Source organism: Dreissena polymorpha, chromosome 8, assembly GCF_020536995.1.
Source record: "Dreissena polymorpha isolate Duluth1 chromosome 8, UMN_Dpol_1.0, whole genome shotgun sequence".
In the NCBI taxonomy this organism is placed as follows: domain Eukaryota; kingdom Metazoa; phylum Mollusca; class Bivalvia; order Myida; family Dreissenidae; genus Dreissena; species Dreissena polymorpha.
In genome coordinates, this window is record NC_068362.1 from 99,532,853 (window position 1) to 99,604,941 (window position 72,089).

Sequence of the window (72,089 nt, forward strand, 5' to 3'; positions counted from 1 at the left end):
AATTTATTTCCAATCTTTAATAGGGATGTCTAGTGTATTTATTCCTATATTTTTAATATTTCTTACAGAAATTCCTTGAAGCAAACAGCGCAGACCCTGATGAGACGCCGCATCATGCGGCGTCTCATCTGGGTCTACGCTGTTTGCCCATGCCTTTTTTCTAGACGCAAGGCATAAATGGGTAAATTCTACTGTAAGATATGTTTTAAGCAATATTGGTACAATTTAATTAATAATACAACTCATTCATTGCACACACATTATTTCCATGCACCTTTTAATTTGAACAGTATCTTGATTTATTGCCAAATGAATTGCAAACTTGTCTTTCAAAATTACGATTATCGTCTTTCAAATTAGCCATTGAAACAGGTAGATATAAACATGTAGAAAGATCTCAGCGCCTATGCACACAATGTAATGTTAGACATATTGAAGGCGAGTACCATTTTATCATCATATGCCCATCTTTCAATTCGCTGCGAAAATAATTTATCAATTCGTACTATTATAAAAGACCAAGTATGCATACATTTGTTGAATAAATGGGTACTTAGAAAAAAACAAGTAAGAAACATTTTCAAGTTCATATGCAGAGCCTTAACTCACGTCCCAAATGAACTACCCTGGATATAGTTGTTCAAATATTAACTACTAGTAACTAAATTCTTTTGATATAATAGTTTGTTTTTTATATCAACTCGTCGTGTATTTCGTTTTAAATGTACCCCGGATACTCTTAAGTATACTAAAATATACCCCGGGTACAAAAATATAATGAAACGTACCAGCGAATTCTAACGCTAAATTGGCCGTTGTCAGCATTTTATTTTCAATTTAATTATGTTCATGTCTATATCAATATTTTGTCAAAAAGCCTCTATATTATCAAAATTCCTGGTCAAAAAGCATGTTGAGGAAGTTCTTTTAGATAATTTTGTTTTGTGTTCCGTAGGGCGTTTTACAACATCGGATTTTGGCGGGAATAAAACTCGGGTACGGTATAATGGGTTAAAACATATCTTACAATAGACTTAAAAGCAAATGGAAAGTATCGAGATTGACAGAAACGGTATTGTACTATACGTATGATATCCGGAGGTATCCTATAATGTCTTCTGATTTAAAGGGGCCTTTTCACAGATTTTGACATGTTTTGAAGTTTGTCAATAAATGTAAACATTGGATTTAAAAAGCTTCAGTAAAAAATCAAGAATTAAATTAAAAAAATGAAATAAAAGTAGCCCGCAGCAGGGCTCGAACCAGTGACCCCCGGAGTCCTGGAGTAAACAGTAGTAAAAACTAAATAGACCGCTCGGCAATCCTGCAAAATGTTAATGTGCAATGTATTTTATACTTTATATAAGCAATCTTCGTTGTTTCACAAAAATTAAACGACAACAACAGAACTCTCCAAATTATTCAATCCTTTCGCGTTGCAACGCTTTATAATTTTCAGGTTTTCAAATCGTCAAAAGATGCATATAATGGCTATATTAGACCATGGTAACTTTTCAGTATTACTGTTTCCTCACAAATATCATAACTAAAACAAAAATTTGCGAATCTGAAACAACTTTTTCAATTTTGTCAATTTACTGATGGGCGCCATGCTTGTTGTTGTTGTATGCGCGGGAAAACGCGCCGTAGCGAAAAGTAGAATTTACTACCCACAAGAAACTCGTCCAGTCTGGTTCCCACCTCGCAGAGCCTGGTTCCCGCCGTCAAAATAGCGAATGCTACAGCGGGTACGACTACGAGGGGAGTTTGTGCTAATGATTTTTTCGAACACTATGGTCGTCTTTTTTTTATGTTTGCTTAGTATGTGTGACCTACAGCATGTTTTTGCTGATTGTGCAAATAAACTGAAACTTCAACCATGAAATTACTCTTTCACACTGTATGCGAGTCCGGAAAACCCTTTCTTCTTCTGATACAGCACTCCTTCTCAAACGAAGAGTTTGTGCTGGTGCCTATTGGCTAAGGGGTGAAAACTATACAAAGGTTTTCCAGATACGGATTACTAAATTCATGCTTGACACAGGCCCGGACCTGGAATGAACAAGTACTAGGTGCCTTTGGTGGAGATCTAAAGAACGCTCCCACGGTGGGGATCGAACCCGTGACCTCCCGGTCTCTAGGCGGCACCATATTCATAACACCATAGCGACCTTATTTTTATGTTCATATATAGTGGATACCTTACTTGTTCACCATATACTCACATGCTGCTGCTAGGTGATTTGATACCTTACTTGTTCACCATATACTAACATGCTGCTGCTAGGTGATTTGATACCTTACTTGTTCACCATATACTCACATGCTGCTGCTAGGTGATATGATACCTTACTTGTTCACCATATACTCACATGCTGCTGCTAGGTGATTTGATACCTTACTTGTTTACCATATACTCACATGCTGCTGCTAGGTGATTTGATACCTTACTTGTTCACCATATACTCACATGCTGCTGCTAGGTGATTTGATACCTTACTTGTTCACCATATACTCACATGCTGCTGCTAGGTGATTTGATACCTTACTTGTTCACCATATACTCACATGCTGCTGCTAGGTGATTTGATACCTTACTTGTTCACCATATACTCACATGCTGCTGCTAGGTGATTTGATACCTTATTTGTTCACCATATACTCACATGCTGCTGCTAGGTGATTTGATACCTTACTTGTTCACCATATACTCACATGCTGCTGCTAGGTGATTTGATACCTTACTTGTTCACCATATACTCACATGCTGCTGCTAGGTGATTTGATACCTTACTTGTTCACCATATACTCACATGCTGCTGCTAGGTGATTTGATACCTTACTTGTTCACCATATACTCACATGCTGCTGCAAGGTGATTTGATACCTTACTTGTTCACCATATACTCACATGCTGCTGCTAGGTGATTTGATACCTTACTTGTTCACCATATACTCACATGCTGCTGCTAGGTGATTTGATACCTTACTTGTTCACCATATACTCACATGCTGCTGCTAGGTGATTTGATACCTTACTTGTTCACCGTATACTCACATGCTGCTGCTAGGTGATTTGATACCTTACTTGTTCACCATATACTCACATGCTGCTGCTGGTGATTTGATACCTATTGTACAAAATTGCATTATTTATATTCATGTAGATAGAGACATCGGATGTAAGATTTTACAACAAGCGTTTATGCGAGAAAAAAAATATCGGGCCCGTCCCTGAATGCTGACCTCGGTACAGGTGTGGCGCCTGCAACCAACTAGAGTCTGCTTCCTTCCCCAGTAAACCAGAAGCAACATGTGACATATGACCCATCATGTCCAATAGCTACACTGCATAAAATGTTTTAAACTTTAAGTCTATTGATTTTAGATTGACTGCATCGAAACCCTAAGGCTTATTTAAACACGCTCGAGTCAGTTTCCTGGGTAAAACCGGTACTTAAGTTCGAACCAGCGACCTGCAGATCGCTAGATGGACACCATATCATTTACCTCGAGGCGATCCTGCCCCATTTTCTGTTAGAATGACTCTTAGTTCTCTCCCATGGAAGATACAGATGAGCGCATGGCGTAAATGATGATTCAGTAGTGATCACGCGCGATTTCGATGTTTTTTCGGCGTAAGCTGTATTAAGCCAGCTTTTCACCCTGACTTGACCTTTGTAAGTGTCCAATAATACTCAAATAAAATTTCCCGTCCCGGACTGTTTAGAATAGTTTTGAACTAGTTCGTACACCATAAAAGTCAGAGTTTATATACAGTTCATCACCGGAGTTCGCAAAAGGGGTTGCGCAACGATCATTGTGTTACACCGGTCTTACTGACAATAACGTACTGACTGTAATGCATTGCATTCCAATCCGCAAGGTATCAAGGTCAGTTTGCGGTCAGTTGCAGAAATCTTTATATAAACGCCGTCTCGTAAACTTTGTGCACTTGAAGTCTGTTTTGATCAGAAAGATACTAAATAAAGATATTCGGCGATATTATTGTGGTATGTCAATCATCGATTTTTAATATGGTTTCAATATTTGCATGATAAGGACCAATTTTGATAAAAAATAATTAGAAATATTTATCCATTTAGACCAGTTTATTAAGCATGAGCACAATAATTCACTATACTATAATTATGCAATTAAATAAGATTCGAGTATTGCCGGCTGACCTATATGCAATCGTTTATTTTCATGTTTCTTTTGTTTTTCTATTCTGTAAATATAGATATCTGAGTAATAATATCACATAAAGCAAAATAAGCCACGAAATCTGGCGCAACACCCCGTAATTGATTTGCTTATGATGTAGCTAAGAACTGCGCAGAAAAAAGGCATCCGCTACTTTTTATCTCATAGAGATAACTTTTGATCGTTCATAAACATCGACCACAATCAACGCCGTATATCTTTTTAAAAGATATTTCTTGTGTGTATTGTTATAAGTGCCCGATGTGTGCTGACATTTTTTCGGACAAAATGTAGGATGAGATTTCAGATCCTTGCACTTATACGCTGCATTTTCATCGCTGCAGCCAGTGTCTGGATCCATCCATAATAAAATGCTTATAGAATAGTACAACTTAATATATTCGTACATGATAACAGACACTTGATTATGAATGCGGTACATAATCAATAATGTAATAAACGCCATCTTATATTTACCGTAGAGATAAAATGAGTCGTGTTCTGAGAAAACTGGACTTCATGCATTTGCTTTAAGTGTCATCTCATATTAGCCTGTGCAGTCCGCACAGGCTAATCAGGGACGACACTTTCCGCCTAAATTGGATAATTGCTAAGAAGAGACTTCATTTAAACAAAAAAAATCATAAAAGCGGAAAGTGTCGTCCCTGATTAGCCTGTGCGAACTGCACAGGCTAATCTGGGACGACACTTTACGCACATATATTATGCCCAGTTTTCTCAGAACGCGACTCAAACAATCGCGTGACACTTATGGTGCATCATTTACGTACGCCCCCTTGCATAAGAATGGACGTGTTGTTCAGGTTTACGTTCTGAAGAAATAATTTATAACTATTGCTATTCCAATATTTCATATTATTCTTGTTTTCCTCGCGTGTTTGCGATACTCAAATAAACAAATCGAAATTGCGGAAATAAGGTCAAAATCGCATTCATTTATTAACACAAATGACGTTATGGCATTGAGCTTGTTGGCTGTTTCAATAACCCTTTCCCACTCAGAAGAAAAGTGAAAATGGCTTTTGTAACCAGCATAGAACCAGAACAGCCTGCGAGTAACTCGCAGTATGTTAAGGTTTTATTCTGTTTGCTGCTCATCAGTATATATGCGTTGGAAATGAACTCTTAAAATGTGAATCTAGGAAGAAAAATCTTTGATTTAATTCAACGTTCTTATGGACAACAAATGTGTCACAATACGTACCTGAGTGAGAAAGAGATAATTAACAAGGTGAAAATACAGTTTGTTCACACAAACCAATGTTGTAAACTAATTAAAATTGTGTAATATTTTGATTAATAAAGTCACTCCACGGCTTTCAATTACATTTAAATTAACTTTTTAATAAAGAAAGTCCGTACTTGTAAAAATCACTTCTCAGCGGTTCAAATATGTTATACAAAGTCACACATGTGTTTTGTATTTGATTTTAATACGAGCACTAACCTATTGGAGCTTTCATGCTGTTTTCGGATGGTTATCGGGCTAGGTCAAACCGGTCAGCTGGCTCAAGTGCAAGCTGACTCTCGTATTTACCCATTAAAGCCTAGTGGGCTCTCCCATCCTTCTCAATTGGATCAATTTATTTCCAAAATTAGGGATGTCTAGTATATTTGTTTCAATATTTAGGATAGTTCTTACAGAAATTCCTGTAAGGGAACAGCGCAGACCCTGATGAGACGCCGCATCATGCGGCGTCTCATCTGGGTCTACGCTGTTTGCCATGGCCTTTTTCTAGACGCTAGGTATAAATGGGCTAATGCTGGTCACTATCACAACTTCAATTGAGTGATGCGGATCGGATACAGGCCGGCCTAGCGGTAAGTAATATAATACTAGTATTTCAATTGATACTACAGCATTTTGGTGTCAAATGGTTTGAAATAATTAGAATCGGACATCGACTAATATTTAACAGGAAGGGAGTCGGATTATACAATGCAGTTCTATGTTCGGTTTGTATGAAATTTAAATAAATTAATACTGGATATAAGACATTCGAAGTTAAAACTCTTCAGCAAGTATTACAAAATTAAACGTTAAGGAATGCATTGCATGTATTAGGAATCCTTAAATTGTGTCAGTTTGCAGTAGAGGGTAAACACAAATGACACTATCATTTAAGCTACTGTTTAGCCTATAAATTCATTTTTTTTTAAATATGCATTAATGTATGTGTATATTTATAAGAAATTATATTTGTTTTACAATTTTACAATAAATGCACAGCATTACTTAGTTTGTCAATACTTTTTAGAATCACAAATTATTAAAGAGAATTGTATTAATGACACATCTTGCAAATCGCAAAATCGTGAATATATCGTTTAAGAAAACATATGCACATAACCCATGTGACCCAGCGCAATATCGAAAAAAATTCTAACAGGATGGTTACTCCTATACTTGGTTTAATATCTGTATTACAGCATATATTAAGAAACGCCAGGGCTGGGTAAACACCATTTTAACCGTGTTTGGACACAAACATGGGCTCTGTGTCGTTTACGGCGAAGGTGTTTTCACACCAGCAGGTAAATCAGGGACCTATACGCACATTTGTTTGTATAGGTCCCGGGTAAAAGTCTGTATTTAAATACTTTTTACGTACGTAACTTTGCTGTTACGATAAGTTACGACAGATTACGTCATAACTGTGTAGGAGCGATACAATAATAGTGTTTTGATAATGAAGTCCCATCATCAGAGTGTATCGTCTGGCGAAGTTGAATGTATTTGATTTACTGACCATGAAAGAAATGTGATAATATGCATTGTGCCGTCGACAATGTGCAGTTTCATTCAGCGCGATAGGTGTGATATTAAATACTTTTGCAAGCGTTTAGATGAATGCATAATTGACACGTACCCGTTCAGGGTTTCATTAAACTACCTATTAATGAAGAAAGATTTTGCATCCAAGAAAACACATTTCTGACTTTGAAGAGTGGTGCCTTTTTCGGTAATAAAATGTTTTAAATAAAAAAATATTCAATAGCTGGGGTTAAATGTCACGAAATTAATGGAAATACGGGATGGCTTTTTTATGTAAAAATCAACTAGTGGTCTATATTGGTATATATGTTTACACGGATAAAATCAATTGCGAATATTATTGAAATATAATTATACATATTTATCACCTACCAAAAAATACAATGAAGCCGACGTACACTAGAACCTCGCTCTGGGGAAAACATGGCTCAATATACCGGTATGTGCAAATTAGTACCGGTAGCTATAAAAACTAAAATAACAAATCACGAAAACGAAAACTTGAATGAATTGTGTTATATTTTCGAACATAATAAGCAAGAATGCACAAGCTTAGATACTTTTATTTTATAAAGTCAGTTTATACCAATGAGAACGGCTTGGAAGAAATAAAGATCATGTGCATCAACGTTGTGGTTGTCTCGTCTTCGATAACTGGCGGACCATTTAAGATTCGTCGATAACAGATGTTTTAACATAAATGTTAATAAACTGTCCATAGTATTTCCGTTACAATTCATGTACCTTCAGGGCGAGATCATGTTAAATTTAGGTCAAATAGCGCTAGGATACTTTAAATGATGCTAGTGTAATTGTTATTTTGAAGTGTATGCGTATAATGATTAACAGTATCTGCGAATCAGTCATGTGAGACCGTAAGATTCTATAAATAGGGCTTCAGAGGACGGTGTCGTTGATAATGTATTTCACTTTCAGGTGACAAGCTTAAGACACGTCGGTTTGCTTAAACGTAAGTTGATATATTTTTCCCGTTGATGATGTTTTCGTAGAGGTGTTTCAAACTAATTAAACTTCAATTTGTTCAGTTACGTTTTTCAATAACTGCAGGGCATTTATATATGCCGCGACACATTTATATGCCGTTAATGTTATTAAACAATTGCCGAAAGGGACATGATGTTATAAAACAGAAACTGTGATTCTTATCTTAGTTGGTGATAATAATGTCAAACGATTTCTGGCTTGATTGTTGCGTAATTAAAGAAACAAACTTGGAGATATACATTTACTCGCACATCACGAAGACTAAATCAAAACGTGTTTATTAGAGTGAAGCAGTGAGCAACCATACGACTGACACTTTATCTTTGGAGTAACTAAGCAAACTTGCGTTCATGCAGAGTTAATAGTCAACAAACGTATGTGTTTGCGTATGGGCATCGTGCAGATATTTGTAATTAATTATTTGGGTGAAACGTGTTATTAGACGGTATACGTATAACGTATGTTCATGTTATTGTGTAGATATTAAATGTAGTTTGATGTGAACATTTTAGCTTGTAATAATAAAGAAGGTTTGTGTGAAAGTGACTGGAAATCTTTCTTTTCTCAACTTCATCATTGCATTATTGCTAAGGTCTTCATTGCATGTGTTAAATATTTTTTTTTAAAAACGCTGTCAATACCAAGGTAGCGATTTCTGATCACAATTTTTATATTTTGAAATTTCTGAATGCAACTTTGAGTATTCGTTTGCAAATTACAAAAAAAGAATACAAGAAGAAAGTAGAAGTTTGTTTCGTACACAGTAAAGCTACGTGTTACTGACGGATTGGTTTCTTCGTACACCGTGAACGAGGAATTATTTCGGGTCTTCAATTTATCTGTGAAAGGTTATGACGGCTAATCTCGGTTTGTTTACTTTTTAGGTCACCGGGGATCCACGTTCAAAATCGACAAGAAGGCTCAGTTATCTTCACCAGAGAGAGCGTATTAATTAAGCCGGAGACAATCTTCAAATTTGCTAACAGAAAAATCTGGATTATATAAGGATTAAAGTATACACATTTTGAGTTTTACTAAGAGCGTGTTCAGACGGCGTTCCGGCAGCTCGCATTAATTGGGCATAGTTCGAGAAGCTTTCATTGTAACGTTAGCGTGCATCTTATAAGATTATTGTGCACGATCGTCTCGCTTTTGTTGAGGACAAACTCGTGTTTAGGATAGACTTTCCGTAGAGGAAGAAAGACGCTGCCTCCGAAAATGTTGGCTATGGTTCCGCCGAATGGAATGACGTCAGTGGCTCAGTCACCATCTTCCGTATCGCCGACACTGAGCGCCTTTTCCGGTAGCCAGTTCGGTGCTTTCAATTATGGTTTGCCAACTGTAAACTTGAGTTACATTCAAGGTATGAACGGCGGTATACCATTTAACGCATTTCCGGCGACGGCCCTGGGCGGCTTTGCATTCACAGGACTTCCGGCGTCCTGCGGCTTCACTGCCGCCAACGGATACAGCTTCGGTGGATACTCCAATAACATCAATTGCACGCAGTCACCGACGTCATGCGGCATTTCTGGATGCAGTAGCACTGGTCCCATCGGCGCCATAACCATAAATGGCGTAACCATGGCTCCGCCAAATGCGTTGACGGCACCTGAGGTTTACGGACTCCCGTCGTCGACTTTTCAAAAGAGCAACCAGTCGACAAGCTCGTCACCGAAATCTTCTGGCCCCGATTCTCCAGGAAGCGGCGAAGTAAGCCCCGCGCCATTGACCCCCGCACAATCGTAAGTTACTTTTCTCTCACGCATCATATGAGCATCGCTCTGAGAAAAGGGGGTTTAATGTATGTGCGTCAAGTGTCGCCCAAGATTAGCCTGTGCAGTCCGCATTTGCTAATTAGAGACTGCACTTTCCTCTGTTACTTTATTTGTCCTTAAAAGGAAGAATATTTTTAGCAAAACCCCGTTTTCCCGAACTAGACTCATTCATTAGGTATCTAACAGTGTGTAACACATTTTTTCGCAGTAAGAAACTGCATCCGTTCCGTAAAGGCTTTCAGCTTGGAAATCATATCCTGAAACATGTCGCTCTCAATATAGTAGTCTCCCTTATTTGCAAACCCTAGACCTGTAATGGGGCCTTCCAAAAACTTATCTGTATTGAAAGATGGATCGTGAAATATCATACTGACTTTAAATTGTGTTTGGCGAAATGCACTACGTTTTGCACTTAGTATGTGTTTCAGTTCAAAGCATGGACTTTCTTCCCCGCTATCCCCACCCCCTCCTCATGCGTCAAACGAGCCCCGAACCCCACACAACCCCTGTGTATTAATACTGTGCATTTTTGTCTGTCTTTGTAGGCAATAGTCGTTCTAAGAATGAATGATTACAGACATATGCAAAGACTTCATTATTATTGTGTTTTGTTCGTTACCATACAATAGAGAATTAATCAAACTTTTAATTATCCACTAAAATAAAGCCATTCGTTACATGCTCGACTCACTGGGGGTGTTAATCATTTCTCATATCATTATGCATACAGAAATTCATTAATCGCACTGTATGTCAACATCTTTTGACAGGCAACTTGACTTATTCTTGTCTCTCCGGGCCGACCGTTAAAGTGGCTTAAAGTTTCAAGACTGTATGGTTTTCGAAATATAAGACACCAAAAAACATCAACATATCTGAAACGTTTTAACTAGATATGTAACAGATTTTTACCAAACTCCATTTAAGCGATAAAAACTTTTTAAGAGAAATCATGGGAACGTTGTTTTCAAAAGGATTCAAACCTAAGGTATCGAGATAAAGTGTACATTTGAGTCATTACGCTTAATTAATTAACCCATTTATGCCTAGTGGACTCTCCCATCCTTCTTAATTGGATCAATTTATTTCCAAAATAAGGGATGTCTAGTTTATATATTTCTATATTTAGATTATTTCTTACAGAAAACAGCGCAGACCCTGATGAGACGCCTTTTTTTCTAAACGCTAGGCATACATGGGTTAACATGCATTTTTTTGTAATGTAAAGGGATATGCGCATATAAAATATTTCTATGACAACATAGTTAAACAACTCAAATTCACGTTCAGTTAGCAGGTGGTATTCCAGAAACATTTTTACTCATTTCTTAATTAATTTCACTTAAGTTCAAAATTACAATGTTTTGTATTTCTTTACTAGATTAGGAATCACATGTTTCTTTTGGTATTCCTACAATGACATAACATAATGATGTTATTTTGATGTTATTCTTGATGCCAAACTATTGCAATAGGAAACGAAACACTTTTCCAAATTTAAGGATTAGAATAAAATTGTGCTTAAGATGCTTCTGGAATACGACCCCAGGTCCCTTAAAAGTTACAACTAAACGAATTTCCACTATGCTTTGTTCATTGACAATCAGCCTCACTCCCGCAAAGCGGGGTTTAATGCATGTGCATAAAGAGGCTAATTGGCGAAGATTCTTTCCGCCTAAACCGAGTTTTCGTTTAGAAGAGACTTCCTTTAAACAAAAACACAATCCAAAAAGAGGAAAATGTCGTCCCTGATAAGCCTGTGCGGACTGCAGAGGCTAAACTGCAACGACACTTTACGCTCATACATTAAGCACCCTATTCATAACGCGTGACTTAAGTACTCGAGTAACGACATAGTTGCTATTACGCTCATACATTAAGCACCCTGTTCATAACGCGTGGCTTAAGTACTTGAGTAACGACATAGTTGCAGTACATGAGTAACGACATAGTTGCTATTTTGCGTTTAAAGTACTTTTCTCAGACGTGAGCTATTTGTTTTTTTCTGTTAGTAGTGGACCAAATATTACGTCCTGATTAATACATCTTTTTACTGCAACGATTATTTTTTTCATTCCGACAAAGTGTGTGGCCATGTCGTGTACGTTTATTAATAGTATAGTATAAATTAATATCATATAGGTTTTTTGAGCGGCTTCTATTTCCATTAAAACAAATACAACGAAACAAATACATGACGTCAAAACTATTTTTTACTATTAAGTTCTGTTTTACCAAAGGCGCAGTGTCAGTATCTTGCAAACTTAATAATGTGTTAAATAAACTTTAATTAATACACATGCAAATTTACAACGTGAAGTTTTAGGAAGAAAATTAATTACAAGATCCGACACCGTCTACTAAAGTCGTTGTAAATCTTCAGTGCCCTGTTTTGCATACTGTTTGTGTGACTGTTAATAGCTCCAAACGTCAAGATCTCATTTGACGTTATTTGCGTTAATATGAAACATTAACGTCCATTCATACGTCGCGCGTTAAAGCGGTTTATTTGCCTCGGTAGTTGATTTGTTAGATGCTTTCGTAAATTCTTAAGGAAAGATGATAATGCTTCTTATGATATTGAATTGATGATGGCGGAGTTGTTCGTGGTATGAGTGGCATGCTGATGATGCGTGCGGTGGAGGGGGTTTAATATCATGGTGAAATGTCGAGATGATAATACATATGACGATGACGACTATGACTATTTGTCTAATAATGCTGCTACTGAAAATGATTATTTTGTTGACGATGTTGTTGTTGTTGTTGTGATTCAGGATGATGTTGTTGTTGTTGATGATGATGATGATGATAATGATGATGATGATGAGGAGGAGGAGGAGGAGGAGGAGGAGGAGGAGGATGGTGGTGATGGTGATGATGATGATGATGATGATGATGATGATGATGATGATGATGATGATGATGATGATGATGATGATGATGATGATGATGATGATGACTCGCAGCCAAAGAAACACACGCAAAATGCGTCCCATAATGAATGTTGTATTAACAATACAGAATGCAGAATAAAATTAGTGACATTTATAGTGTCTAATTATTTAATTTATGCATTCAAGCCTCTGAAAAAAGTATTACAGAATTGTTTGTGAATACACATATATCACACAGACTGTCTACACGCATTTCCTTGTTCTAAGCAAATTTAAATTGCACCTTCAAACAATTAAACCACTTCACCATTGTTAAGTCCTAAATTGTGGTGGGATTTCGAAAGAAATGACATATATATAATTTATTGTACACTCGTTCATATAGTATAACTATCAAATGCAAATTATCATTTTCAGAGATTCAGTTTGTCCGAGATTGTTAATGCAAACATTTTAACCTTTCAAAATACATTTATTTATTTGTGTGAACCAAAAATTAAACAAAGTATTTCATCATTATTATTTTTACAAAGTGCACTATATATTGTAATCTCTAACGATCTAAATATTCTTGCGGTGCCTAAAATTGTTGGTTGATGTGCACAACAGAAGTGTTTGCTTTTACTGAAGTCTTTTTTTTAATGCGTGATGGAAGAAAGGAAATACAAAATACAAGTGGCAAACTTCTTCTTTTTTCATCAAGTGCAGTTTAGCCACGAGCTTGTGACTCAGCCATTCCTTTGATCTGACCTTGACTTGGCATTACTAACCTTGATCTGTTATTGTCGAGGTTCATTTTTTCTGCTTTCAAGTTAGCATATTGTATACAGCCGATCTTGACCGCGATCTTTACCAGTACTACTTTTGAGAATCGTATATTGAGAAATCAAACAACGAACGTAATTAAATATTTATTGATAAATTAAACTACCTTATGAGACTATATTGCATTTCTTCTTTCCTCGAAGGTGTGGATTGTATATATTTTGGTCACAAATGGGAAAACGTTGAGATAATTTTTATACGAGATTAGTAAAACATATGAGTCGCGTTCTGATAAAACTGGACATAATGCTTGTGCTTAAAGTGTCGTCCCAGATAAGCCTGTGACGTCTGCACAGGCTAATCAGGGACGACACTGTCGCCTAAATTTGATTTTTGCTAGGAAGAAAATTGATTTCAACGAAAAAGGTCATAAAAGCGGAATGTGTCGTGCATGTGACAGGGACGACACTTTCGTCCTAGACTGGCTTTTCGTTTAAAATAGACTTTCTTATAACGAAAAATTCAATAAAATCAGAAAGCTTCGGACGTTTACAGGCAAAACTAGGACGACAGTAAACGACAATGCATTAACCCTTAAAGCGCTGGAGCTGAATTTTAAAGGCCTTTGCAAACAGTTTGGATCCAGATGAGACGCCACAGAACGTGGCGTCTCATCTGGATCCAAACTGTTTGCTATTCTGATAGTATTCTTTGAAAAAAAATGAAGAAAATGCTTATTTTACAAATTCAGCAGACGACATTTTAGCAGACGACAAATTTCCCAGCATGCAAAGGGTTAAGACCAGCTCCTAAGAGTAATCATCGTACACTTTACGTAAGCTATGCGAGATCCACGGCTAAAATGATCTCAAACATCATAACACTGAGGGCAGTATTACGAAGGGGTTTGACCCAGTATAACAAAGTGCTTTTAATGTAGTTTTATGTTGGAGAATATTATTTCATAAACGGGAACAATACCTTCGAAAGGCATTGTACGGATTTTAACTGTATAAATTAACAAGAAAATAGGAAAAAGATATGTATAGGTTTTTTATTATGGCGCTTTTTGAAAGGTATTAAAATAACCCAACGGTTGGGGAATTTAAGAGGAGATCTATTCTTTGACAATTTAAGTGAGAACTTATCGGACGCAACTTTTTGGCCCCATCTAGATCCGCCCTTGCGAACCCATGGATGACAACTGATGCATCTGATAGGAATATACATTTACTTTTAATTATATGCGATATTATGCATCTACTTGGGTTACAAGCCGTTGTTTCCTACTTCCGGACGTAAAAAAACCAGCCGCATATTAATATTCATACTTCCGGCTTATTGAAACAAAATTCATATCCATTTTCCTACAATAACCACAGACAATAAACACGAACTATGTGTATCGCGTACTGTTACAATTTTGACAATGATGTTCCGTAAGTAATAGGATCTTATATACTTACTTATTTTAATATTATTGTAATTAGGCCTAAAAATTCAACTTTCCGTTATTTGCTTCACACAGAGGGCTCATTTCCGGTGGTCTTTATTGGTATAGACTGGTTGTACGGAAGGGTAACTTTACTTGAGTTCAAAACAACACTTGTTTGCATGAAACCTAAATATATAAATGTAAAAGTTGCTAAATCGCTTAATCAGCGATTTAAAAATCGACGGATCACAAGAGTGACCAAAATCTTATCGCCACGGGCAACACCTATTTTCTATCAGTGCATCACGAGTACACGGGCACTAAAAGAGTCATTGTTTTATGGTTTAAACTAAAATAATTTGTCAAATCACCACTATAATGTTGTCAACCACTGGACCTATGCGTACACATCTGTTATACTGGTGCTTTAATTAAGAAGTATTTTCTACATGCCCATTGTAAACGAAACCAAACGCTTGTTTTAACGACTTATGAAAATTGATTTATTATGTCGGTTGCAGCATGAACCGTGACCGCTTTCCAAGACTTTTACATGATAAATAACAGTTTAAAGTAACATGTTCAATGATATGCGAATATTGACAATTTAAAACTAAGGGTCACACAATTAACGACACGATAAAACACGTGGCTTATATGCCTTACTCTGTGAAAACGGGGTTTAATGCATGTGCGTAACGTTTCGAATCTGATTAGCCTGTGAAGTCCGCACAGGCTTATCAGGAACGACACTTTCCGCCTTCACTGGATATTTTCTGAGAAGAACATCACTTATACGAAAAATCCCCAAAAGTAGACAGTGTTGTCCCTGATTGGACGATGTAGTGTGGTCAAGCTAATCTGGGACGACACTTTACGCACATGCGTTTACAATAGGTCCTAAGGAACTGAGGTATGCTTTGTTTATCACAAGTCATCAGTTGAAATTAAGACACTTTTTAAGCGTTCGTATGGGGACATAGTGAGCGTTGCCTTAGAAATAAGTCGTTGCGGTCGGAGGTTCATACCCACTTGAAGGAATATTAATTATTGTAAGTTTAAGTACCTGAATAAGCATTCGAAACAATGAAGCCTGATTGAAGTGATTCAACAAAACATGACATCTACCAAGATAGCAATCGATTAGTCACTGAATTTCCAATAATCAATCCATCCTTTAGTCGCCAGTCTAAGTAAACACCAAAAAGTCGCCTTAAGTCACCCAAATTGATTTCATATTAAGACGTCGAAACACTCAAAACCATTTCTAATCCACGCACATATTGTCAATACTAGGGTAATCTACATTATTGCTAAAGGGATGAGGACATCGACTTGTTGGTTAGATATTAAATATCGCCAATATTGTCAATATTGTTTACGATAAGACCGCGAACATCAGAGAGGAAAATCAGGAATATAGATAAAGCACGCAATTCATGCATTTTCCTTTTTATATAAAATTGTTATTTACTTCCAATCCAAAGATTCGTGTGAATGTATGCGTGTATAACATGAATTTAGTTAATTGTGTCTTGCGGTATTGTAATACGTAACAAACGAAATCATGGATACTTTAACAAAAATCTTATATGAACTCGATATTTATAATACATGATCGAATATAATTCAGCACAAGTGCACAGTGTTTTAAGTATAGTCAGTATGTGTCGATATGCACAAATATTTTACCCTTGTCAATATTGGAATACTTGAAAATGATTTTAACCCATTTATGCCTAGCGTCCTGAAAAAAGGACATTGCAAACAGCGCAGACCCAGATGAGACGCCGCATGATGCGGCGTCTCATCTGGGTCTGCGCTGTTTGCTTAAAGGAATTTCTGTAAGAAATATTCTAAAAATAGAAATAAATATACCAGACATCCCTAATTTTGGAAATAGTTTGATCCAATTTAGAAGGATGGGAGAGGTCCACTAGGCATAAATGGGTTAATAAACCTGTTATATTTTGGTCGAAGTGTTGTACAGCTATTGATTCAATTTCTTGCAAACATGTTTGCAATACGGCATGTTATTTCAACATGTGCCCTCGTTGTTGATTTTCATTCGTATTTTCGTAGAATCTTATGTCAAATGTATACACCGTTATGATATGATATTTAGATGCTCATCGAAGACGCGGTCAATGTTGACAATATCTATACTTAGCCGTTTTCTATATCCCGAAGGCTGTCAATAGTTTTATCAGATAGCACTCAGGTGGGAATCACATATGAATTCCACTATTAATTTTGGGTTGCTATGATTTTCGCTTTATCCATTCAGTGATATGTATACAGCTATTTAATATAGTAAGTATTCTCATTATATTTGAGTCAAGCTCTAAGAAAATGGGATTTTATGCGTGTGCGTAACGTGTAGTCCCAGATTAGCCTGTGCAGTCCGCACAGGCTTATCAGGAACGACACTTCCCGCTTGTATGATATTTTCGGTTTAAAGAAAGTCCCTTCTTAGCAAAAATCCAGATTTGGGCGGAAAGTGTCGTCCCTGATTAGCTTATGCGGACAGCACACTAATCTGGGACGACACTTCCGCATATGCATTTTACCCCTTTTCACAGAGCACGACGCATTTATATTGTGTGGCAACGTGTGGTTTATTGGAATATTTCATTAAAAGAATAAATCATACACTACCATACATCGTTGCCATGACCCTTCGATGTGCGGTTGTTTGTCGTTTTTGTTGTCGTTTATTGTTAACACATTCAAAAAAGTCGGTGAGTCTGTTACGTAAGCCCATAGCGAGACAAAATAATGTTTAAAGATACGTGTGTGGTTTAATTAACGTTATCCTGATAATACTGCTTGATTATTTGAAAGTTGCTAAGCTTGCATCAATAGTCATTTGACGCAACAATAGCAAGTTGACCGTAAATACCCGATTTGAAAACTATTTTTCATGGATACCGATTAATGAAGTGCATATACATTAAAGTGTTATTGAAAGGAGAATATCTTTGGAGATAACCTTACAAAGAGACGTTAGGTGATTTAACATAAATTAGAGCGTTTTTAGTAGTAATTGATGCCAAAACTGCCCAGAGATTCTTGTATACAGAGACGCAATGTGATGCAATATTTGTTAGATTTCGTTCAAGAAGCCATGAAGGCATCGCAACCATCAAAGCCCTATCATCTTCGTCTCCTTCTTCTTTTCCTCTTTCTTCTTTGTTTCTTCATCATCACCCTCGTCCGTAGTAGATGCAGCAGCATTATACCATCATCACCATCTTTACATCACCACCACCATCATCATCATCATAATCATCATCATCATCATAATAATAATCATCATCATCATCATCATCATTATGATGATGATGATGATGATGATGATGATCATCATCATCATCATCATCATTATCATCATCATCATCATCATCATCATCATCATCATCATCATCATCATCATCATCATCATCATCATCACTATCATCATCATCATCATCATCATCATCATCATCATCATCATCATCATCATCATCATCATCATCATCATTTTCATCATCATTAGCATCATCATCATCATCATCATCATCATCATCATCATCATCATCATCGTCGTCGTCGTCGTCATCATCACCATCATCATATCATCATCATCATCATCAAGAGCCGCAGCATTATAATCATCATCATCAGCATCAACATCAATCACATCAACAGCAAAATCATCATCGTCATCGTCTCTTTGATTGGCATCGCCATTATCCACATCACCAACATCATCATCATCGTCATCGTTGTCATCACTATCTTTGTCGTAATCAACAAACCTACCATCAGCTATCGACTTACATCTCCGATTTCAGCAACATTTTCTATATGATTTTGTTTTGTTTCAAACTCTGCTTTACATGATCACATGCGTTAAATGAGAAACGGACTATTTTCAAGAGGTTTTTTTATTATCATTCTATAACTGTTGCAAAAATTTACATACGTATTTGCATTTGTTTTGTTGATTATGAACCTCTTTGCATTCTACAACTCTGAAACAAGATTGTCTCGAACCTCTTTGCTTGTAGTTTACATCATTCTATTGTCGCCGACGTATATAACAGCGCGTGGAAACACGTGTTTCGGAGTGTACGTGTAGTGTAACGTCTCTCTGGAAGCGCCTTAAAACGCGACCAACAGTGTTCACAGACGGCGTTGACATGTTTTGCGACATGTGGTGGTTTGTTTCGACTATCGCAAAGGTGCCAATGCATGTACAGAGCAATGTAAGAAACACTGTCTTTACTCTTGAGACGCAATGAACAGGCGAATGTGCGTTTATGTCTTTAGCATCAAACAGTTGTAAGCCTACTGCTGTTATTTACCGGTACCGTATTATGTCAACGTCCTCGGAACGTCACAAACGTTTATGATGATGGTACATTCGCTAAGGTTTTTCAGTTGCGTATTGTGCCTAGCCTCTAGAAAAAAGGCATTGGCAAACAGCGTAGACCTTTAAGCAAACAGCGCAGACCCTGATGAGACGCCGCGTCATGCGGCGTCTCATCTGGGTCTTCGCTGTTTGCCAAGGCATTTTTTCTAGACGCTAGGGCATAAATGGCTTAAGACCAGTATGCTACCAGTCATTCCAACTCTGGAGCCACGCTGTCAGCCATGCAGCCTCGCAAGGTTTTGTGGTCTTATAAGTGGACAAGGTAGATTGCGACCGAACTGCACTGATGCAAATAGCATAAAACCCATTTCCGCATTAGACGGCTCGTATGATTATGAAAAAAAAATCAACAAGTGCTGTTGTCATGCAAGCCATTTAGCCCGATTGGTGCAAAAAGGTACCATGTGCCTTCTAATTTCAATATCACATGGTACCTTTTTGCGCCAAGGGCAATTTGTTGCTGTTTTTGCAGTTGTTGATATGGTTTGTGTTGTTATGATTTATTTGTTTGTGCCATCTTCTACTAGCCTTGTTTTTGTAACGAGATTGTATAATAAATGTGACCGTCTTATAAATATAAGAATCATGATCATTTTTAAGCGCTAAATTGAGAGCGTGTATTCGTCATATGGCCTTCGTCAACAGTGTATGAGTAATTCTAAACGTCACTTTCGAAGCTGGTGCCAGTTAATTATAACATGGAATCGTGTAAACAAAGTGTTTACTAACGCATAAATAAAACTGTCTGATAAATATTTGTGTCTGCAAATGTATGTATTTGTAGGACGTTTATTGCAACTGAAGTTTATCATTTACTTACCGAATGACATGGTGTTTTATATAATCCGCATTAGGATAAATATAAGTACATTTATCGAAACTATGGCATGTTATCGTTGTATAGTGCATACACATTTATATGTATTGCTAAATAGTTTAAACATATTTATTTCAAACAATGCACATTTGTTTACATATAGTTACAACAATGTTTATAATACATATATTGCTAATATTTATATTGCTAAATACGTACATGTACATGAAAATGGGTACATAAAAGGGTTTGGAAATCAAATCAATGTCCAGACTTTATTGCACACTAGATAATGTCATAGGTAAACAGTTAAAAATCCTCCTTGTAGATGAATAAGAAATCCTTAATCTTTAAAAGAATGCTACTATGCAACGTCAAAATAAAGTGTTAATTTACATATTTTGATTCATTTGCATTTTTGGTAATTATTACACGTAGGATACATATCATCAGTTTTTGGTTTGTTGACTGATATTGCTGATGCTGTACATATAGAAGACAAACTTATTGATGCAAATGTACAAGAAATTATCAATATGTGTACTAGAATTTTTTCATGGTTTTCGATCAACTGCAAGTTCTAATTTTTCCATTTATGTTTGCAAGATGCTTGTCGTTTTGCACCGAAATAGCACGTTATATCACCTGAATGCTTCATCGAGTCAGAGTTGACTTGCCATACGAGTGCCTAAGCAATTCCGTGTCGGCTCAATTTATCGAATGCAAATGATGCGGATAAGTCAGTGAAAAAGCCATTGGCGATTTATTCATTTGACTGAGCAATAGACCAGATAACATTAATGTTTGGCGATGTGTTTGTTGACTGCGATTGTTATCAATAAGCCCCGCAGTTACGGCGGACGCATCCTTGTTTTAGCCGCTCCGTGCGCAAATGGGTTCAATGCCCTATGATGTCGGCGTATATCCAGACCAGACTGCGCTATCTGCACAGTCTTGTCAAGTGCTACCATGCCCGCCATACAATATCGTGGTCTCATAAGTGGACATAGGAGATCCTGACCCGACTGCATGACTGCGAGTGCGAATATTGCATAACACCCATGTGCCCTCGACACCGGTTGTATACATGTGCATGTACTAGCATTTGAAAATGAAACATCGGTATTTAAAAAAAAAGTTGGCGAAAGTTATTGGTCATAAGTAGTGTTATTGCATGCAACTAAGCACTATAAATCGACACAGAACATCGTTAGGTCCGTTAAACAGATAAAAACCATCAATTTGCCATAGCAAGTATATAATGTATTATGTTTAACACGCCAGTATCTTTAGAATGATATAGATATGATGGATTTTAACAATGGGTAGTTTGTCCTTTTTGCAGAAATAAATATTCCTCTGGGTCTACGCTGTTTGCCAAGGCCTTTTTTCTAGACGCTAGGCAAAAATGGGTTAAGCGCAAGGCTTGATGTATTCAATTTACAATGTGTTGTTTCATTCATTTGTATCGCCATCTTGACAATGTATCATAATTTTTTGTATTTATGTCTGCTCCGCATAAAAGTGTCACTTCAGGAAAGCATTTGACAAGAAAGTGCATTCTGGTTGCGGTCGTGTTCTAATTTTAGTAACGCACGACCGAAAATAGATTTCGATCGCTCTAGTGCCCTATATCAGCTTTTGCCTTAACGCTCGATACGTGAATGATAAACGACATATTTCTACGCTTAATTTACTCCTATGTTGATCAATTAATTCCTATGTTTAAGATAAGTAAGTCATCCAGAGTTCAATATGAATATAGTGTCACATATCAAAGTTTAGAAAATACCGATAAAACAGTTCGTGTTGATAGCTTTAAATATCCGATAAAATTGTTCTTTCCTTCATTTGTTTAGTCTTACATATTGTGTTGGTTTTCTTATATTCTACTGAACACAAGTAATCTAAGATTTTTTTTATAGAATATAAAGATATGTCAACAAAATGGAAAAGCGGGTTGGATCCCACGTTTACACTTGAGTCTCTCTCTAGGAGAACTTGTCTTAATAAATGTGGTTAAGTGTCTATCTAGAGTAGCCTGTGCAGTCCACACAGGCTTATCAGGGGCGACATTTTCCGGTTCAATGATTTTTTCCCTCGTTTGAAGGAAGTCTCTTCCACACAAACTACTTGCACAGTCTTATTTGAGACGACGCTTGACGCGTATGCATAAAACTGCTTGGTTTTCTAAAACCAAACGCTTTCTGTTTATTTCTGCACCAGAGACACGCTGTTTATTTTTGTATAAGCAACACAGTAATCTAAAGTATAACGAAGATAAATTTAAATTATGCATAAACGAATGTTTCAACATAATGTCTAGGTATGAAGATGATAAATTTAAAAGATCATGACAAGAAAATATCATATTTGATTTACGACTGACATTTGTGATGCACAATAAGCTTTGAACCGACTTTTCGTTTTGACGTTCGCGACGACGTTTTTTACTGTCAAGTTTCCACGTTACTACAGACTTTTCCGTATACTTGTTAAAATTTGCGGACGTCAGCATGTTGCTATTTTGGTTTGTTAATTTAAAATTGAATGATATTCAAGACAAGTTTCGTTTGTGTACATTCATGCAATGTCATTTACACTGGACACGGCTCACAATACCCGGTATTCTTAATTTAACCTATTTATGCCTTGCGTCTCGAAAAAAGTTCTCGGCAAACAGGGTCTACGCTGTTTGCTTAAAGGAATTTTTGTAAGAAATATTAAAGGCATAGAAATAAGTATACTAGACATCCCTTATTTTGGAAATAAATTGATCCAATTTAGAAGGATGGGAGAGTCCACTCGGCATAAATGGGTTTAAGTATATGTTCATTTATTGATAATCATCAATCCAATTCGGAAAGATAATAATATTTTAAGTTTCAATTTAACTATAAAGGTATGCGTGGCGCAGTGGTGGAGTGGTGCAGAGGTAGCGTCTTAGCTTCTGCTTCTAGAGATCCCGGGTTCGAACACAATAGTGTGTTGTTATTGTTTTTTCTTGGTTATTTAGAACTATTCAACTAAAGTATTTAAAACTAATCAAAATATTACAATTTCATTGTACATACATTTAATTTCAGTAGACTACGAAAATATGTGAACAAACACGTTTAAACCACGATGGAAACATTAAGTTTCAAACGCAGCATGAGTATAAGTGTGCGTTTAAAGTTGAAAAAAAAGAAAACTAATTAAAACAGTGTATGGCTTTAAATCAAACATGTAAACTAGAGCCCGTAAATGTCACCTCGCCCCATGCTGTTTCCACACATCGCCACAATGACAGTTGCCTGGTACAAAAACAAACATGCATCAAAATTTTCAGGTGGCCAGTTTATACCAAATTAATTTAGTTTAGATTTTTATAATGTCAGTTTAAACAAGTTCCTTCAAGTTAATTTCAGAATTTCTAAGTTCATGACAGCATTACAACAAGAGCAAATGAATGAAAACGTCTTGTACATGTATGCTTCATTGTAAATGAATAAAAACTTCATTGCGAGGCTATCAAAACGGAAGTAATAAGTTTAACTACACAACTTAACGGAGTTATTTGTCTATAATTACCTGGATCATTGATAGCACCTTTATTTCGTAAATTGATGTTATAACACCCACTGTCCACTTGAACACAACATGGAACAATTTGACAAAAATATTCTCCACACGTTGCATTGAGTATAAACTGCGTTCCATCAAAATATTGACTTATCTTCTAGTTGTATTACTTATTAAAGACTTTTCAGCATTTAAATTTTCATCTTCCGTTATGGAACTATTTAATATATCAGTATTTGGTATGTGATACTTCTTGGTTAACAATAGTGCATTTTGAAAATGTGATTCTAAATAACGTAAATTTGCACCGGTATGTGTTTTCTTTATACCGTTTATATTTGTTATAAGAATCCAAGGTTTTGGTGTGTTCAAGGTTTCCTACTTTAAATATTAGATTGTGGAGACCAGTTTTTCTTTTTCCGTTTAATGGGAGTGTTTGGTGTAAATATTTTACCGAATGGATTTTGTTTTCACCATGCAGACAATGATAACCCATGAGAGTGCAAGCACCTATTTCCAATGGGGTCCTTTGGTTTTTTGCGGAAGAGGCAAGCAGAAGAGACAGTTTTGAGATACAAGGAATCCGGGTGCAATGCCCTAGCTCTTTGCGAATAGATCCCTTTGTTCTTTTATGTGCTCAGTGTATAGCACCGATACACGCGAGAATTACATGGATTTCATACCAGTACATCTCCAGTTGGGTGGGAAACACTTGAAACATTTCTGAAATGTCCAGTGCCCCGGCCAGGAATTGAACCGGGGACCTCCGGAATGGTAGTCTAGAGTGTTGCCACTCGACCACTGCACCATCGAATGGAAATGTGTCCGTGCATTTTTACTATATTTCTTACACCCTGTACGCACATTAATTGTGTTCATATTGATAATGTACATGTATCATTTACTTCAATACCACACAAATAATTGTAAATATGACATAGTCTGTTTTTGTTTTATACATATTTTTCAATATTGAAGATAGCTCCCTTCTTTTTTGCTTTTTGTTTTCCATAAATTTAGTTGATGATATCTTGCAATATTTGGAATAATTTAACATTTTCGAATTTAGTGGTAAACACAATTTCTACCCGGTATTGTTAACATGGGAGTGGAGGACAACATTCAAGTACATTCAAACTTAAAAAGGTATGACTAATCAGGCTAAGCAGGGTCAGAACTGTCCGCATAAACTGGATTTTTTCTTACAAAAGACTTCCTTTCATCGAAAAATACACCCATCAAAACTGAAAGTTTCGCACTCTGGGACGACACTTAACGCACGCCCATTTACCAGAGCGATGTTCAAATGTAAAGTTATTTCGTCATAATAACCCGACCAGTCGATTATTTTCTTAAAAATCATCATAATGTTTTAACAAATTTAAGTCTGCTTCGGTAAACGATAATTGATGACTAATAATTTCTTCGTTTGATTTAAGCATAACAGTTTATTTGAAATAGTATAGTTTTGTTAAACGTCATCAAGCGATAATAGAGTACTCCAGTTCCCAATCGCGATACATCGGCTATCTCCGGACTCTTCCGTAAGATAGGCAGATTTAAGTATTTAATCGTCTGCTGATACAGAATGTCGAGTTCCAGTCACCGGAAAAGCATGTAATTATACATGTACGTCATGCATCCTGTGATATGCAAATCGCATGATAATTTTTGTATTTGATATATATCCAAATGTCTCAACATCCGTTGTATTTATGAAACGTCAACGCACAGTGCCACTTTGCGATTGACATGGCGGTTTGCTTTTATAACGATTGACTGCGTACTTTACATAAAGATCGTATTTCGCATTGTAAGTCATTTTCGCTCGTACAAGCATGATCATGATAGGTGACCGATAAAATGTGTATAATTTGTCAAATATTGAGGTCTAAAATGGGTTTTGTGATGCTGCAAAAACATTTAATCGAATTAAAGTCATGATTTAAAGCGGAAACTTGCCATTATTAAAGGTACATTTGCAAAACATTTCCAAATATTTCGGCTTTAAATGAATCGTTTCAAATCGATATTTTAGCTTCCATATTTTGAAAACAATATTGACATCAGCGAAATTATAACGTCCTATAGTAACTGTTCACGTGATTTTTTTTGTGTTGAGTTGATTTCGTTCGAATCAAGCGTCAATAGCACATATTCCAATCGAAACACACGCTTTTGGACATTTTTAACCCATTTATGCCTAGCGTCTAGAAAGGCCTTGTCAAACAGCGCAGATGAGACGCCGCATGATGAAAATCATTTTGACAAGCATACTTCGTAACTGACCTCTAAGATTTTAAGGTCAAATACATGCTATATCGCATTGTGGGCGTGCAGTTAAAGCTAGTTACTTTCCTATAGTTCTCCACGTTAAATATGTACGCACTGGTATGACAATGAATGTTTGTTGTAAAATAAATTGCCAATCGCTTTTTATATATGCCAAATAACTATGCAAGATAGCAACGAAGTATATAGTTTGATACTTGTTGTATAAGGAATGCATTTGGTGTTGCTGCTATGATTAAATTAACAACAAATATTCCTCCTGAACATATCATATAGAAAGGCTTCAATTATACGTTCTTTATGCAAGCATCCCTGAGACTGAATGCTAAAAAGCGTCTGCTTTAACCGTCGCATCTACCTGTTATCACTGGTACAGTGCATAGAGTGTATTTAACAACTTGTAAGACAACGTTGGCCAGTCTAGTGTTTATCATTGAAACATGTACATGTTGGCTGCTTTCAGGGAAAACGGGGCTTAATGCATGTCTAATAAGATTAGCATGTGCACACTGATTAGCTGTATAAATGATTTGGAAAAAAACCACACATCTCGACCTGTGTTTAAGACAAACTCTTTATAAATTTGAATGGGTTATGATCATTTCAAACTTTCGATATAAAAAGCTATAACATAATTTTGAAAACTGAGTTGCGTCTAAGATTATACAACAGCGAACAAATTTAGTGCCTTCAGCACTTTGATTTTTCTAACGCAATATGAGCAAGCTCTTTGAACAATTGTCTACGGATTAAGGCTTTAGATATGGTATTCAAAAGTAAGCAAGTTAATTGCTGGATTATAAGTGGAAAAAAGTGTACATGTAACTAAAAGCGTAACACACTCAATGTGAATTGCGCTTTTTCGCTCCATCACACTCGTTGAGAGGTGGTAGGGTTCGACAAAAGCGACACAACTGAACGGTGATTCTTAAACGACATGGGGTTCGCATTTTTCTTTCTTTAAAGAAGAGGCTTAGTAATGCGAACATGTTATGTATTATAAATGTTTATTTTTCAACATATGTGTCGGTACACTTTCAAATTCTCGCATGGAATAAGCAACTCTTAAAGGCAAAACTCCTATTAAATACTAAAAAAATATTGTCAAATATTGTTTCTCATTTCTGCAATATTGTTTGATGATTGAAATAAACTTGTTGTTAAGGTATATAAGGTTAATACGCTTATTTCCGAATTTCATAATTTGTAATACGTTTTTTAATAGACATAGTAAGGTAATCGAGGTATTGAAATTTGGCAGTTACAGACGGCCTCTCAATTAATTTGTTTCGTTGGCCTCAATAATGTAAAACATTCCTAGATAACGTCTAGAATTCTGCTTTAGCTGAATAATTGCTACACATTGACCAAATAAACATAACAGATGTCCCGAAACTTCACAAATATCATTTGTAGTTAACACATGCATTACATACGTTACGCACTTTTTATGGGAATCACTAAAGTTTAGAGTTTTTCAGAATTTCTAAATCCTGTCAAGTTTAGTGTCGGAGTATTTGGTTCCAGACGCCCCGGGTTCAACGGTTCCAGACGCCCCGGTCTCAAAGCCAAGAGATGGAACATTTTCTTTTTTAATTCTCATTGTTATTCTAATTATTTCAAACTCGTAAGTATCAAGCAATGTAAATGGAATCCATTTTAAATGACATGGAGCATAGGAACACGTTAAGCGTGAAGTGTAATATGTATGAAGACGTCAATGCTGTCCGAAACGCTTAAGAATAAATCTTCATCCGACGTCGTAGAATCATGATGAGTTATCTGAGGTTAACTTCGGACCACGATGATTGGAGAGTAATTACTTGTTCGCAACACTTGGTTTAACATGAAGGTTAATAGATATCAGCAGGGCAATGTTGTCCGAAACCCTGAGAAATGGACCAATATATCACCCCTTTGATGCAACAGGTACCACGTCATATTGAAATTAGAAGGTACATGGTACCCTTTTGCACCAATAGGGCGATATGATGTCGCACTATTAAGTTGAATGCACTAAGGTTAACTTCGGGCAATGACATGCACGTGTAAAACAAAGATAATTCGGTCGTTGACCATACGTAAATTTAACATGTAAGCACATTTGAAATGGTATAAGTAAACGTTTGTATTTTTATGCATTGACATTTGTACTTTACACAAAAAAGACCAAAACCTGTCGTTTTAGGATCACCTTTCAATTGTGTCGCGTTCGTGGAAAAGTGACGCTTACGTCGAACCGCTTTCGTTTGTTTTCATGTAAGCTGGTATATTAAAAAATATTGTATATATTCCATTTCTGCGCACGAGTAAATGGACGTAACTTTTGTTGCTTAAAAGGAATAATAAGTTTGGTTGTCTCCCTTTCAACAGCACTGTCTATCACTGAAATACCTGTACTAGTTCCTGATTGCATGCCGTAAAACTTACTCACTTACTCTAAACTGTCCCATGCAAAGGTCAACTTCCTCTTGAACAAGTTTCTCTTTTTAAAACAGAAAGCCTAAATTTCTATTATTTAGTAGATAACATGTTATTTGGTTTGCTACAAACTTTTTTGAAGTCCTGTCTCTAGGTTAAAATACAACCACGGCCTATGGTCCAATTTTTCATTGTTACAACTTATTACACATTACTGTATTCGGTGTCATACATGGATTAATTCATTCGTTCATTCATCCACTGATCCAATCTACCAATTCATTCAACCTATTCATTCATTTAACCAACATATCCATTTATTCAATATATCGATCTATCAATTCATCAGTCAATCCATCTGTTATTTTTATCAGTCTATCCGTTCATTTATTCAGTCGTCCCATTCCATTAATAAATCTATCAATTTGTAATGAATTAGGATTTATCACTCACTCTTCTTTTGATATTTATTTTTAATCGCATAATCGCATATTCCGATTTATGTTACGCTTTCAGATAGTTTCTAGAGAAACATCAGTGAATTAAAACTGATATTTCACTGTTTCAAACAGTAAACAATAACACTGAAAATTATCGAAAATTTTCATTATTTTACCGGAACTATTTTGAGATATCTTTGGTATCCCCATTGTGACCTCCAATAAAAGGCAATTTTACAAAGGGTGACTACTCTGCATAGATGTTTATAAAAACATACGGATTAGCTTCCTTTAAAATTACATGTAAAACATTTCGGGCGCCCAACGGGGTATTATATTGCCCGGAACGGAAAAATACAAAAACAATGTTTTGTAAGAATAAAATAAAACGAAAATTTGGTGGATTTGATGGAATATCGATTTTAATTCACTCATCGTTATAGAAAAAATATATGCTCTATGATCAAACGTGAATTGACATCGATATTTCACCAAATCCAACAAATATCGTCTATATCTTCAAATCAGATTTTCAGAATGTGCACCTACATAATTTATTATTGTTAAAGTTCTATTACGAACGAATCGTGTAAGATATTTATTTTATTTAGAGCGTCGAAGTTTAGCAACATTTAAGATTTGTGCTATTCATTTTAATCGAACATAATCGACATTACATGTGTGATCAATTTGTTTGTTTAGACCCAGTGAACAGTGATTGTCGAGGGATCGATTAAGCCATATAAATAATCAGTGTTTACTTTGGCATACTGTCTTGTCACTTGAAAGAATGACAAAACTCCCCAAAACATTGAATGTTAAGGCGTTTGGACATGGTTAAGTTATTTGTTTATTTTGTAATGCCACAATGTCGTCTACTGTATCAAAGTCACCGTTCTCGCCATCGTCATCATTATCATCAGCAGCAGCAGCAACAACAGTTGCAACAGCTGCAGTATCTGTACCATTTTCATCATCAATATCAACATCAGATCAATCAGCTTCGGCATCCTCTTTATCATCGTCGTTCTTATGTGAATCGCCTTCCGCCTCATAATTGTCATCACAATAACACGGCATCACCATCATTATTCATCGTTATTTCTTAAGCATTATTTGTCGCAAAAGATAACACAAATTTTGCAAGGTAAGACAACTAAGCATGTACTCGATTGTTTTGTAATAGATTTAATTCGCTGGCCAGGTGTGAGATCTAATTAGTGCCTTGAACTAAGCCCCTTTAAACTTTCTTTCTTTAATAAGGAACAGTTGGGTATTAGGGGCCTTACAAAATCTCTCCGTTACAAATGGGCCAAGATATTATGTTATTAGAAAGATAAATATTCGTCCCATCTCCTCTCTGTGTGTGGTATACCAACACTAAATTTACACTGGGAATGAGTATGTTTTGAAACCATGACAGATCTCAAGATGTTCAAATAAAAATGCCTATAATGAGGGACATTTAAATGAACTTTTTTCTGATAAGTAGCAAGTATGATTGTGATTTTAATCTTGCGTAGTTTACGATTTCTTGATTTTCTACGATGATTAGGGCTACAAAGCGTTTCATCGAAGTTCTTCAAACTTCTTATCTTGTGACATTGTGTACACAGACATTAAAATCGTATCTTCCCGAACCTGTATCTGTTTATGACCCTGTGTTATTTCAAACTATAATATAGATCCGTCTTGTGGGTTATAGATCCGTCTTGTGGGTTATATATATCTGCAAACACCAAAACGCTACACGCACGCGACTTTCCAATGACATAACTATAAAAAAGCATACTTTCTTGGAAGAAAAAACGTATTCACAAACTTTTCTCCCGGAAATTTATGACTGAAAACCACATAAGCCACATGCCACTTCAATACAAACCATCACAAAAGTCCGTTTTGCGAAAAAGCCTCTAGTCAACTGCACCTAAATGTTCTAGACGTGACTATGATAGTTAACATAACAAAATTCTTTTCGTAGATTTGAAATTTCAACTCATCATTTAAATTCAAAATACAAATTCACAGTAGAACATTGTTTAATTGTATAAAAATGTCATTTAAGATACCAGCAAAAGGCTAAATGCACACATTGATTATAAACTTGGGATATTTCGCAATTGGCGCCTGTTCATTTGGGTTTTCTCTACGTAACAAGCGTAACGTCATCTAACGCCGGAACTTCATCTTAAGTAGTAACGTTTGGTAGGCGAGTACAACTATACATACACAATTGGTCAGTACACGTTTACTCTGGTAACGTCATCTAACGCCGAAACTTCATCTTAAGTAGTAACATTTGGTAGGCGAGTACACAATTGGTCAGTACACGTTTACTCTGCATCAGCAGACGATTTATTCCGGAGGAGTCCGGAAATAGCCGATGAATTGAGTACACGTTGTTTACGGCATGGGTTTGTGACCACCTTGACTCTCTGACATCACAATTTATCAAGGAAAATATGCGCGTTGTAAATCTGACGATGATTAAAGATAGCTTCTGCTGTTGCTGCGCGTTGTCAGACGTTGTAAGAAGTTGATATATCTGTGTGCGAAATGGGTTTATCCATAATTTGTATTTGTTATAATGTACACATATAAGATGACTAATATTTACATATTCAAGACGTCATGTATAATTGTCCATCACCTTGATGATGATGATTGTGATGATGATGATGAGGAGGAGGAGGAGTAGGATTGTGGTGATGGTGATGATGATGATGATGATGATGATGATGATGATGATGATGATGATGATGATGATGATGATGATGATGATGATGATGATGATGATGATGATAAAGACGCATCAACAGAGCATTTTACCAAATTTGTTCATTTCATATTTCACGTACTATGATTATTCATCTGTTGAGCAATACCATGTGTTTTTGTGTGTTTTTTTTTGCTGACGACAACGATACATTTTGTAAAGTGCTTCTCATTTAATCAGGTGTGTTATTGTATACTTATGATAGTAATCGCAAAATTAATACCGTACACACATTTGAAAGGTTTGAAGAACGTTTCATATTTCCGTTTAATGCGTATCCTGTACAGATTTTTTGTTCATCCTTAACGGCTGTGTATTAATATAATTTATCACTTTAAAGGTGCATTCACGCGATCGTTTTATAATAGTATTAAATATTGTAGATGGTGACGTTTACAATGTACAAGATTAGTTTTAAAATGAATATGTGTTTTTATGGGGATGTTGTCCTGGTTGAGATGGGCGGTAGGTCTTTGTCATACTATCGAAACACAACGTGTGTTAAGGTCCAAGCATGTCAATTGAAAGCCATTCTTGCCTATCAGACGTCTCTACATCTATAGTTATTCTCCATGTGGCACCGAAGGATGCAGTGGAACACTTCATTGGCATTAATTGCGTTGTACTGCTTGCGCACAGGGATTAATCTTGTTTAAATTAGTTTGTTAGAGTCCGTTTATTTCATATACCAGTTTATGTGCTTCAAAATGGATTTATGAGTTTAATTGTTATAGATAATTATTTTTTTTCGCTGAATTCGTTATTGTTTAACGCCTGGTGCTAACGCACACCTACTCTTGTTTGCAAACCAAGTAAATATTTGTCTGCAACTGAATTATACTGGAAACGGAATACATAAGATACTAATTTTTACACGTATTGCCACATACTTTTTCAATCGTTCGATTCAACATCGCAAATTATCTCAAAATATAAAATGACATTATCTTAACATTTTGAACTAATTTACAAATGTATGTTACTTCTTCTGTCAATGTTCGTTTACTGTTACAACACAATTTTTACCTATGTTGTGAAAAGTTTTGTTTAGTTTTTGGTCGCAATATTTTATCTTCATCGCTTATGTTGAAGTCGTTGTTTCCACGTATATAATAGATGCCGTCAATATGTAAAACTACATCTATGTGCGACGTTGCCATGTCTGTGCCATAACCCATTTATGCCTAGTGGACTCTTCCATCCTTCTAAATTGGATCAATTTATTTCCAAAATAAGGGATGCCTAGTATATTTCTTTATTTAGAATATTTCTTACATAAATTCCTTTAAGCATATGCGGCGTCTCATCTGGGTCTGCGCTGTTTGCCAAGGCCCTTTTTCTAGACGCTAGGCATAAATGGGTTAATTAATGTACATATTATTTCACATACACCTGATATGTCAAACACTCAGACTAATTTACGTCATCAGATGCAGTGTAACCTCCAAAACTTACTTGGTCATGGCGGTTAAACACGTGGTATAACATACCCCAATACACGGACTCTAGATGAGAGGTCAATATACGCTCCGTACCCAATACGAGTACTAACTACTTTCAACTTGAAGAAACAGAAAACATTAAGTGAATAAGTATCTATACACTAACAGATACGGTCTTAATATACGTCTTAAAGAAACAATAAAATAAAAAGCATACGTTCATTATATACCTTTACAAGTACTTTTGTAAATTTGAATCGGTACACATTTATTTTAAATTTTGAATAGTAATTGTTAACGATTATCTACCTACTCAACTGAACCTGCTGTTAAGAATGAGTGCAAGTTGGTGTGTGTTATTCGACAATATATGATAGAAAGTCATTAAATCGTTATAACTGTATACGCGTCAAGGGCTGGTGGTGACTTCTTCATCAGATAGTATGATATGTGCGGATATTTGCCGGTATTCAAGACAACGTTTATTTAACAATGTGTAGCGTAGATTTGTGCATCAAAGACGTGTGGCGTAATAAACAAATTAGTCAATTAATATGTTTATTCCGCTTGAATTATAACAATTCATCCGTATAAACAACATATGGTGTAGTTATACACAGAGTCAGGCAGTAAAACAATTTCAATATTCGAAACTGTTTGGTTTTCAGTATAGTATAATTTTCCGCCATCAGTAAGCCTGAATGTTCCAATTATATTAACACTCTTCAATCTGCGATATAAATTAAAGAACTTGCATAGAGCTGTATATGACCGTTTCCGTAGGCTTTATAATATCAGTGGAGTTAATTAACTGGAAAAAATAAATTGTTGAATGCCTTATGTAATTCATTAGTTTATGTTCAATCGTGAACCTTTATCTAGCCCATATTTAAAGACGCAATGCTATTTTTCAACTGCAGAATTTCGCGTTTTAGAACATATCAATTATCAGTTTCAATGACAAATATTTTGTCAATTTAATTATCTTTTATTTAAATCTCCGCACTGCTTTGCCTTTCGAACAGCTTTAATTGAATTTTGGGTTTCACGCAAAAAAAATCATACAAAGCGTGACACGTAATTTACTCGATTCACTTGTTGAACGTCTTCTTTAATCGATTCACTGAAGTATAACAATGTCAACATTTGCCCCATTCCCGTATTTTAAGTAAATTCGAAACAGACCTCGCTGTTAAACGGAATATTTAAAAGGGTGGCCATGTGTTTATTTACTCTATATATGGTTCTAGTGTATTCTAAACATCGTTAGATATAAAATTGACAAACGCGCGCGGGAGGGGTTTGATTTCACAGAGTAATAAAATGGTGCAAACTGATCCAAACGATGTCGTGATTTTGAAACAAATTTAATTTCAAACAATCTGCTTAGGGCTATCGTCGGACAGTACTTGTTAACGTACAGTTTGTGTTCAAATGTGGACTCACGTGTTACTGTGAACGGATTTTAGATTAATTAATGCACGTGGTAGAAATAATCGATTAATTGTTAAGGCTTTCTTGTCTTGGTATACGGTGATGATTTATGCAAGGAGTTTGTGTCAGCGGAGATAAGAGGATGATAATTTAGAGACAACTTGGATGGGCACGAAGTTGATTACAACTAACCGGTGGATTGTTGTTCTAAGCGGGCTTGCTTGATCATCGCCTCAAGGTTCGAACGCAATCTGGCATCTCTTCATTGACCTGCATTTGACCTTCAATGGTTTTCGCCTAACACGTGGGTAAAAAACAACATCGACAAAAAACACCAAACGAAGCGCAGCGATCCGTGAAGTCTTATATTCATTTTAATTTTTTTTTTTTAATACAAAAATCGGAAAAAGGTTGTATGAAATCTAGGCACACAGTTAAGTTTCAAGTAGTATTCAGTTCAAGATGTATTCGCGGTATAATAAAGGAAGTAAAATCAACTGTCCTACAATCTGACACTTTCGTACTGCATGTTGTGAGCCGAGTGGAAAAACCTGATCTTATAAAAGCGGATACAAAAAAGTCCACAAACGAGCTCAATAATATTATTTTCAAACTGAACACCGCCTTTGCGTGTTTCGACACAATAAATGACAATTCAGTAGTTTTGCTCTGGGTAGCTCGTGGTGGCATAATAAAACAAATCTTCGTAGAGCGTTCAGCAAATAAACGTTGTACAGCTGTCAATATTGTCGAATGTTTACACAAGCATTCGAAGATTCTTCAAAAACATTCAAATGAAAAAATGGTACGTCCGTTATCTTGATAAAATATTACAATCTCAAGATCTGATTATTTTCTACTCCACGATCTAGTAAGCTACTTGGGTATTCATAGTCATTTACGACTCTGCATACCGTTATCATCATCGAAAGCACGCGTGTAAAAGACGGGCCCGGACAGTAGGACCCGAGACCTTTCAGCATACTGATGCAGCTAGACAACTTGGGCGAAACCGACATCTGGGGACTTAAAGACTCGTATACATGGTGAAATATAAATGCATATCCTTTTATCGGTGTTGAGTAAACACGTTTGGATTTTATACTAACTGACTGCTGAGTGAATCAACATTTGACCATCTTTAAGAATGATTTGATTATTTACTGAATAAAAGGTGACGAACATATTAAACATACATATCTGTTTATGAAGGATTGTCTTCGTCGCATCTGTTGTTTTCTGGTTTGGGATTCTCGGAGACCAGAAAACACTCGCGGCATCGCTCTGGCTCACGGATCAGCTGTATGAAAAGTTTTGTCAAGCCTGATATATCATCGCGATATCAAAGACAATCAGTTCCGGTGTCTTGGCAAACAGTCGCAAACAGATTCAGAGTCTAATTTTCGCAATACAAAACGGTTCTACAAGTATACGTCGAACGAATTGGTGCGGTGTGATATCATTTGTATATACTAGTCTTAACGCTATAGCTTGGAGAGGACTGACCATCATTATTGTTAAACACCAGACGGAACCATCGCCAAGCTGGAAATAATGCGACTCACGCCGACGCCGACGGCCCTGTCACTGCCGCCGATGCCGTCATTGCAGTCACTCCAGTCCTTACACACACTTCCGGTGTCCTTGTCGGGATCGGCTGGGGAAACGCTGATCTACTACACGCTCTCTCAACCGCCGCCGACAACACCAAATCTCACAAGTCTCGTCGGCGGTTTCACGCACGCCGGATTGCCGCAGCTTAGTCCCTCCATCCGACAAAATGTGACGCCTACGTTGAGCCCCGGCGGCGTGTCGCCTATGAGCCCGGGGCTTAGCCCGACGACGACAGGCATGGTTCCGGACATTATGCATCTTATTAACTACGGCGATAAAGACATGGGGCTGCTACTGTCTCAAAGGTAATGGTTTCTCTGATGTTGGCATGTCATTCGTTTGTTGCTGACTCGGTCGGTGTTACCGATATAGGTTCTTTTATCGCGTCAATATTTCGTAACCTTATAATATGGTATATTGGTGGTCTTCTGATATTTTTATTCATATCATCATCAACAGCAGTATAAATATCATCTTCATTATAAGCATCATGCTCAATACTATCAGCATCAACAATAATTGTAGCTTATCGTGATTACAGGTACATTACAACCACCTTCATCTAATAATTAATCTTTCTCATCATACATTTTAAATTATCATCGTCATTGTCTCTCTCATCTTAAGTTACCATTTTAATCAAACATATTTTGTCGCCACTTCAGGATTCGACGCATCTAGATATATAATATTGATTTTAGATTTAACTTAGTTTGATTTAATGCAGTTGACTTAATATTGTGTAAGAAATACGAGCCTTAATTGAATCTACCATTCCTGTCTAATGACATTTATCTAACGACCTTTGACGGATTTATCTTCATGTAAGCAAACAAACACTATTAAATTGTCATAACATAAAAAAGAGAAGAAAAACACCTTGTTGCACTATAAAATTCATTTAGTGGATTTATCGGATGATGAATTGACAATTCTGATGGTTTATAGTGCGAATAATTTTATTTGAGTTTATTTTTTAAATTTTAAACTGCACCCATATAGGCCATTAAACTTCAAACAATCTGAAGGCTTTATCATGGTAACAAAAATATGGGTCTTCCAATTTCGTAAGGGTATACATAATCACGATGTTTAGGTAACATTATCTACGAGAGTGGGTATTTATCACTTGGCAAACTTCGCATTATCATAGAATAGAAATTTAAAAATGTCGTCGCTCTGTTCATAGTGTGAACAGACGCTTAAACCCGACTATCTTATCCTGAATGTCAATGTCAAACACGAGGAGAAAATGTATATAATTGTTCTTTTAATAATACAGTGTTCTTGTAATGTTATTTTCTTTTTCAACAGCATACGTGATTTTATATCGGTATTTGTGAGAAACGCTGCAACTTTTTCTTTAATTGATTTGACAATATGAAACACCTCGTCTGAGAACTAATGTCTTATATCGTGCACCCTCGATTTCAGAATCTCTTGTTTCCAAATGCGTGACTTTGGGTTACATGGTCGTGAGAACGAACGACCTGTAAAAATATAATAATCCTTTTCAGTTCGCTTGTTATCTTACTCATACAGGTGAAATCTAGCAGAACGCAATACATGTTTTGTAATATCATCCGTTTTAGTGATTTAAAAGCTTGTCACTACTAAAAGTCAGTTAATAAAGTATGTACAACACGTTAATGAGCAATATTAGCAATTGTGAAGATATACCAGTGCTGGTACATCGATGTTTGTATAATGTATTTGTAGAATTGCAGCCTATTACATTTTCAGAATTCATAATTTCATATATTTCTAATCATGCTCTGACAGTTGTGTCATAGATTCACGTTGATCATGGACGGAAATATTGCTGCTTAAAAAAGTTTTGGATATAATAATGGGGCCTTTTGACGTTTTGGTAAATTGACAAAATTAAAACAAATTGTTTTAGATTCGCTAATTTTCGTTGTAGTTATGATATTTGTGAGCAGACAGTAATACTGAACATTTACCATGCTCTAAAATATCAATTATATGCATCTTTTGACGTTTTAGAAACCCGAAATTATAAAGCGTTGCAACGCGAAACGATTGAATAATTTGGAAAGTTCTGTTGTTGTTATATTGTGGAATACTTAGAGGATTGTTTATATAAACTATAAAATACAAACCCATTGTAATAGCCCGGATGGCCGAGTGGTCTAAGCGTTGGTCTTTTACTCAAGGGGTCAGTGGTTCGAGCCCAGTTGAGGGTTACTTTTTTATTTCGTTAATTTTATTCTTGTTAATTACTGGAGCTTTTTAGATCCAATTTTCATATTTATCAATATAAAGCATTTAATGACAAACTGCAATACATGTTTAAGACTAAATTGAAGTCAACAGACGGTAAGCTTTTTTAAGGATCATTGGTTTTTCTTCCTACTATATATATCAAAAATGGAACACTCTTAAATTGTACATGATACCATTCATTTCTCATAGTACATGTCCCTGTTCTGTAAGAACAGTTAAAGTCTCTATAGCGCTCAAAATCAACGAAAATTTCGTAAAGTACTTCGTAAAATAAAGTTAACACCTAAACAATCAGTGTTCATTGTAGCAATAGCCAAAATTTCAACGCTAGATGTGGTATGATTACATAGATTTTTGTAGATACAAAATGCCCGTTTTTATTTATTTATGACACAATAAATTCCATTTTAATTTCCCGCGAATACATCTATTTATACGACACACGAACACCATGTTAGTGTTCATGTGTCGTATAAATAGATATCGTTGTGGGAAATTAAAATGGAAAAACAACGAGCATTTTGTATCTACAAACATCTATTTTACCAGACCACATCTGGCGTTAAAATTATGGCAATTTCCATAAGGGACATTGATTTTTAATTAGTTTAGTTTATTTTACAAAATATTGTACGAAATTTTCGTTGATTTTGAGTAGTAATGTTACTTTAATTTAAAACATTTCTCAACACATACCTGCACTTTTAGTACATGCTTAAATTCTTACGAAACGGTTTCTAAGCAATTACCGACAATCGGTACAATTCGGAAACATCGTCTAGCTCAGCCTTCCGCGCTACTTAAATGTTAACTATGTTTGCATATACAAATGGTACCTTTTGATACCGAATACGATACAATAGCATGGCCACGCATGGATACACGACTAAATAAGGGATACCAAATACGTGCAAAGACATTAATTTAAGCGTTCGCACATTCTGGATGGCGATCGTCGTAAAATTATCAGGTTCCTATCTTCCGCAGTCAACAGTCCGAATCAAAGTGTTGCACCTAATAATGACTGTTCCAACTGGTCATTAATGGACACCTCGTAAATTTTAAGGCGTTACTTGCATTGATCAGTGTGACAACCAGTTCACATAAACTTACACTAGTTTCTTGGTCAGCACACGAATGCGATCAGTTTTAAGCTCAATCTGACCGCATTAAATTTTTGCTGTTGATTACATTGACGAAAAAACACTTTGATTACAGGTGTCGTACAAAGATGCTTAATTTGCATTTTAATTAAAAATGTCACTGTGTATGCTAATTGGGCTTTAAGTGCGAAACAAACATTGTCTGCAACCAGCTTCGTTCTGCTTATAATAGTAATCAAGATCGACCGCATGATGATGATGGTGATGATGATGATAATGCTGATGGTGGTGGTGGTGATGAAGACGATGATGGTGGTGGTGGTGATGATGATGATGATGATGATGATGATGATGATGATGATGATGATGATGATGATGATGATGATCAATCTCTTACATCAAAGTTTTTAACAATAGCAGTACGCTCAAACACCTTGATTTCAAACACAAGTAGCAGTTCATGTTAAATGTATTTTACTTTTCCAATTGGGTTCGTTATCAAAAAAGGACAATCATTCGAGGGTTACACTGCCGCTGAACAAGTTCAAACTTAAACCAAGAAAACCACAGAGACAGTGAATATGTATTTATTTTATGGAGAAGCAGATTTTAGTAGCGAGGTTTGCGTAGGACAAAATTTTGGTTGTGCATGTTTGATCTTTAGTCCTTGTACAAATATTTCAACCGATTAATATTTGCACGGGTACTCGATTGAAGCATGTATTGTAAATCCGGTTGAATACTTGTACATCTCTGTGTACATTAAATCTCATTACTGATTTACAGCGTCTTTCAGATTACAAATCATCGTAAATTACACTCTTCGGTATATGTGCTTGCAATGTAAAAATATGAAGTTTGGAATATCAACAATTCAAAACACACTTTAGCTTCTGTTTATGGTACTTATTACTTGGTACTTATAACTTTAAAAAATCTATTACACGCGTATATGATATAAAAAAGACTTAACCAAACCATCGCAGTGCAATTCAAAAATGTAGTTGACCTTTACTCTAAAATAAAGTATACCAGTTAGTCGATGCACTTTGTTTCACTTTATTTACCAAACCGACTGTCAACCATATAAGCAAAACCGATGAATTGGTCAAACTAACCGCAGCGTATAGACATTTTAAACGAGTATACAATTAACAGAGCCACATATAAGATTCTAAGGGTACCTTACCTGCTGAAGCTTGTGTTTAATGATAATTTACACCCTGACAATCAGCTTTGATGTGTATTTGGGATGTGTTTGTGGTACTTTCTGTGATACGGACAAAATTGGGCGTAAAATGATTTTTTATCCATAATATACATGTAATTATGATGAACAACTAGAAGTGTTCATTTAATAACATTTAAAAAACATTGTTTTGACAAAATTCAATGTTGACCTTCCATAATGTTCCAATGGGTACGTCCATCACATATTTATAAGATTGAAAATAATATTTGCAAAATGGTATTAAATAAAATATCTGCATTATCTGATCTTTATTTAATGCTTTAACTTTTAGAGTACCAGATTGAGTAGTTCGAATATGTTACATACGTGGAACACGAAGAACACGTGCTTTGGTTGTATACAGTGATAATCCTTATTTTTTACATGGATATAACTTGGACGCAAATATCTGTGCATAAATTCCATGACAGAAATGTCACGACTCTCTTAACAATGCATTTAAGAGCAATAATCTATAGTATGTTGCCCAAAAAATGATTATATTGTCAAATCGATCGAATTACATTATATATAGTTGTGGTATTTGTAACATAATTGATGTAATGATGTTGATAAACTGAACAGTGTAACAAAATTACTAATTTTATTTTGTGTAAGCAATATGGCAAGAAGTTGTTTCAACAAGAGATCGTTGTTTTTCATAACAAGGTATTAATAGTCGAGATGTACAACCGCTCTTCACAAAGATACGACCACAAGATAGTTTCGAACGCGATAACATTTACTCAAGATACGTCTCGCTGTTTCAAGGACCGCATAGCTTATTTAAACAAACCACTTGAATAATGAAAACTACGGATGATTTGGGACCAAATATGGCCTCTTGTGGAGGCATATATCACTTGGGGTACATACTTACTGCTTGTATCAAGAACACCATCAAAAACTGGTTAAAGCGACTGTAACACTCGCGACCAACATGCAATTTGACCGAGCTATAAGATGATATCACGCATATCATTATGTTGGTTCTCTTTTTTTTCACCGCATATATAGATGTTACTATTAGTTTGTGTTTTGGTAGGAATTATAGAGCCCCAATACATTTGGTGATCACGGAATAAACCAACCCGACATGCTTTCAAAACGTGATAACAAACGTGATTAACAGATACATATTTATTTAAAACACCTGGTTTCGGGTTACATTTAGCATGATCCTGTTTACGGGCCTGCGAGCGTATGCGAACAATAGTTCGCAAAATGATTCCCACTGTTTTTTTTTTTCCAAAATGTATTTAATGCTATAAAAGAACGTACAAAATTGCATTAATATAGTCCATTAAAGTATCATATTTTCCGAGAATGATAACCATATATGAGGGTCAGGAAACGGTCATACGATCGTATACGTTCAAACACATCAAGAATTATAAATGTATTAACAGTATGTAACCCCAGCCACAACTCAACCCTACGCCATCCACCCCGACCCCTCAAACAAACATCGTCATTTTTTATGGATTCTACTTTCATACTTATGTAGAGAAATTGTTTCACCTTTGTGTATTGTTTTGTTCTCGAAGTGCATCATACCGAAGTTCTTTGTCCCTTGGCTATTTCAAACTTCCTGCTTTAATGTATTTTTATTTTTTTTGTAGGTTTATGAGGGCATAACTTGATATATCACAGTTGACAGGCTTTTATCTTTGAAACAAGATCGATATGAACGCGCCGCGTTCGACCATCTAGACAAAAGCTTTTTCTTTCCAGAATGGCTTATCCGGCGTTTGTCGTAGATCTTAATGCCTTTCTGACAAGACTATCAAACTAGACATCGCGTCAATACATATTTTGTATTTTTAGATGATCTCTGGGCCAAATTGCCTTATTTTCTAACGTAAAAAGATGTTTGAATGTAGTGTGATGCGATTCCTATCATATAATGCTTTCTTCATTTTGTTCCGATTCTTTGTTTGATTGATTTTACATTTTATTGAGAGGGAGCGTTTGTAAAATTGTTTTTCCATCTTTTCTGATGTTTGTATTGCTTTGCTAAAGATATTTTGTCTCGTTAATGATTATGCTTTCCAAAGACGGTTTACGTGTTTTTTATTTGCAACACTTGCATAGCTATACATTGTTGTTCGAGTATTTTTTTATGCGGTTACTACGTCCATTTAGAATCTATTAATACTATTAGCATTTTAAAACGACGGGCATATGATATATATGTATTTGATAACATACACACGGTAGAATTAATTTTTAAAAAGCACTTGCATATTATTTCTAGACGCACAATGATGCCACGTTATATTTTCATCAGCACGGGGTTTAGGTAATAACACATCATGCTAACTGCCCAAAAGCAGATTGTTAGTGCCTATGGTATTCCATATTTGTCATTTTACCCGAACAGTTTTGTGAACATCCGCTGTGACGTAAAGACATGCGCACATGATCTGATTTCACTGGTCTTTTCTTGTGCTTGAAAGCAGATCTGACTTGTCCCATACTTACAGTTTGACCGGTTCGTTTGTTATGCTTCCTTTTCGTGTTACCAGATTTTTTTTTGGTTTATTTGCAACTGTTTTTATTACACTTTAAGTCGACAATTACCCTTGCCGAGACAGTTTTATATTTCCACCTTGATTTGACCTTGCCCTTCTTTCGCGACACAAGATGTTGAAGTACCTATTTCTTATTTGTGGACTTCCTAACCCCTTCAATCTCACATTACTACATACTTTTCGGATATTAATGTTGTGTGAATATAAAAAATTAAATTGTCATTTCGTGAATCTGCGACATCACATACATGTATTTTTGTTGACTTTTTAATTTTAAGGAACACCGTAGACCCTGGTATAAACACTTAAAAACTCGCTTATTTTGCTTCGTACCATGGTATAAATTTATGTATATCCTCGTTTTCGAAATATGAAATCAAACATGTTCTTTTGATACAATCGCGCGAGTGTTGGTCAACTTTCCTTCATTCATGTTAATTGTCTCCTCAGATTGAAAGATTAAATAAATATTGGTCAAATTAAAGATATAAAAACCCGATAAGACGCGTCATTAAATGATGCCTTTTGAATCAAAGTTTACCATTTGTTGCTATTTTCAAATCGACATTGTCCATTATAACAATGTTATGGGACCGGATGACGAAAGAAAGTCTTCGATGTCTATGTATCATTATATTATGTCAATACCTCATGAGAAGATGTGTTTACTTTGGACGTTCTTCAGTTAACAAGCGGTGTTGACAAGAACTATACTATTTGCGGTTATAATTGTCATGCACGATTATTTGATCTTAAACTCTATTTATTTCGCGTTGGAACGAATTCAGCAAATTAAAATACAAGTTTATTTGATATGTAAGGATTGATTATGCTACTTCAAACAGGAAAATCAAAGAATCAGTGTTAAATGTTGGAAGTTCCGAAGTTGCAATTATGAGCCGTGTTGTGTAAAAGGGGGGCTAATGTACATGTACGTAAAGTGTCGTCCCAGATTATCCTGTGCAAACCGCACAGGCTAATCAGGAACGACACTTTTAGTTCAATTGTAATCTGATGTGCATACTTTATATTTCGGTGAACATTCCGCACACATTATTTAAAGATAAATTTATGTATGCATATGATTAACAGACATTGTTATGAAGTTACAGTATATACATCAGAATATCGATGTAGGTTCTTTGTACATATGACCAAGTTCCCTGTAAATATGTGTCGCGTTCTGAGAAAACTGGGCATAATGCATGTGCGTAAAGTGTCGTCCCAGATCAGGTTGTGCAGTCCGCACAGTCTAATCAGAGACGACACTGTACGCCTAGACTGGGTTTTTGCTAAGAAGAGACTTTCTTTAAACAGACACTATCATAAAAGCGGAAAGTGTCATCCCTGATTAGCCTGTGCGGACTGCACAACCTGATCTGGGACGACACTTTACGCACATCCATTAAACCTCCTTTTCACGGACTATGACTCAAATCTCATGTGTATACTTTATATTACGGTGAACATTCCGCACACATCATTGATAAATAAATGTATGTAGACATATAATGAATAGACATTGTTATGAAGTATATACATCAGAATATCGATATGAGTTCTCTGTACACGTGACCAAGTTTCCTGTATATATTTTCAAGTTTTTTCTTCTATCCAAATCGCTATCAACCAAGTCACATAATAAAAATGCCAGATGACAACGTGACAGTGTATAATATGGTGATAAGCATGGGGCACTCGCCTTGCCAAGTGGTGTAACGCTTGTTTAAACAAACACCTTGTACATTTATTACAACCGAATCTTCAGATTTATTTGGGATGACAGACGGGATTTAGGAAATGTCAATAAATCTTCGAACACACTGGTTCAATTCACAGCACTATTATACGGAAATGTTCACACTTTTTGGCGTGTCAATTGTATTTTTTTCATGCACGATAGACATGAATGAACAAGTAGCAGTTTATTTAGTTTATAAAATGCGCAATGTTTGGGATGTTTGATTTGCTCAAATTACAGTTACAAATTCGAACCAACACCATTAATTGTCGTCTCCGATATTCTACTGTCTAACCCGCATTATAACTCATCGTAATGTTCCCCTCACTTTTCCGGGTCGGGACCGTGCGCAAGCAAATGATAAAGTTGTATGTATGAAGATATATACACACACAAATCTTGTGATAATTGTGCGTATCTCAACTCCCCTCTTTTTTCTTTATGTGTTTGTACCCGTATCTCACAGCTGTTCCCCTACGTATGTTAATATCTTCATCCTTTTCTCGTCGCTGTTCCCCCTCTCATATCCCACCGCTAGTAGATCTATTTCTCCCCTGTGTCCTGTAGTTTCCCTCTGCTTATCCTACCGCTTTTTCCACTTCCCTTATTCTACCGCTTTATACTGTCCGTCTTTCAGCCCGATGATTACACCCACTCAATCCGTTACTTTTCGTCTCTACATCTCAACGCTTTTCACGCTGTAATGCTATTTATCATGGCAAACCACCGCTATTTTAACCCTCAGTATCTCATCGCTATTTCAACCCTCAGTACCTCATCGCTATTAACACCCTCAGTATCTCACCGCTATTTCAACCCTCAGTATCTCATCGCTATTTCAGCCCTCCATATCTAACTGCTATTTCCACTGTCCGTATATTCGTCTACCTTCCCCTCCATATCTTACCGCTATAATCCCTATCTGAACCTCAGAGCTATTTCCACTGTTCAATCTTCATCGCCATTTTCACGTTCCTAACTTCAACGCTATTTCCCTTCATATAATCTCACCGTTATTTCCTCCTATTGTTTCATCTCTGCGCCCCCTTTCCATATCTTATCTCTAATTCCCCTCTCCGTATTTCTAAGTTATTTCCTCCTTCCATTCCTCACTGCTAGTTCCAGTTTCAATACCTCACATATTACTCATTTCTATACCTCTACGAGGTTTCCACTTACCGTGTGTCAACGCTATTGCCCTTCGCCATATATCGCCGACACCCCCTATCTATTATTTTTCAAGTAAGTATCTCATCGTTGTTTTCTCCTTTATTGCAGGATGGAGCTGGTTTGGCACGGTGAGTTCGACCGCCTGTTCTCGCAGTACTTCCCCCACATGTGGTGCCTCGTACCCACGTTCTACCCCCCGGGGGAGACATGGAGGACGTTCAAGGACAGCGCCAAGGTCCGGTTCTCATGCCAGGTAAGGTCCCACCTTATGATACCTTAATATGGGGTTAATGAGGTATTCAGTGAAGAGATAGTACTTTGTCGCTTGGCAGCAGCTCCCTCTGGAAGACGGTCAAAACTGTACTCACCTGACATGCAACTCTCACTTCTGGTTCCCGGACCTTGACCCACCCACACCCTGGTAACCGCTTCATCTGGTGGGCGATACGTTGTGGTTTAATCAACGTCTTTGTGATTTTAGAGACACCCATTTTTTTACCTACTGTGTGTCTTTTTAAAGATCTTGATAATATTTTATGGCTTCTTTATGAAAGCAATTTGAAAAAAAAACAGTTACAATTAGTTTGAATACATTTCTTTTAATATCTTATGTCACATACAGTATTACAATGTTTACAAATTTTGGAGAGAGGGAGAGAGAAAGTCACAGGGACGTTACACTACTACATTTGTTAGATTGTGTTGCTGTCGGTTTCTGCGTAATTCACCAGTTCTACAGCATACTTTTCAATCAATTTGCGCTCTAAAATCATCTTAAGTGGGCGGTCCAAGTGTCGAATCGTACTTGTCGGATGAGTAGTCAAAGCAAGTCCTCTTTGCAGTCTATGAAAACTTGGAGAGGTGGACTCTACTGTTTTTCTTTAAAATAATATAATACAACCGAGTTGAACTCATTCAATGTGGTTTCGTTACTTCATTTCAATACGTGTCAATATTGATTGTCGTTCATCTGCAACAAATTTAAAGCTGAGCGGTGCTCTGAGATAATGGGGCTTAATGCATGAGCGTAAGGTGTCGTCTAAGAATAGCCTATGAAGTCCACACAGGCTTACAAAAGAAGCAACTTTCCGCATAGACTGGATTTTCGCTAACAGGAGACTTCCTTCAAACAAAAATACCATCTAAGCGAAAAGTCTCGGATAAGCCTGTGTGGACTGCTATATGAATTAAACCCCGTTTTCCCAAAACGAGACTCAATAAAAGATGGGCATATGTATTAAGGCCTTTACAAACGTAACTATGAGCTTTGGAAGTGATTGCAGGTTTTTTTCGGAGCAATTAAACGTTTCTCTGATCGCCTACATAGTAGAACATGCAAGAAGATACAGATGACCTGCACGCTAATAAAAAATAACAAACCCACACAGCACCACCACCTCCAATCTTTAACACATTTATGCCTAGTGGACTCTCCCAATCTTCTAAATTGAATCAATTTATTTCCAAAATTAGGGATGTCAAGTATATTATTTTCTATATTTAGAATATTTCTTACAGAAATTCCTTCAAGCAAACAGCGCAGAATCAGATGAGACGCCGCATCACGCGGCGTCTCATCTGGGTCTACGCTGTTTGCAGCGGCCTTTTTTTCTAGACGCTAGGCATAAATGGGTTAACGTTGTGCGCCTCTGTGTTTTAGGACTGCGGCCATGGGTGGACATCCATGAAAGGCCGCGTGATCTTCTGGTTCGAGCTTAACTATGCCACAAACTCCGGCTGCGTAATGTTCAAGCTGTACGGACAACAGTGCCAGAAATGCAAGACCGGAAAGTTCGAGCACGCCATGTGGTACCCGGAGGAAGTCGTTAAGGTAACGGCGCACGCAGTTCAGACGTTAAATATTTTTTAGTTTAGTGTAAACTTTTTTTATTTTAGCTCAACTTCATCTAACGCTGGAGACGTATTGACGAGCTATTGAGTCCATTTCTTGGGTAGAACCAATACTTTGTTTCCTATGAGTGATCTAAATACTGCTCCCACAGTGCGAATCAAACTATTGACCTCTCGGTTTTTAGTCGGACAACATATCAAAGTCACCACTGATATCTGTAAATAATAACCAGTACTGATACAGCCTTCTATAGTAGAATTTGCATGAAAATGTTCCAAACACACGACCGGAATATTTTAAAAAACAAATTATAAGGGAAGATTTACAAAGCACGAACGAGTCACGATTAATCAAAAGACTTCCCTCAACACGACCATGAAAACCATCATCAAGTGTGCATACGTAACAAAACCTTATAAGCATGCAAGTGTCAAGTAAATAAAAGGTAAACGTAAGCTTATGTTTCATATGTTAGTTCTCTTGAATGAAAACGTTTTGGCCTATTGGCTACCAAATACCATTGTGAGTTGGCAATATAATATACCCTATCTTGAGAGTACAAAAATATCATTTACAATATGAAGATGCTTTATATGTTATATTAGATTAAGTTTTGCTAATGCTCTTAAAAGTTTATTTCAAAGATTGACAATAATATGCACGCACATGCAATATATACTGAAATTTACTTAGCTATCCATTACGAATGAACCCATGCTTGATCACGTATGGTGTAATACATATCAGTGTTAAGTGAAGACGGTACAAAGTGAGGACTCATCACATATTTTAAAAGAACTGCAAATCAGCCATGACTCGATACCTGTAAATCAGGCACATTTCCTTTACGCGCTGTTTCGCCTCATTAACAACGATTTATTGAAAATAATGAAGATATCGTTTTGAATCTAAATTATAAAACAAACTATCAAAGAAAATCATAAATTTATCTTGCACAGTATTTCACTATGCATATAAATATTATTTCGAATCGTAACACGTGTAAAATTTCGTAAAAAAATCAGTGTGTTAGGCAGTTTAATGTATTAACAGGCATGCTTTACAAATAGTTATTTAACCGTTGTGTTCTGTTCAGATATTAACATCCTGCCAATCTCAAAATAAGTATCTGAACGCTTACTGGAAATTTAAGTCTAGCGTTAAATTATCACAACCACATTTGTTTCTTTTTAATGCTAGGTGGTTGGCAACGTGTACAACCGTGTGGGCCAGATCTACTACGGCTTCGTGCGCCCCCCTCTCCGTATCGACCGGCGAGTGGGTAAACCCCGTAACCAGCACAACTCCGAGCTCTGCCAAGCCTGCAAAGAGGGCCTTTGCAAAGAGGAGTGGTCTTTTTCGTGACGTCACTTTTATGACTTCATAGGCTCGTGATAACTTGGTCACGTCCGGATACTTCGGGGGCCTTTACAGAGCATCGTTAATTGACGTCGTTCGAACGAGCGCTTGATCAAATCAAAACTGAAAGCACGTCAGCTGAGACTTGTTGTGGTGACGTCATTATAATATACGCAAAACCTGCTTTTATCAAAAAATTATTCATGCGTATATACATGATTGCATCTACATATCAAAATTGTGCTGGTTATAAATTGTTAATCCTTGTTCAATGATAGTGTTATATTTATGCCTGTTATGCCATGTAAATTAAATGATTTTGTTAGGTATATTAGGTAGTATATATCCATGTTACTAGATGCTAATTTTATTTTACTGCTTGTGAAAAAGTAATATATATTTTATACATTTTTATTCTATATTTTCTGAGCTGTGTAGTATTAATTATGTTTAAAATAAGTTTTATGAATTTTTGACATTATGAAATCAAATTATGTTTTATGTAACAGACGGAGTACATCTTTAAGATGGCGATTCATGTTTTATATACATGCGTGTATTTATAGCTTTAAACAAAATTTCATATCATTCGCGTGTATTTGATTTTTTTTAATACGGTTTTGTGATAATTATGGAGCGAGAGATAAGCAAATAACGAATAAGGGCGCGTTTTGTATTTGAACATTCCATTAACAAATGTACATCCAGGACGGTGAGTGCGTTTCTTATATTTGGTACATATAGTTTACGAGTTTAATAAAGTACAAAAACTTTGGATTTGTAGAACATATTATAGAACACTCGTTGGTTGTGACTGGAATAAAGCAAATGGTTGTGATTATATATTACCAAAATCGTATCACATTTTCTTACATGTATTTACTGTTATAGTGCAAGTTGCTGTAAATTAACATATTCATGCCGCATATGCAATTTAACATCATACTGTTTTATATTAATGAGACCAAATTCATGCTTCGCCAAAGCAAAGTTTATGTTTGTTTTATTTGGGTTGAATTGTTTTATTTGGGTTGAATGATTTTAAAAAGCATAATGTTCTTCAACGGACCTGATTAATATTCAATTTATCATCTTTTTGTTTAAAAACTGATAATTATATTGGTTGATGACTTTTATTATTAAAGACGATTGTGAGTGTGCATTCCCTTTTTTAAAATAGTCGGTTTTGTACTTTGAAAAACAAGTAAATTGTTCAAACACTTAAAACAAAAACAGAATAATGAGTATCGTGCTAACCAAAAATCTAATCTTACGTCCAAGCATTTCGATAATCTGAAAAGATCAATGATCGAGTTATGTGCTGATATTCGTGAATATATGTCAACTAATGAAGTGTTTAAGAATATAGCATAATTGTGGCCTTCTACATTCTATATATTTTTGTTCTTCGTTATGCAATGTGTGTATGCTTAAATCCAACATATTGGAATTTGATAGTTTGTTGTCATACTTTAATTTTTAAGACAATCTAGGATTGTTTGTAAAACCAGATTCGCTAGTACCTTGGCATAATTCTTTGTTTTTTTTCATTAATAAGCCAACAGTTATTACCGAGAATTGCTAAATAAAGGTATTCCGGTGAGCTCTAAAGAGTCATGTTCTGAGAAAACTGGACATAATGCATGTGCGTAAAGTGTCGTCGCAGACAAGCATGTGCAGTCTGGAACTACACTTTCCGCCTAAATTTGATTTTTAACTAAGAAGTGACTTCATTTAAATGACAAATTTTATTAAAGCGGAATGTGTCGCCCTTGCTTAGCCTGTATGGACTGCACAGGCTAATCTGGGACGACACTTTACGCACATGCATTATGCCCAGTTATCTCAGAACGCGACTCAAATGTATTTCTCCGATGCAGTTTAATTGTAACGGTCAAGTGTCACACTTTGCGGTTGAGTTCAAATTATCCCTGAACGACAGAATTAACAGAAATGTATTTTTGTTTGAAAAATATAATGATTTTGATATTATGCGCTTGCCTGTAAAATAACGTTGATTTGTCTATCCGCGATTTATTTTTTCTCTCGACATGAAAACCAACAAATATTCGTGAAATCTGCAACGTGAATATATATTGAAAAACACAAACACACAATCCATTTTATAGTCAGTTTCAGAAAAAAAATCGAACTTGATCAAAGCTTCCAGATTAATTAAAATCTGGAAAGAAAAGCCAAGCACATTATGCAAAGTGAATATATTGCTAAAAATCATTTTTTCTCACTTATATCCTTATATTCATGTTATTTTTCAAATATTTTGTCTTTTGTTGTTGTTAACAACCGTGTGCTCATGTTTTGTCTTAGAAAGTATTATTATTTGCATTTTTATTATTTTTATCAGTGTTTTGGCATTGAACTTGGGTGTGCCTTACCCATAATGTTTCCACAATTTGTTTTGCTTTTTATTTGTGTTTGTGTTTTGTTTCCAAATTATTAGATCTTTTCATGTTTCTATCAGTTTTGATTGCTAACTATTTTAAAACACGTACAAACAAATTACTCTTTGATAAACGTTTTAATTAAAATTAAATCATATCGTTGAAACTTATACGACCAACTATGTGTCACTCTTATACATACTTCCGCATTATTTTCATGGAAATTCTTTCAAATTTTGATTATTAACAACGAATATCAATGTTATTGCTTTTTAAACTTGTAATGAATTTGTGTTCACTATCCATTTTTAGATACAAATAAATCATATAAGTGAAATATAAAGGTGTTCTTCGTTGATTCCTTAATCTAACTACGGATACATTTAGATTGTACATGTTACATAACCCTAAATCATTGTGTATCCCTCCGTGGTCGAAAGTAGTGCCTTTTTCTAAAGAGTTCCTTTTCTCTTCTTGAATTAAAGCCATTTAACAATGTGAGGCACGTCTTTTGTGGTTATTTGTAATATCCTGTATGTGTCTTTGGTACTTTGATGCATTGGATTGGAAGCTTACTTCAAAGGTGAGCTTGGGGGGGGGGGGGGGGGGGGGGTTAGTGTGTGGAGCTTTTGTCGAAATTAGGCTGCCGAAACACGTTTTCTACGTTGATGCGTCGGAAAAGCAAGAAAAATGCGTTGAAAGTTGTATGTTTATAATGAGACCCTATGGGAATCGGAATTAGTGTAATTTAATCTTAAGGGATGTATGGACGTCCTAAACGTGACATTATTTCGAATACTACACATGATTGAATCTCTTGAAAAATGGAGCTAAATGCAGGTATGTACATGCATGTTTTAATAAAATGCGGACTGTTAAAACACAACTACGAATACTGTTAAAGGGACCGTCAACCGCGATTGCCGATTTTTTTAATATAAAATACCGTATTTTTTACAATTATTAGTTTATATTGATTAAAAAATCACAACTGGTACATGATATTAAACGAGATTAGGAGATACGTATTTATTTAAAACACCTAGTTTCGTGTTACAGTTAGCCCGATCCTGTTTTATGGGCCTTCGAACGCATGCGAACAATAGTTTGCCAAAATGATTCCCATTGTTTTTTTTTATCAAAATGTATTTCATTCTATAAAAGAACGTACGAAATTGCATTAATATAGTCCATTAAAGTATCATATTTTCCGAGAATGATATCCGTCAAAGAGGGTCAGGAAACGGTCATTTGATCGTATACGTTCAAACACATCAAGAATTATAACTGTATTAACAGTATGTCACCCCAGCCACCACTAATAATAATAATAATAATAAAAGCTTTATTTACAGAAGGTTACACATAAAGACAATGACACATTATACATATTATGCAAATGAATCAATACTCTTTTACAATGTGGCCTTCTTAAAATATCATAAACAAATAGGTCTATAATAAGTATAACGTTTAAACAATATTTTCTTACACCCATACAGAACACACATAGATAGACACACATGAAATATTATTGATTATAATAATAATAATAATAAAAGCTTTATTAACAGAAGATTACACATAATAAAAGCTTTATTAACAGAAGATTACCCATAAAGACAATGACGCATTATAAATATTATGCAGATGAATCAATACTTTTTACAATGTGGCCTTCTTACACTAACATACACAAATAGGTCTATAACAAGTAAAACATTTAAACAATATTTTCTTACACCAATACATAACACACATTTTGCCTTTTAGACAGACACACATGAAATATCATTGATTAGAAAAAAAGACAACAACAACATATGACATATTATTGATAAGAAAATAGATGTGCTTTATATTGCCTTTTAAAAGCAGAGATAGAGCATGCCATTCTTATTCCAATCGGTATACTGTTCCAAATATCCATGCTATGGTATGAAAAAGCTCGTTTCTTATAACCTGTATTTGCTTTGGTATTAACAATATCGCTATGGGTGGCAGATATTAAGTTATATTTTTGATTTTGAGAAAAAGTTATAATATTATTTAAATATTATGGAGTCTGATTGTTGACACATTTATATATCAAGATTGCCGTGTGGTATTTACATCTATTATTAAACGAGAGCCAATTAAGCTGTAAAAACAATTCTTTGGATGGTGTTCTATTTGGCTTTTGCAGAATGACTTTCGCTGCGCGTTTTTGTAAAATATTCACTTTTTTTTAAAATTGGCTTTATTAGCGTTGCCCCAGATCGTACAACAGTAATCGAAACATGTTAGAATATATGAATTATGAAATAATTTCTTCATATCAAAAGTGAGATAATTTGATATCTTTTTTAGTAGAGTTATTTTACTGCTTATTTTAGAGCATGTTTTATCAATGTGTACTTTCCATTGCAGATGTTTGTCAATATAAAGACCTAAAATGTTATGACTAGTGACATTTTCAATAGCATTATTATCTATTTTTAGATCAAGGTTGATATTTTTAATTTTTTGTTTTGATCCAATAAGCATGCATTTTGATTTATTAGGGTTTATCATCATGTTATTGAGGGTGCACCATTTTTGTATGGAATAAATATCATTTTGTAAGTTAGTTTGAATTTCTGAAGGATTGGCCCCTGTAGCATGTAGTGTCGAGTCATCAGCATACAAGTCTATGTCTGATTGGTTTAGTAATAACCCAATATCATTTATATAAATTAGAAACAAGAGAGGGCCCAAAATAGAACCTTGAGGGACACCACTCTTTATAGTAAGAGGGGTAGAAAAACTAGTTCCTAGTTTAACGCATTGTTGTCTTTGACTAAGATAAGAATGAAAAAGGGACAAGGTACCATCCGAAAAGTGATGAAGTTTTAGTTTGTATAACAGAATTTCATGATCTACTAATTCAAAAGCTTTTTTCATGTCAATAAAAACAGAACCAATACAATTACCGTTATCTACATCTTTGAGCCACTCATCAATAAGTCGAATCAGTGCTGTTTGGCAAGAATGATTTTAAAATATGCACTCAACCCTACCCCATCCACCCCGACCCCTCAAACAAACTCCGTCATTTTTTATGGATTCTTCTTTCATTCTTATGTAGAGAAATTGTTCCACCTTTGTTTATTTGTTTGTTCTCGAAGTGCATCATACCGAAATTCTTTGTCCCTCGGCTATTTTAAACTTCCTGCTTCGATGTATTTTTATCAAATTTTTGCAGGTCTATACGGGATAACTTGATATATCCCAGTTGACAGGCTCTTATCTTTGAAACAAGATCGATATGAACGCGTCGATGTCGACCATCTAGACAACAGCTTTTCCTTTCCAAGATGGCTTATCCGGCGTTTGTCGTAGATCTTAATGCCTTTCTAACAAGTCTATCAAACTAGACATCGCGTCAATACATATATTTGTAGTTTGTGAGGATCTCTGGGCCAAATTGCCTTATTTTTTAACGTAAATAGATGTTTGAATGTAGTGTGATGCGATTCGTATCATAGAATGCTTTCTTCATTTTGTTCCGATTCTTTGTTTGATTGGTTTTACATTTTATTTTTAGGGAGGGTTTGTAAAAATGTTTTTTCATCTGTTCTGATATATGTATGGCTGTGCTAAAGATACTATGTCTCTATAATGATTATGATTTCTAAAGACGGTTTTTCGCGTGTTTTATTTTTTTTATTTACAACATTTGCATAGCTATAAATTGTTGTTCGAGTATATTTGTATTTATGCGGTTAGTACGTCAGTTTAGAATTTATACATACTATAAGCATTTTATAAATTACGGGCATATAATACATATGTAATTGATAAAAATACACACAGTAGAATTAATTTTTAAAAAGCACTTGCATATTATTTCTCGACGCACAATGATGCCACGTTATATTTTCATCAGCACGGGGTTTAGGTAATAACACATCATGCTAACTGCCCAAAAGCAGATTGTAAGTGCCTATGGTATTCCATATTTGTCATTTTACCCGAACAGTTTTGTGAACACCCGTTGTGACGTGAAGACATGCGTATATGATCTGATTTCACTGGCCTATTCTATTGCTTGAAAGCAGATCTGACTTGTCCCACACTTACTGTTTGACCGTCATCGGTTCGTTTGCTATGCTTCGTGTTCTTGTTCGGTTACAATATTGTAATGTTAAGATCGGGTACCAGTGGACTTTTAAGTTACCATAGGGTTTCGTCGACAGCGTTGTATTATGTGTATTCGTATACGGCGTAAATAGCTTAAGCAACCGGATTTTTTTGGTTTATTTGCAACTGTTTTTATTACACTTTAAGTCGACAATTACCCTTGCGGAGACAGTTTTATATTTCCACCTTGATTTGACCTTGCCCTTCTTTCGCGACAAAAGAGGTTGAAGTACATATTTCTTATATGTGGACTTCCTAACCCCTTCTATCTCATATTACTACCTAGCTTTCGGATATTAATGTCGTGTGAATATAAAAACATGAGGTGCCTTACGGAAATTTGCGACATCACATATTTTTGTTGACTTCTTATTTTTTAGGAACACCGTAGGCCTTGGTATAAACACTTCAAAAATCTTTTATTTGGCTTTGTTCCATGGTATGAATCCGTTTATGTCTATTCACGTTTTCGAAATATGAAATCAAACATGTTCTTTTGATACACTCGCGCGAATGTTGGTCAACTTTCCTTCATTCATGTTAATTGTCTCCTCACATTGACAGATTAAACAAATATTTGTCAAATTAAAGATATAAAAACCCGATAAGACGCGTCATTAAATGGTGTCCTTTGAATCAAAGTTTACCATTTGTTGCTATTTTCAAATCGACATTGTCCATTATAACAAAGTTATGGGACCGGATGACGAAATAAAGTCTTCGATGTCTATGTACCATTATATTATGTCAATACGTTATGAGAAGATGTGTTTGCTTTGGACGTTCTTCAGTTAACAAGCGGTGTTGACAAGAACTATACTATTTGCAGTTATAATTGTCACGCACATTTATGTGATCTTACACTCTATTTATTTGGCTTTGGAACGAATTCAGCAAATTAAAATACAAGTTTATTTGATACGTAAGGATTTATTATGCTGCTTCAAACAGGCAAACCAGAGAATCAGTGTTAAATGTCGGAAGTTCCGAAGTTGCAATTATGAATGAGCCGTGCTTTGTGAAAGGGATTTTAATTAGGGCTTTTTAATGCATGTGCGTTAAGTGTCGTCCCAGATTAGCGTGCAGTCCCCACAAGCTAATCAGGGACGACACTTTCCGCCTAAACTGTTGTTGTTTTTTTGCCAAAAAGAGACTTTCTTTAAACAGAAAATTACATAAAAGCGGACACTTTACGCACATGCATTAAACCCCCTTTTCACAGAGCATTGCTGAAATCAATTGTAATCTCACGTGTATACTTTATATTTCGGTGAACATTCCGCACAAATCATTGATAGATAAATGTATGTAGACATATAATGAATAGACATTGTTATAGGAATATAAATCGGAATATCGATATAAGTTCTCTGTACATATGACCAAGTTCCCTGTATATATGTGTCGCGTTCTGAGAAAACTGGGCATAATGCATGTGCGTAAAGTGTCGTCCCAGATCAGGTTGTGCAGTCCGCAAAGTCTAATCAGAGACGACACTGTACGCCTAGACTGGGTTTTTGCTAAGAAGAGACTTTCTTTAAACAGACACTATCATAAAAGCGGAAAGTGTTGCCTCTGATAAGCCTGTGCGGACTGCACAACCTGATCTGGGACGACACTTTACGCACATCCATTAAACCTCCTTTTCACAGACTATGACTCAAATCTCATGTGTATACTTTATATTACGGTGAACATTCCGCACACATCATTGATAAATAAATGTATGTAGACATATAATGAATAGACATTGTTATGAAGTATATACATCAGAATATCGATATGAGTTCTCTGTACACGTGACCAAGTTCCCTGTATATATTTTCAAGTTTTTTCTTCTATCCAAAATCGCTATCAACCAAGTCACATAATAAAAATGTCAGATGACAACGTGACAGTGTATAATATGGCGATAAGCATGGGGCACTCGCCTTGCCAAGTGGTGTAACGCTTGTTTAAACAAACATCTTGTACATTTATTACAACCGAATCTTCAGATTTATTTGGGATGACAGACGGGATTAGGAAATGTCAATAAATCTTCGAACACACTGGTTCAATTCACAGCACTATTATACGGAAATGTTCACACTTTTCGGCGTGTCAATTGTATTTTTTTAACATGCACGATAGACATGAATGAACAAGTAGCAGTTAATTTAGTTTATAAAATGCACAATGTTTGGGATTTTTGATTTGCTCTAATTACAGTGAACTAAATATGGAAACGTTATAATCCCATTTACCACTAGGCAACCCCATCATGTAGATATAATTAAATTCAGCCATGCATTTTGAGCTATTTGTCAGATAGCTTGATAATGACATAGAAGTTATGAAGGATGCTAATGTACTGGGGCATAGATAAAAGTGCATCCAATATCTGGATGGTTTATTTTTAAGATGTATAAAACAGTAAAATATGTACACATGATATTTTTTTCAAACATGTCGATCAATTTCCATTTCAATGTAAAACGTATACATTTTATAAAGAAAAAAAGGAACATTGAAATCATATATTAACCCTTGTCAGTGAAACCAAAATTCGGACCAACACCATTAGTTGTCGTCTCCGATATTCTACTGTCTAACCCGCATTATAACTCATCGTAATGTTCCCCTCACTTCTCCGGGTCGGGACCGTGCGCAAGCAAATGATAAAGTTGTATGTATGAAGATATATACACCAACAACAATTGTGATAATTGTGCGTATCTCAACTCCCCTCTTTTCTCTTTATGTGTTTGTACCCGTATCTCACAGCTGTTCCTCCACGTATGTTTTAATATCTTCATCCTTTTCTCGTCGCCGTTCCCCCTCTCATATCCCACCTAGTAGCCCTCTCTATATTGTGCGTCTTACACTCCGTACATTAAGTCTATTTCTCCCCTCTGTCCTGTAGTACCCCCCTGCTTATCCAACCGCTATTTCCACTTCCCTTATTCTACCGCTTTATACTGTCCGTCTTTAGCCCGATGATTACATCTATGTCCCCACTCTATCCGTTACTTTTCCTCTCTACATCTCAACGCTTTTCACGCTGTAACGCTATTTATCATCGCAAACCACCGCTATTTACACTCTCAGTATCTCATCGCTATATCAACCCTCAGTATCTCACCGCTATTTACACCCTCAGTATCTCACCGCTATTTCAACTCTCAGTATATCATCGCTATTTCAACTCTCAGTACCTCACTGCTATTTCAACCCTCAGTATCTCACCGCTATTTACACCCTCAGTATCTCACCGCTATTTCAACCCTCAGTATCTCACCGCTATTTCAACCCTCAATACCTCACCGCTATTTACACCCTCAGTATCTCACCGCTATTTCAACCCTCAGTATCTCATCGCTATTTCAGCCCTCTATATCTAACTGCTATTTCCACTGTCCGTATATTCCTCTACCTCTCCCTCCATATCTTACCGCTATAATCCCTATCTGAACCTCAGAGCTATTTCCACTGTTCAATCTACATCGCCATTTTCACGTTCCTAACCTCAACGCTATTTCCCTTCATATAATCTCACCATTATTTCCTCCTACTGTTTCATCTCTGCGCCCCTTTCCATATTTTATCTCTAATTCCCCTCTCCGTATTTCTAAGTTATTTCCTCCTTCCATTCATAACCGCTAGTTCCAGTTGCAATACCTCACATATAACTCATTTCTATACCTCTACGAGGTTTCCACTTACCGTGTGTCAACGCTATTGCCCTTCGCCATATCTCACCGATATCTCACCCCCTATCTATTATTTTTCAAGTAACTATCGCATCGCTATTTTCTCCTGTATTGCAGGATGGAGCTGGTGTGGCACGGTGAGTTCGACCGCCTGTTCTCGCAGTACTTCCCCCACATGTGGTGCCTCGTACCCACGTTCTACCCCCCGGGGGAGACATGGAGGACGTTCAAGGACAGCGCCAAGGTCCGGTTCTCATGCCAGGTAAGGTCCCACCTTATGATACCTTAATATGGGGTTAATGAGGTATTTAGTGAAGAGATGGTACTTTGTCGCTTGACAGCAGCTCCCTCTAGAAGAGGGTCAAAACTGTACTCACCTGACATGCAACTCTCACTTCTGGTTCCCGAACCTTGACCCACCCACACCCTGGTAACCGCTTCATCTGGTGGGCGATACGTTGTGGTTTAATCAACGTCTTTGTGGTTTTAGAGACACCCTTTTTTTACCTACTTTGTGTCTTTCTAAAGATCTTGATAATATTTTATGGCTTCTTTATGAAAGCAGTTTGAAAAAAAAACAGTTACAATTAGTTTGAATACATTTCTTTTAATATCTTATGTCACATACAGTATCACAATGTTTACAAATTTTGGAGAGAGAGAGAGAGAGAGAAAGTCACAGGGACGTTACACTACTACATTTGTTAGATCGTGTTGCTGTCGGTGTCTGCGTAATTCACCAGTTCTACAGCATACTTTCCAATCAATTTGCGCTCTAAAATCATCTTAAGTGGGCGGTTCAAGTGTCGAATCGTACTTGTCGGATGAGTAGTCAAAGCAAGTCCTCTTTGCAGTCTATGAAAACTTGGAAAGGTGGACTCTACTGTTTTTCTTTACAATAATATAATACAACCGAGTTGAACTAATTCAATGTGGTTTTGTTAGTTCATTTCAATACGCGTCAATATTGATTGTCGTTCATCTGCAACAAATTTAAATATTCGCCGTGCTCTGAGATAATAGGGCTTAATGCATAAGCGTAAGGTGTCGTCTAAGAATAGCCTATGAAGTCCACACAGGCTTACAAAAGAAGCAACTTTCCGCATAGACTGGATTTTTGCTTCCTTCAAACAAAAATACCATCCAAGCGGAAAGTCTCGGATAAGCCTGTGTGGACTGCTTTATTATTTAAACCCCGTTTTCCCAAAACGAGGCTCAATAAAAGATGGGCATATGTATTAAGGCCTATCCAAACGTAACTATGAGCTTTGGAAGTGATTGCAGTTTTTTTTCGGAGCCATTAAACGTTTATCTGATCCCCTACATAGTAGAACATGCAAGAAGATACAGATGACCTGCACGCTAATAAAAAATAACACACAAACACAGCACCACCACCTCCAATCTTTAACCCATTTATGCCAAGTGGACTCTCCCAATCTTCTAAATTGGATCAATTTATTTCTAAAATTAGGGATGTCTAGTATATTATTTTCTATATTTAGAATATTTCTTACAGAAATTCCTTTAAGCAAACAGCGCAGAATCATCTGGGTCTACGCTGTTTGCAGAGGCCTTTTTTTCTAGACGCTAGGCATAAATGGGTTAACGTTGTGCGCCTCTGTGTTTTAGGACTGCGGCCATGGGTGGACATCCATGAAAGGCCGCGTGATCTTCTGGTTCGAGCTTAACTATGCCACAAACTCCGGCTGCGTGATGTTCAAGCTGTACGGACAACAGTGCCAGAAGTGCAAGACCGGAAAGTTCGAGCACGCCATGTGGTACCCGGAGGAAGTCGTTAAGGTAACGGCGCACGCAGTTCAGACGTTAAATATTTTTTAGTTTAGTGTAAACTTTTTTTATTTTAGCTCAACTTCATCTAACGCTGGAGACGAATTGACACGCTATTGAGTCCATTTCTTGGGTAGAACCAATACTTGGTTTCCTAGGGGTAATCTAAATACTGCTCCCACAGTGCGAATCAAACTATTGACCTCTCGGTTTTTAGTCGGACAACATATCAAAGTCACCACTGATATCTGTAAATAATAACCAGTACTGATACAGCCTTCTATAGTAGAATTTGCATGAAAATGTTCCAAACACACGACCGGAATATTTTAAAAAACAAATTATAAGGGAAGATTTACAAAGCACGAACGAGTCACGGTTAATCAAAAAGACTTCCCTCAACACGACCATGAAAACCATCATCAAGTGTGCATACGTAACAAAACCTTATAAGCATGCAAGTGTCAAGTAAATAAAAGGTAAACGTAAGCTTATGTTTCATATGTTAGTTCTCTTGAATGAAAACGTTTTGGCCTATTGGCTACCAAATACCATTGTGAGTTGGCAATATAATATACCCTATCTTGAGAGTACAAAAATATCATTTACAATATGAAGATGCTTTATATGTTATATTAGATTAAGTTTTGCTAATGCTCTTAAAAGTTTATTTCAAAGATTGACAATAATATGCACGCACATGCAATATATACTGAAATTTACTTAGCTATCCATTACGAATGAACCCATGCTTGATCACGTATGGTGTAATACATATCAGTGTTAAGTGAAGACGGTACAAAGTGAGGACTCATCACATATTTTAAAAGAACTGCAAATCAGCCATGACTCGATACCTGTAAATCAGGCACATTTCCTTTACGCGCTGTTTCGCCTCATTAACAACGATTTATTGAAAATAATGAAGATATCGTTTTGAATCTAAATTATAAAACAAACTATCAAAGAAAATCATAAATTGATCTTGCACAGTATTGCACTATGCACATATTCGATTGCATTAAAGTGCTCTTAAATGTTTTTTCGAATCGTAACACGTGTAAAATTTCGTAAAAAAAATCAGTGTGTTAGGCAGTTTAATGTATTAACAGGCATGTTTTTCAAATAGTTATTTAACCGTTGTGTTCTGTTCAGATATTAACATCGTGCCAATCTCAAAATTAGTATCTGAACGCTTACTGGAAATTTAAGTCTAGCGTTAAATTATCACAACCACATTTTTTTCTTTCTAATGCTAGGTGGTCGGCAACGTGTACAACCGTGTGGGACAGATCTACTACGGCTTCGTGCGCTCCCCTCTCCGAATCGACCGGCGAGTGGGTAAACCCCGTAACCAGCACAACTCCGAGCTCTGCCAAGCCTGCAAAGAGGGCCTTTGCAAAGAGGAGTGGTCGTTTTCGTGACGTCACTTTTATGACTTCATAGGCTCGTGATAACTTGGTCACGTCCGGATACTTCGGGGGCCTCTACAGAGCATCGTTAATTGACGTCGTTCGAACGAGCGCTTGATCAAATCAAAACTGAAAGCACGTCAGCTGAGACTTGTTGTGGTGACGTCATTATAATATACGCAAAACTTGCTTTTGTCAAAAAATTAGTCATGCGTATATACATGATTGCATCTATATATCAAAATTATGCTGGTTATAAATTGTTAAGCCTTGTTCAATGATAGTGTTATATTTATGCTTTTGTGGCATGTAAATTAAATGATTTTGTTAGGTATATTAGGTAGTATATATCCATGTTACTAGATGTTAATTTTATTTTACTGGTTGTGAAAAGGTAATATATATTTTATACATTTTTATTCTATATTTTCTGAGCTGTGTAGTATAAATTATGTTTAAAATAAGTTTGTTTTATGAATTTTTGACATTACGAAATCAAATTATGTTTTTATGTAACAGACGGAGTTCATCTTTAAGATGGCGATTCATGTTTTATAAACATGCGTGTGTTTATAGCTTTAAACAAAATTTCATATCATTTGTGTGTTTTTGATTTTGATTTTTTAAATACGGTTTTGTTATAATTATGGAGCGAGAAATAAGCAAATAACGAATAAGGGCGCGTTTTGTATTTGAAGATTCCATTAACAAATGTACATCCAGGACGGTGAGTGCGTTTGTAATATTTGGTACATATATTTTACGTGGTAATCTTTTCGAGTTTAATAAAGTACAAACACTTTGGATTTGTAGAACATGTAATAGAACACTCGTTGGTTGTGACTGGAATAAAGCAACTGGTTGTGATTATATATTACCAAAATCGTATCACATTTTCTTACATGTATTTACTGTTATAGTGCTAGTTGGTGTAAATTAACATATTCATGCCGCATATGCAATTTAACATCATACTGTTTTATATTAATGAGTCCAAATTCATGCTTCGCCAGAGCAAAGTTTATGTTTGTTTTATTTGGGTTGAATGATTTAAAAAAGCATAATGTTCTTCAACGGACCTAATTAATATTCAATTTATCATCTTTTTTGTTTAAAAACTGATAATTATATTGGTTGATGACTTGCATTATTAAAGACGATTGTGAGTGTGCATTCGCTTTTTAAAATAGTCGGTTTTGTACTTTGAAAAACAAGTAAATTGTTCAAACACTTAAAACAGCAAGAGAATAATGAGTATTGTGCTAACCAAAAATCTAATCTTACGTCCAAGCATTTCGATAATTTGAAAAGATCAATGATCGAGTTAAGTGCTGATATTCGTGAATATATGTCTACTAATGAAGTGTTTAAGAATATAGCATAATTGTGGCCTTCTACATTCCATATATTTTTGTTCTTCGTTATGCAATGTGTGTATGTTTAAATCCAACATATTGGAATTTGATAGTTTGTTGTCATACTTTAATTTTTAAGACAATCTAGGATTGTTTGTAAAACCAGATTCGCTAGTACCTTAGCATAATTCTTTGATTTTTCATTAATAAGCCAACAGTTATTACCGAGAATTGCTAGATAAAGGTATTCCGGTGAGCTCTAAAGAGTCATGTTCTGAGAAAACTGGACATAATGCATGTGCGTAAAGTGTCGTCGCAGACAAGCATGTGCAGTCTGGAACTACACTTTCCGCCTAAATTTGATTTTTTGCTAAGAAGTGACTTCATTTAAATGACAAATTTTATTAAAGCGGAATGTGTCGCCCCTGCTTAGCCTGTATGGACTGCACAGGCTAATCTGGGACGACACTTTAAGCACATGCATTATGCCCAGTTATCTCAGAACGCGACTCAAATGTATTTCTCCGATGCAGTTTAATTGTAACGGTCAAGTGTCACACTTTGCGGTTGAGTTAAAATTATCCCTGAACGACAGAATTAACAGAAATGTATTTTTGTTTGAAAAATATAATGATTTTGATATTATGCGCTTGCCTGTAAAATAACGTTGATTTGTCTATCCGCGATTTTTTTTTCTCTCGACATGAAAACCAACAAATATTCGTGAAATCTGAAACGTGAATATATATTGAAAAACACAAACACACAATCCATTTTATAGTCAGTTTCAGAAAAAAAATCGAACTTGATCAAAGCTTCCAGATTAATTAAAATCTGGAAAGAAAAGCCAAGCACATTATGCAAAGTGAATATATTGCTAAAAATCATTTTTTCTCACTTATATCCTTATATTCATGTTATTTTTCAAATATTTTGTCTTTTGTTGTTGTTAACAACCGTGTGCTCATGTTTTGTCTTAGAAAGTAGTATTATTTGCATTTTTATTATTTTTATCAGTGTTTTGGCATTGAACTTGGGTGTGCCTTACCCATAATGTTTCCACAATTTGTTTTGCTTTTTATTTGTGTTTGTGTTTTGTTTCCAAATTATTAGATCTTTTCATGTTTCTATCAGTTTTGATTGCTAACTATTTTAAAACACGTACAAACAAATTACTCTTTGATAAACGTTTTAATTAAAATTAAATCATATCGTTGAAACTTATACGACCAACTATGTGTCACTCTTATACATACTTCCGCATTATTTTCATGGAAATTCTTTCAAATTTTGATTATTAACAACGAATATCAATGTTATTGCTTTTTAAACTTGTAATGAATTTGTGTTCACTATCCATTTTTAGATACAAATAAATCATTAAAGTGAAATATAAAGGTGTTCTTCGTTGATTCCTTAATCTAACTACGGAAACATTTAGATTATACATGTTACATTACCCTAAATCATGGTGTATCCCTCCGTGGTCGAAAATAGTGCCTTTTTCTAAAGAGTTCCTTTTCTCTTCTTGAATTAAAGCCATTTAACAATGTGAGGCACGTCTTTTGTGGTTATTTGTAATATCCTGTATGTGTCTTTGGTACTTTGATGCATTGGATTGGAAGCTTACTTCAAAGGTGAGCTTTTGGGGGGGGGTGTTCTAGTGTGTGGGGCTTTTGTCGAAATTAGGCTGCCGAAACACGTTTTCTACGTTGATGCGTCGGAAAAGCAAGAAAAATGCGTTGAAAGTTGTATGTTTATAATGAGACCCTATGGGAATCGGAATTAGTGTAATTTAACCTTAAGGGATGTATGGACGTCCTAAACGTGACATTATTTCGAATACTACACATGATTGAATCTCTTGAAAAATGGAGCTAAATGCATGTATGTACATGCATGTTTTAATAAAATGCGGAATGTTAAAACACAACTACGAATACTGTTAAAGGGACCGTCAACCGTGATTGCCGATTTTTTTTATATAAAATACCGTATTTTTTACAATTATTAGTTTATATTGATTAAAAAATCACAACTGGTACATGATATTAAACGAGATTAGGAGATACGTATTTATTTAAAACACCTAGTTTCGTGTTACAGTTAGCCCGATCCTGTTTTATGGGCCTTCGAACGCATGCGAACAATAGTTTGCCAAAATGATTCCCACTGTTTTTTTTTATCAAAATGTATTTCATTCTATAAAAGAACGTACGAAATTGCATTAATATAGTCCATTAAAGTATCATATTTTCCGAGAATGATATCCGTCAAAGAGGGTCAGGAAACGGTCATTTGATCGTATACGTTCAAACACATCAAGAATTATAACTGTATTAACAGTTTGTCACCCCAGCCACCACTCAACCCTTCCCCATCCACCCCGACCCCTCAAACAAACTCCGTCATTTTTTATGGATTCTACTTTCATTCTTATGTAGAGAAATTGTTCCACCTTTGTTTATTTGTTTGTTCTCGAAGTGCATCATACCGAAATTCTTTGTCCCTCGGCTATTTTAAACTTCCTGCTTCGATGTATTTTTATCAAATTTTTGCAGGTCTATACGGGATAACTTGATATATCCCAGTTGACAGGCTCTTATCTTTGAAACAAGATCGATATGAACGCGTCGATGTCGACCATCTAGACAACAGCTTTTCCTTTCCAAGATGGCTTATCCGGCGTTTGTCGTAGATCTTAATGCCTTTCTAACAAGTCTATCAAACTAGACATCGCGTCAATACATATATTTGTATTTTGTGAGGATCTCTGGGCCAAATTGCCTTATTTTTGAACGTAAATAGATGTTTGAATGTAGTGTGATGCGATTCGTATCATAGAATGCTTTCTTCATTTTGTTCCGATTCTTTGTTTGATTGGTTTTACATTTTATTGTGAGGGAGGGTTTGTAAAAATGTTTTTTCATCTGTTCTGATATATGTATGGCTTTGCTAAAGATACTATGTCTCCATAATGATTATGATTTCCAAAGACGGTTTTTCGCGTGTTTTATTTTTTTTATTTACAACATTTGCATAGCTATAAATTGTTGTTCGAGTATATTTGTATTTATGCGGTTAGTACGTCAGTTTAGAATTTATACATACTATAAGCATTTTATAAATTACGGGCATATGATACATATGTAATTGATAAACATACACACAGTAGAATTAATTTTTAAAAAGCACTTGCATATTATTTCTCGACGCACAATGATGCCACGTTATATTTTCATCAGCACGGGGTTTAGGTAATAACACATCATGCTAACTGCCCAAAAGCAGATTGTAAGTGCCTATGGTATTCCATATTTGTCATTTTACCCGAATAGTTTTGTGAACACCCGTTGTGACGTGAAGACATGCTTATATGATCTGATTTCACTGGCCTATTATATTGCTTGAAAGCAGATCTGACTTGTCCCACACTTACTGTTTGACCGTCATCGGTTCGTTTGTTATGCTTCGTGTTCTTGTTCGGTTACAGTATTCTAATGTTTAGATCGGGTACCAGAGGACTTTTAAGTTACCATAGGGTTTCGTCGAGAGCGTTGTATTATGTGTATTCGTATACGGCGTTGATAGCTGTAGTAACCAGATTTTTTTGTTTTTTTTTGCAACTGTTTTTATTACACTTTAAGTCGACAATTACCCTTGCGGAGACAGTTTTTCGGTGTAAGCTGTATTAAGCCAGCTTTTCACCCTGACTTGACCTTTGTAAGTATCCAATAATAATCAAATAAAATTTCCCGCGGCTAGGTACGAATGAATACACTTCATTTATTCCATTGGCTGATTTGAGTATAACACCAGAACATTGGAAACATATCCGCGTCTTTGTATCACTGTTTTACTGCATGAAACAATTTCATCTCTAATGAAAAGGCTCAATAGATAGAACAGTTTTACAATCAATTTTTGACATAAATACAGTTTGTGCGTTCACCTTTTATTTTCAGAGAATTACCAGCGCAAAAGCGTTTATACTAAAGACTATATTCTCATATTTAGTACTTACTTGCATTGCATTTCAACCCGCGAGGTTTCGGGTCAATTCGCGGCCAGTGTGTGAAAGTCAGAGTTTATATACAGTTCATCACCGGAGTTCGCAGAAGGGGTTGCGATCTTTTCATTGAAGGAAAAAAATGGAATCTATGCTATTTTTGTCTGATGGAGTAAATAGTTCGTTTAGTCGCTTTGTCGATATATCAATATTTTAGGCACAGCTGTTGCCTTGGTCGTGTACAGTTGGCGTAAACAAGCCGTCGTTTCAGCAGCAGAAATGTTACCTACCTTTAATGCATTGCATTCCAATCCGCAAGGTATCAAGGTCAGTTTGCGGTCAGTTGCAGAAATCTTTATATAAACGCCGTCTCGTAAACTTTGTGCACTTGAAGTCTGTTTTGATCAGAAAGATACTAAATAAAGATATTCGGCGATATTATTGTGGTATGTCAATCATCGATTTTTAATATGTTTTCAACATTTGCATGATAAGGACCAATTTTGATAAAATTAAATAATTTTTTTTATCCATTTAGACCAGTTTATTAAGCATGAGCACAATAATTCACTATACTATAATTATGCAATTAAATAAGATTCGAGTATTGCCGGCTGACCTATATGCACTCGTTTATTTTCATGTTTCTTGTGTTTTTCTATTCTGTAAATATAGATTTCTGAGTAATAATATCACATAAAGCAAAATAAGCCACGAAATCTGGCGCATCACCCCGTGATTGATTTGCTTGTGACGTAGCTAAGAAATGCGCAGAAAAAAGGCATCCGCTACGTTTTATCTCATAGAGATAACTTTTGATCGTTCATAAACATCGGCCACAATCAACGCCGTATATCTTTTTTAAAGATATTTCTTGTTTATTATATACCTGTTTAATTCTTTTAACAAAATACAGGTTGTATCAATTGTTGAAATAAAAAATCCCGTTTGACGCTACTCGCTGTTTCGTATTACCATACTAGCCGGACTACTTCGACCCATTTAATGACGTCACATTACGCGCACCAAAAATAGAAATATTTTATATTACGAAATATATTAGGTAGTACATCGTGCGACGTCATTTCTGCGACGAAACACAATATTTTTATCTAAACTCTATGGAATTTAAGGACCTGTCGGACGTGGTGTTTTTAAACAGTAAACTATTTGTTAAAAACGTCGAACGAATTCAAAACGTATTTTGGAGTGTGTGTTTACAATGCATAAATGTATAAGAATATAATAAAATAGTTTGGTCTAAACTAATGTTCGATAAAAACATGGAAGATAGAGGTAGAAGTGCATATGGTTTCAACGTTTTTGTTATAAACATCGGATTAAAGGTGTCAACTTAATTGTTATAAACATTGGATTAACGATTGCATTACGGTAAGCGTGTCGGAAACCTGTGTTAATTTACATAAACTGTATTCATACGCGTCTAAAATAAACTATGGCGTACCGTTTTAGTCATTGTTTTGTTAGTTTTGATAAAGTAAAAAATGCAATTGTTAACTGGTTTCGTTAGATGTTGTATAAAATAAAAGGAATATTACGCTAGTCAATTGTTCCAAGAGTTTGTATCACTCTCGTGGCTTGTGCTATTTCGCATCACACTCGAGGCTCCGCCTCTCGTTTGATACGTCATCACACAAGCCACTCGAGTGGTACAAACTCTTGGAACAATTGACTAGCGTGATATTCCGTATCTATTTCAACCTTGATTTGACCTTGCCCTTCTTTCGCGACACAAGAGGTTGAAGCACATATTTCTTATATGTGGACTTCCTAACCCCTTCAATCTCACATTACTACCTAGCTTTCGGATATTAATGTCGTGTGAATATAAAAACATGAGGTGCTTTACGGGAATTTGCGACATCACATATTTTTGTTGACTTCTTATTTTTTAGGAACACCGTAGGCCCTGGTATAAACACATTAAAAATCTTTTATTTGGCTCTGTATTATGGTATGAATCCGTTTATGTCTTTTCGCGTTTTCGAAATATGAAATCAAACATGTTCTTTTGATACACTCGCGCGAATGTTGGTCAACTTTCCTTCATTCATGTTTATTGTCTCCTCACATTGACAGATTAAACAAATATTTGTTAAATTAAAGATATAAAAACCCGATAAGACGCGTCATTAAATGGTGTCCTTTGAATCAAAGTTTACCATTTGTTGCTATTTTCAAATCGACATTGTCCATTATACCAATGTTATGGGACCGGATGACGAAAGAAAGTCTTCGATGTCTATGTACCATTATATTATGTCAATACGTTATGAAAAGCTGTGTTTGCTTTGGACGTTCTTCAGTTAACAAGCGGTGTTGAAAAGAACTATATTATTTGCGGTTATAATTGTCACGCACGATTATTTGATCTTGAACTCTATTTATTTGGCTTTGGAACGAATTCAGCAAATTAAAATACAAGTTTATTTGATACGTAAGGATTTATTATGCTGCTTCAAACAGGCAAACCAGAGAATCAGTGTTAAATGTTGGAAGTTCCGAAGTTTCAATTATGAATGAGCCGTGCTTTGTGAAAGGGGCTTTAATGCATGTGCGTTAAGTGTCGTCCCAGATTAGCTAATCAGGGACGACACTTTCCGCCTAAACTGTTGTTTTTTTTGCCAAAAAAGAGACTTTCTTTAAACAGAAAATTACATAGAAGCGGACACTTTACGCACATGCATTAAACCCTCTTTTCACAGAGCACTGCTGAAATCAAGTGTAACTTGATGTGGAAATCAAGTGTAACTTGATGTGTATACTTTATATTTCGGTGAACATTCCGCACAAATCATTGATAGATAAATGTATGTCGGCATATGAATAGACATTGTTATGAAGTATATACATCGGAATATCGATATTAGTTCTCTGTACATATGACCAAGTTCCCTGTATATATGTGTCGCGTTCTGAGAAAACTGGGCATAATGCATGTGCGTAAAGTGTCGTCCCAGATTAGTCTGTGCAGTCCGCACAGTCTAATCAGAGACGACACTGTATGCCTAGACTGGGTATTTGCTAAGAAGAGACTTTCTTTAAACAGACAATATCAAAAAAGCGGAATGTGTCATCCCTGATTAGCCTGTGCGGACTGCACAACCTGATCTGGGACGACACTTTACGCACACCCATTAAACCCCCTTTTCACAGAGCATGACTCAAATCTCATGTGTATACTTTATATTACGGTGAACATTTCGCCATAATTTTTTCACAATTTGTTTTGCTTTTTATTTGTGTTTGTGTTCTGTTTCCAAATTATTAGATATTTTCATGTTTCTATCATATTGAATTTTGATTGCTTACTATTTGAAAACACGTACAAACAAATTACTCTTTGATAAAAGACACGTTTCAATTTAAATTAAATCAAATCGTTGAAACTTAATACGACAAGCTATGTGTCATTCTTATACATATTTTCGATTTATTTTGATTATAAACAACGAATGTCAATGTTATTTTTTTTAACTTGTAATGAATTTGTGTTCACTATCCATTTTTAGATACAAATAAATCATTAAAGTGAAATATGAAGGTGTTCTTTGTTGATTCCTTTACTTAACTACGGATACATTTAGATTGCACAGGTTACATTACACTAAATAATTGTGTATCACTCCGTGGTCCACGAAAGAAGTGCCTATGTCTAAAGAGTACATGTTCTCTTCTTGAATAAAAGCCATTTAACAATGTGAGACACGTCTTTTGTAGTTATTTGTAATATCCTGTATGTTTCTGAAGTACTTTGATGCCTTGGATTGGAATCTAACTTAAAAGATGATCTTTTTGGGGAGGGGGAATGTTTTCTAGTGTGTACGGCTTTTGTCGAAATTAGGTTTTCGAAACACGTTTTTTTACGAGGGTGTATAAGAGATCGGTTTATTTTCTAAAATGATGCGA

The 72,089-nt window shown here is 35.8% G+C and overlaps 2 protein-coding genes and 1 long non-coding RNA gene across 4 annotated transcripts; all 3 read left to right on the forward strand.

The window, feature by feature from the left end:
• The first annotated feature begins 2,465 nt into the window (after nt 1-2,465).
• LOC127841562 (uncharacterized) lies at nt 2,466-3,057 on the forward strand. The gene is made up of 3 exons (XR_008031108.1): nt 2,466-2,630; nt 2,680-2,826; nt 2,876-3,057. It is a non-coding gene; the product is annotated as an uncharacterized LOC127841562 (long non-coding RNA).
• Nucleotides 3,058-8,950: 5,893 nt separating this feature from the next.
• On the forward strand, nt 8,951-52,082 carry LOC127841378 (receptor-transporting protein 3-like). 2 transcript variants are annotated; one of them, XM_052370186.1, is made up of 4 exons: nt 8,951-9,753; nt 46,235-46,379; nt 47,787-47,957; nt 49,179-52,082. In XM_052370186.1, exons 1-4 carry the CDS (start codon nt 9,227-9,229, stop codon nt 49,341-49,343), a joined length of 1,008 nt encoding a protein of 335 aa, XP_052226146.1. In that variant the 5' UTR covers nt 8,951-9,226; the 3' UTR covers nt 49,344-52,082. The 2 variants fall into 2 exon arrangements, with proteins under 2 accessions (XP_052226146.1, XP_052226147.1); XM_052370187.1 differs by lacking the exon at nt 8,951-9,753 and adding an exon at nt 34,310-36,405.
• A 7,619-nt stretch (nt 52,083-59,701) lies between these two features.
• LOC127841379 (receptor-transporting protein 3-like) lies at nt 59,702-63,003 on the forward strand. Its single transcript, XM_052370188.1, has 3 exons — nt 59,702-59,854; nt 61,225-61,395; nt 62,643-63,003. Exons 1-3 carry the CDS (start codon nt 59,711-59,713, stop codon nt 62,805-62,807), a joined length of 480 nt encoding a protein of 159 aa, XP_052226148.1. The 5' UTR covers nt 59,702-59,710; the 3' UTR covers nt 62,808-63,003.
• Nucleotides 63,004-72,089: the final 9,086 nt, after the last annotated feature.

Excerpts from the sequence above, each read along its gene's own strand:
- LOC127841378 (XM_052370186.1), top strand. The coding sequence starts at position 9,227 with ATGTTGGCTATGGTTCCGCCGAATGGAATGACGTCAGTGGCTCAGTCA. Across the intron at positions 9,754-46,234 it reads CCATTGACCCCCGCACAATC|GATGGAGCTGGTTTGGCACG; the intron begins GTAAGTTACTTT and ends CCTTTATTGCAG. Across the intron at positions 46,380-47,786 it reads AGGTCCGGTTCTCATGCCAG|GACTGCGGCCATGGGTGGAC; the intron begins GTAAGGTCCCAC and ends TCTGTGTTTTAG.
- LOC127841379 (XM_052370188.1), top strand. The coding sequence starts at position 59,711 with ATGGAGCTGGTGTGGCACGGTGAGTTCGACCGCCTGTTCTCGCAGTAC. Across the intron at positions 59,855-61,224 it reads AGGTCCGGTTCTCATGCCAG|GACTGCGGCCATGGGTGGAC; the intron begins GTAAGGTCCCAC and ends TCTGTGTTTTAG. Across the intron at positions 61,396-62,642 it reads ACCCGGAGGAAGTCGTTAAG|GTGGTCGGCAACGTGTACAA; the intron begins GTAACGGCGCAC and ends TTCTAATGCTAG.